At 37.7% G+C, this 63,703-nt stretch overlaps 11 protein-coding genes and 1 long non-coding RNA gene across 17 annotated transcripts; 3 read left to right on the forward strand and 9 right to left on the reverse strand.

The window, feature by feature from the left end:
• Positions 1–453: 453 nt before the first annotated feature.
• LOC103950060 lies at positions 454–4,025 on the forward strand. 5 transcript variants are annotated; one of them, XM_048588002.1, is made up of 10 exons: positions 459–741; positions 1,379–1,404; positions 1,563–1,641; positions 1,732–1,941; positions 2,620–2,742; positions 2,835–2,892; positions 3,044–3,117; positions 3,307–3,395; positions 3,472–3,577; positions 3,664–4,025. In XM_048588002.1, the coding sequence occupies exons 1-9, from the start codon at positions 652–654 to the stop codon at positions 3,539–3,541; spliced, it is 819 nt and encodes a 272-aa protein (XP_048443959.1). In that variant the 5' UTR covers positions 459–651; the 3' UTR covers positions 3,542–3,577; positions 3,664–4,025. The 5 variants fall into 5 exon arrangements, 3 of the variants coding, with proteins under 3 accessions (XP_048443960.1, XP_048443959.1, XP_048443958.1); XM_048588001.1 differs by having other exon boundaries at positions 461–741; positions 3,472–3,547; XR_007259740.1 differs by lacking the exon at positions 3,044–3,117 and having other exon boundaries at positions 454–741.
• LOC103950059 (heme chaperone HemW) lies at positions 3,954–5,984 on the reverse strand. Its single transcript, XM_009361212.3, has 2 exons — positions 5,050–5,984; positions 3,954–4,965 (listed from the first exon to the last, which is right to left on the reverse strand). Exons 1-2 carry the CDS (start codon positions 5,838–5,840, stop codon positions 4,341–4,343), a joined length of 1,416 nt encoding a protein of 471 aa, XP_009359487.2. The 5' UTR covers positions 5,841–5,984; the 3' UTR covers positions 3,954–4,340.
• A 528-nt stretch (positions 5,985–6,512) lies between these two features.
• On the reverse strand, positions 6,513–9,884 carry LOC103950057 (elongator complex protein 3). Its single transcript, XM_009361211.3, has 9 exons — positions 9,340–9,884; positions 9,043–9,112; positions 8,757–8,929; positions 8,438–8,612; positions 7,917–8,083; positions 7,528–7,747; positions 7,309–7,413; positions 6,932–7,084; positions 6,513–6,790 (listed from the first exon to the last, which is right to left on the reverse strand). Exons 1-9 carry the CDS (start codon positions 9,810–9,812, stop codon positions 6,632–6,634), a joined length of 1,695 nt encoding a protein of 564 aa, XP_009359486.2. The 5' UTR covers positions 9,813–9,884; the 3' UTR covers positions 6,513–6,631.
• Positions 9,885–11,779: 1,895 nt separating this feature from the next.
• LOC103950056 lies at positions 11,780–17,818 on the reverse strand. The gene is made up of 13 exons (XM_018648144.2): positions 17,497–17,818; positions 17,286–17,314; positions 17,064–17,166; positions 16,533–16,704; positions 16,193–16,378; positions 15,828–15,982; positions 15,389–15,665; positions 14,823–15,037; positions 14,505–14,603; positions 13,892–14,421; positions 12,994–13,760; positions 12,550–12,748; positions 11,780–12,106 (listed from the first exon to the last, which is right to left on the reverse strand). The coding sequence occupies exons 1-13, from the start codon at positions 17,663–17,665 to the stop codon at positions 11,942–11,944; spliced, it is 3,066 nt and encodes a 1,021-aa protein (XP_018503660.2). The 5' UTR covers positions 17,666–17,818; the 3' UTR covers positions 11,780–11,941.
• A 2,334-nt stretch (positions 17,819–20,152) lies between these two features.
• On the reverse strand, positions 20,153–22,096 carry LOC103950112 (cytochrome P450 CYP82D47-like). The gene is made up of 2 exons (XM_048587507.1): positions 21,122–22,096; positions 20,153–20,972 (listed from the first exon to the last, which is right to left on the reverse strand). The coding sequence occupies exons 1-2, from the start codon at positions 22,094–22,096 to the stop codon at positions 20,355–20,357; spliced, it is 1,593 nt and encodes a 530-aa protein (XP_048443464.1). The 3' UTR covers positions 20,153–20,354.
• A 2,004-nt stretch (positions 22,097–24,100) lies between these two features.
• LOC103950055 (probable ubiquitin-like-specific protease 2A) lies at positions 24,101–26,497 on the reverse strand. Of its 2 annotated transcripts, none has more exons than XM_048587564.1 (7): positions 26,220–26,497; positions 25,417–25,702; positions 25,147–25,338; positions 24,943–25,053; positions 24,741–24,822; positions 24,554–24,664; positions 24,101–24,460 (listed from the first exon to the last, which is right to left on the reverse strand). In XM_048587564.1, the coding sequence occupies exons 1-7, from the start codon at positions 26,359–26,361 to the stop codon at positions 24,389–24,391; spliced, it is 996 nt and encodes a 331-aa protein (XP_048443521.1). In that variant the 5' UTR covers positions 26,362–26,497; the 3' UTR covers positions 24,101–24,388. The 2 variants fall into 2 exon arrangements, with proteins under 2 accessions (XP_048443521.1, XP_009359484.2); XM_009361209.3 differs by having other exon boundaries at positions 24,922–25,053; positions 26,220–26,493.
• A 5,324-nt stretch (positions 26,498–31,821) lies between these two features.
• On the forward strand, positions 31,822–34,883 carry LOC103950054 (26S proteasome non-ATPase regulatory subunit 6 homolog). Its single transcript, XM_009361208.3, has 8 exons — positions 31,822–32,139; positions 32,247–32,361; positions 33,022–33,112; positions 33,223–33,368; positions 33,462–33,681; positions 33,803–33,911; positions 34,127–34,295; positions 34,446–34,883. Exons 1-8 carry the CDS (start codon positions 32,004–32,006, stop codon positions 34,618–34,620), a joined length of 1,161 nt encoding a protein of 386 aa, XP_009359483.2. The 5' UTR covers positions 31,822–32,003; the 3' UTR covers positions 34,621–34,883.
• A 1,246-nt stretch (positions 34,884–36,129) lies between these two features.
• On the reverse strand, positions 36,130–37,388 carry LOC125478934. The gene is made up of 3 exons (XR_007259708.1): positions 37,332–37,388; positions 37,125–37,237; positions 36,130–36,485 (listed from the first exon to the last, which is right to left on the reverse strand). It is a non-coding gene; the product is annotated as an uncharacterized LOC125478934 (long non-coding RNA).
• A 2,739-nt stretch (positions 37,389–40,127) lies between these two features.
• LOC103950111 (cytochrome P450 736A117-like) lies at positions 40,128–42,295 on the reverse strand. The gene is made up of 2 exons (XM_009361261.3): positions 41,269–42,295; positions 40,128–40,742 (listed from the first exon to the last, which is right to left on the reverse strand). The coding sequence occupies exons 1-2, from the start codon at positions 42,244–42,246 to the stop codon at positions 40,128–40,130; spliced, it is 1,593 nt and encodes a 530-aa protein (XP_009359536.3). The 5' UTR covers positions 42,247–42,295.
• Positions 42,296–47,562: 5,267 nt separating this feature from the next.
• On the forward strand, positions 47,563–49,125 carry LOC103950052. The gene is made up of 2 exons (XM_009361206.3): positions 47,563–47,934; positions 48,406–49,125. The coding sequence occupies exons 1-2, from the start codon at positions 47,841–47,843 to the stop codon at positions 48,894–48,896; spliced, it is 585 nt and encodes a 194-aa protein (XP_009359481.2). The 5' UTR covers positions 47,563–47,840; the 3' UTR covers positions 48,897–49,125.
• LOC103950053 (nucleoside diphosphate kinase 2, chloroplastic) lies at positions 49,074–51,136 on the reverse strand. The gene is made up of 7 exons (XM_009361207.3): positions 50,859–51,136; positions 50,682–50,738; positions 50,322–50,408; positions 49,899–49,979; positions 49,663–49,775; positions 49,476–49,525; positions 49,074–49,375 (listed from the first exon to the last, which is right to left on the reverse strand). The coding sequence occupies exons 1-7, from the start codon at positions 51,093–51,095 to the stop codon at positions 49,308–49,310; spliced, it is 693 nt and encodes a 230-aa protein (XP_009359482.3). The 5' UTR covers positions 51,096–51,136; the 3' UTR covers positions 49,074–49,307.
• Positions 51,137–53,701: 2,565 nt separating this feature from the next.
• On the reverse strand, positions 53,702–55,356 carry LOC103950110 (GRAS family protein RAD1-like). The gene has a single exon (XM_009361260.2). The coding sequence runs from the start codon at positions 55,354–55,356 to the stop codon at positions 53,758–53,760; it is 1,599 nt and encodes a 532-aa protein (XP_009359535.2). The 3' UTR covers positions 53,702–53,757.
• Between the last annotated feature and the right edge of the window lie 8,347 nt (positions 55,357–63,703).

The following is a 63,703-nucleotide window of genomic DNA, read 5'->3' on the forward strand; positions in this document are numbered from 1 at the left end:
AAATTGGCGAATAGTCAAACACAAGGTGTCCTTCATTCGGGACTTACCTGCATTTGTGGTTTTGTTTTATGGCCCTTGTATGTTTGTTGGTGCCTGTTTTATGACCCTTGTGTTTTGTCGGTGCTGACTGCATATCGGTTGATCCGGGCGATGAATTGGTGAGGCCCATGATGGTACGGTGAAGACGATTAGTGTCAACCAACATAGTCTAATTGGATCATCATGTGCTTTGCTTGAGCTTTTTTTTCTTCAAGTTTATCTCTTGTAACATTTTCTTTTTATTTGCTTTTTGGGTCAACTGTCCGAATCAAAATTAAGCAGTAAATAATGAAAGAGTCAGTTACAGAATCAACTATCTATTAGTTTACGATAAAGAAAACGAGCCCAAGGAAAAAAACTTATGTGAAGCTTATAAGAAAAAGAAAACCGAAATGAAAAAAGAAAAATCCTTATAATATTCGTCAAAACATGAAAATACGACCCAATATCCTTGGATAGCAGGTTATTCTTGACCGGAATGAGGAAAACCCGGAGCTCCGACCTCCAACAAACAAACAGACCCATATTGTCATTCAGCTGCACTCCCGAAGCTTTTCCCAGTTTATAGCTTTGCCCAGAAAAGCTCATCAAACTGGTCCATTTCTGAAAGAGATGAAGAAAATCAACCTGTTTGTTTCAATCCTTTTCTTTTTATACCTTCAACAAACACTCCAAGTCTCCTCCCTTACGCAGGCAAACCAGGTACTTCAATATATTTATATATATATATATATATGTATATTTATATATGCATATGATCCAGTTGTTTTACCTGTTTAGATGTTGGGTTTTTCTGGGTAGCTTCGATTTTCGATATTGGATTATGGTTTTTATAAAGTAATGATTTTTATCCGATCAAATTTTGGTTTCTGATAGAGAGGACTTTACAGAAAGTAGCAAAATACACCAATTGTGTTTGTGTTTATATAAAAAGGTTCGAAATTTCCATAGTTTGAACCCCATTCAACAGAACAAAGCAAAGGGTTTGATCAAAAGAGGCTGTAGAGCTTCACCCTAACTTCAATTTACCATTTATTCAAGTTTTAGAATGCACTCATGAAGACGTGAGTTAAGTCAGTTCGTTAGGGCAATGTGCTGGGGCCCGCACTAAGTTTGAATCCCCACCACCGTGAATTAGAATAGTTTAAAATAGTGTATTGTAAGAAAAATAAATGTCACAGTCTTGTGGTTATTAAAATCATCACAAGTTTAGTTGTCTCATATCACAAATGGTGCATAAAACCATCTTGCTCAATTTTGCTTCTTCTGTTAATTTAGTAGTGTATTTTGCTCTGTGGACCTTGCTAGCTAATGTTATTTTCTGCATTTTTTAACCCAGGATTTTGAAAAATCTGAATATTCAAGGTAATACAGCTGACGGCTCCTTTAATCGTTTAGATTGTTTTGAGTTTTGACAGCCTTCATTGGTTATATTGTTTGTATGATCAATTATGCAACTTGGAATATAGTATTTCTTTCTTTGGGTTGGTGTTATATGCTTAGTATGTGTTTCTTTATGTTAGAACTCTTGAACAAGAGCATGCTCATGAAGTACATTGTTCCAGAGAAAGAAGTAGGGCAGCATGGCAAATTATTGAGAAGGTATGGACAAAACATTGAGTGTTTTTACAAAATTACCATGCGTATATCGTAGTAGTGTACTAAAAGCCAGTTCTGATTTGTGTTTTGTAGTATTTGATGCCAGTTGTGGAACAAGAGCACTATGAGATTCCAAGTAACTGTCGACTTCATCCTGACAATGATCTATTTAGAGATCAGGAAGTGCACAAGGTTCAGTTGGATATAAATGAATGGCAGTGTGGATACTGTAAGAAAAGCTTCCGTGCTGAAATGTTTCTTGATCAACATTTTGACAACAGACACTACAATCTTCTGAATATAGTATGTGGGCTGTATTTCCGTGCTTTAATATGTTAGGACTTAGGAACACTTGGTCAATAACTGAAAGATGAATTTCATTTTCAGCTGCTCCTCTCTGTTATATTTATATTTAGTTCTTCTGATTTATAAACCCAAATTATCACTAATCAATTTTATCTGCAAATGAAAGAACTTTTCTTTTAAAAGCATTTGCATCTAGTCCATGTTTTTCAGTTTCATGTTGGTCTGGGGTTTCATAACCCCCGCTGTCCAAAAAATAATTACGTGTCTTTAAGGCTTGTAGCGTGATGCAATAAATTAGATCAGGAAATTATTTCTTAAAAATTGATGAAGAGGAATTACATGGCTTAAACCGCTTTACAAGATGGCATCGTTTAACACCGATAAAGAAACGTGTAAGTGATAATCTTTCCTTTCTTAAGGTCTGTATCTTGTTCTTTGGTAATCCTGGCAAGGGTAGTTAGCATCTGTAGTTGTTTCAAGGTCCGAAAAACTATTCTGTCTCTGCTTCAAGCATAACTTGCCACGTGGTCTATATAACTTGCAGGATACATCAAGACATGATTATAAACTTATTCGATCTCTGTCTTTTCTATTATATCTTCAATCGAATGTATGGTTTTTGTTTCCTCTAGATGGTTCGTTTTGCTCACTTTGAAAAAAAATTCATGAATGCAGAGTGGAAGCAAGTGCTTAGCTGATTTATGCGGAGCTTTGCATTGTGATGCTGTTATGAATACCAAGTCAAGCAAAACCAAATGCAATCCTGCTGCTGTTGCAAGGAATCACCACCTATGTGAGGTTGCTTTAATGCACTATAATTGTTCATATTCTTTCAATCTTATACATTACCTTGTTTAAATCCTTTTTTCCTTTTCCCTTTTATATTGCAGGGTCTTGCCAATAGCTGTTTTCCAATCAATCAAAGTCCTTCAGCACGCCGTCTTAATGGTATTTTTCTTTGTTTTCAACCAAAGCTCTACCACTTCTGCTCTAATGTTATTCGACTGCGTTTACCTCTTTTCTTGGGGTCGATCGTGTTAGTACTAATTCAGATAGGTTATAGTTTATTACTTATGCTTACATTTTGATATATTGGTAGAGTTTTTCTTGCACCAATTTTGTCACGCTCATACTTGCTTGGGGAAACGGAAACTTTTTCCTAGAGGAGGAAAGGTAAGGTTTCAGTCTCTTATCGCAGTAGATTTCACTATAAAGGATGAATCGTGCCGTAGTTTCAATCTCCGGGCTTATTCTCTATCGCAGTTTTGCCGCGATTGTCTGATTTTTGATATCGTATTTTTCTTTCTTTGAAGATGTTTGCGTCACGAAGAAATATGTTGTCACATCGTTTTGTTTTTGCAGAAGCATTCAAGTGTATTCTACATGGCTATCTCCATACTGACTTTGATGCTTCTCCCTATTTTCTATCTGATAGTTTATTTGCACCAAAGGTATCAATTTTTCGGACACTTGGAATTCGCGTTTGGATTCATTGCATGATTTTCCTAATTTGTTTGCAATTTGCAGTGAGATGAGGAAAGGAACCCAAGAGCTTAGGCGCATCTCGAGAGTTGGGCAGAAAACAAAACCCTCGTAGTAGCTGGTATTTTATATACAAGTTCATTTATAGACGGTTTGTACTACCATGAAAAATGTGAAGTAAATCACAAAATGCGACTCCAATTTCTAACTTTATATGTTTCATATATTTAAATTCAGGCACTTGAAGCTGTTGCAATGAACAGGTCAAGGATTTCAGGCGCAAACGTGTGAGACGTCACACAGAGGAGTATGTTGCACACAAATGATGCAAGAACGCCAAATTCTAGACCATCATCTTAGAACTTGCTCCAGACGCGACGTATCATTCCATTAATCAAAGGCTCTGGTGGATGATGAAAGTAGAATTAGGTGCAAACAATGTATTTCTTCGATAAACCTGTGTTATTTATCGTCGAAAGTTTGTTGTGATTCATCGTCAAACTTGTCATTCGGCCTCTGTGTGCGATGGTCCGTGTAACATTGATTTTCTAACAAACAAAGATTTTCTTAATTTATAAGAGAACAAGTACTTCGCTTCTCTTTGCGAATGATCTTTTATTACAACTGTTACGACGAGTCACCTTTAAATGATCTAATGATTAGTGCGTGGATGAATATGCTCAGCTGGTCGCTTATCATTTGAACGACGCATGTCCCGGGCACGATTCTCTGCTGTACCATTTTCTCCTCGGCTATGACAACGAAAGGTGCAAGAGTTTAATTGTCTCTACAGACGCTATGCTATATAGAAAATACGAAACATTCAGCTTCGGACGATGCCATGAAACTGCTACTTGAGTGTTTGTGTTTCACTCTACCACCAGATGCTGCAGGTGCATGGAATTGCACTTGACTTATGGAGCTACAACTGCAAATGCAAGCGATATCAATTCATTCGACAAAAGGAAACCGTCTGGATCACTAAGCCGAATGTAGGCAGGACTTCTTTCAGTCTCCTCCTTGTTTACTTGCAAGGCGTCAAATTCATCTGCAGCGATGGCCCTTCTCTGTTCATCCAAGAAAACCACATGCCCACTTTCAACATAAGGTTTATAGGCCTTGCAAAGAGAAAGAACGAGAGAGCTGCCATATGCTTCTCCGAAAGACTTCAAATCCAGACCTCTTGAAGTTCTAAGAGAGAGCATAACAACATCCGTGGCCATATCCTGTGCAGTACGATTATTTTCACAGCGATCCACCAATCCATTTTCCAAATTCTCCACATAACCCGTATACTCTTTCATCCTCTTTGGTCTCGAAAACCTCACACCATCGACATAGCTAGCAGAGCCGAGGCCAAATGCATAGAAAGGTTTGTTCTTCCAATAAGTGAGATTGTGTCTGCAGTGATATCCACTCTTGCAGTAACTGCTAATTTCGTAGTGGTTGTAAGCCGCATCTGAAAGCATCCTAGACGCCATCTTGTAAAACTCAGCTGACCGTGTTTCCGAAGGCAACGGGAACTCCCCCGGTGTGTACCTGCAAGCAAAAAGACTCCAACTTCAAGACCAAATTCATTCCGAAACTCAAACCACAGAATTCATCACTTGCACCATTACTTACAACAACCCGAATTTCGTGCCTTGTTCGACTTGCAAATCATAAACCGAAACATGGGTTGGACGAGCTTCAACCGTCAGCCTCAAGCTCTCCTCCCACATTTCCGGGGTCTGGTGAGGCAGAGAAGAGATAAGATCCACGCTCCAGTTCTCAACCCCACATTCCCCAACAATCTCCATAGCCTCGTAGACTTCCCTAAGACCATGAGCTCTCCCACAAGCTTTCAACAGCTCTTCCTGAAACGCCTGAACTCCCAATGACACCCTATTCACACCCAGCTCCATCATTTCCCTCATCTTCTTCGCATCGAAAGTCCCCGGGTCCATCTCCATCGACACCTCAGCCTCCAAACTCAACCCGAATTTCAACCTCAACGTCTCTAAAACGGAATTAACGAGCTTTGGCGGCACAAGAGACGGCGTGCCGCCGCCAAAAAACACCGTCTCCAGAGGCGGGTTGGTCTTATTTTCGACTTTCGTGGCGTTGATTTCTCGGCAGAGTAACTGGACGTAGTTTGTCATTCGCGGGTCGTCGTCCGTTTGGGTGGAAGCAGAGCCGAGGGCGACGATTGTGAAGTCGCAGTAGTGGCAGCGCTTCCGGCAGAAAGGGAGGTGGATGTAGGCGGAAGTGGGAAGCGGGAGAATGGTGGCGGGGGTTTTGGTTGAGGCATTTTGTCGAACAGTTGGCGCAGTGTGTGCGAAGCAGGTGAAGATAGTGCCCGGCGGTGGCTTCGGCGGCGATAGGCTTTTGGCGGGAAAGGTTGAGAAAATGGGAGCGAAGCTTGATTTAAGCATAATGGAGCCGCCTAGCCGGGATAATAAAACGAGGAGCGCGTGCAAATAGCTTTCTGCCTGTTATTGCGAAATTGGCAATGGCTTTACTGGTTTACTGGTCTATATGAAACACATGAACGACGACGTTTTATCGATGTGAAAAAAATATTATCGCGACATTGTGTAAAATGATTAGAAATCAAATCGCATGAACAGATAAAAATTTAATACATTGATGATCAAAGATTGATACAGGCAGCGATAAGATATCGAATCGGAAAATTTTAATACCAACGATATATCTGTGACATAATAAATTAAAATTGAAACATATAACGATCAAATATCAACTTAGAGAGTTTAGTTACAACTTAAAAAAGAGGTCTCATTATACCCATTTTGTGAATATCTCCGCCCATTTTGACCATCCTACATCTGAGTTGACTATTTTACGTTTCAAATAGAAGAACAACTTACATAGAATCAAATCATCACCAAAATCCCCACCCATATACTATTAAACCAAAACGCTGCATGATGGTAACTCATGTCCTCAAAAGTCGACCAAAACAGAAAATGTACGAAAAGACGTGAGCCACCCAGGTGAGTGAGTGGATGAATTGACAACAATCCAAAAATTGGGAGGACCAAAGTGAAAAGAATGGAATTAAAGAGTCGACCACAATGAGAGAGTAAATAGCAAACAAATTATGTATTGGAAGTTCAAAACACACAAACTGGTTATGCAATGGAAGTTGCAACTCGTTTAGGATCAAGTTACAAAACCGTACAAAACTAGTTTTTTTATCTCGTCACACAAGATGTTTTACCATGTAAGGTCCTTCGAGTTCGTAGCCTAATTTCCTATAGTAATGACGAGTTCCTACTCCAGAGATGACAGCAATCTTTTTCGACTTATGCTCCCTGCTAGCAATCCGCTCGCCCTCCTCCATCAAAAGGGTACCATAACCCTGTATGAATCAATTAGGGCATGGAACATGTTAGACAGAATACTCCTATGATTTATGGAGTTTGATGAGGCAGATTAACCCCAATATATTCATCTCAACACATGCGGTAACATAAAACAGTTGATGTACGAGCTACATTACCTGGTGTTGCAGCTTGTCAGAATCCCGCCCGTGAACTGGAACAGCAGTCCCATAAACATGGAGTTCACGAACTATAGAGCACTTCCCCATGAGTTCGGGACAAGTAGTATTGCGGCCACACTTTCTTAAACGCAGTAACCCAACAAGAATATCCTATTTACAATAAAAATATAACAAAATCATGTTAAGTGTCAGTATAGACAACCTGCCCACCGGGTAAAACTCAAGCCATAAGATTCTGTGCACAAATCACTATGCAAACCCGAGAAACAAGTTTTGGAAAGTGAGATCCATCTATATATGCTGAAGCGAAAATTAAATTAGATATTCTACTCAATATTACAATCATTATCTTCAGGTATTTATAGAAGGAATACCTGGCGAGTATCTTCATATGAAAGAAATGTTTCCCATCCTTCATTTGCCGTATAATCACGACGAACAAGCTCCACTTGGTCCGGCCTTATTTTGTGATGTATGTCCTAGAACCATCAAGAATGTTCAGTATAGTTTCATTCTAGGGGTAGGGGTGGAAGGTCAAATTTGAAGCCCCATTAGTATAAAACATATTCAAACAAGAATGACTACCCGCATACCTGAATTCCAGCCTCTCGTGTTCGAACATCACGGCACTTCAAGCCCAAGTCTTCCATCCGAGCCAAAGCTAACTCCCGCAGATTTCCTTTCTCAACCCCAGAAGTAACTAGAGGCATTGGAATGTCTCGCTGAACTCTATAAACACGTGTCCAAGGGGGCACCATAGCTAGGATCCTTGCCACAATGTCCACAAGTTGCTCAGGTGGGTAATTTCTATACCTGAAAAGAAGAAAGGAAACTGCATTTACTTCCCAAACAAACATAAACGTAATTAGAATTTTCCAATAAGTGTTGCATGGCTTCGTAAGACACACAATAGATTTCATAACACTTTATATTTGAAATCCTTGTAATACAGTTATGTAGAAAATTCATAATAAAACCATACCTGCCAGTTTTCCAAAGCTCATAAAGTCCAGTTCCACGGATTACAAGTGTTGGATAAATTTTAAGCCCATCTGCTCGGAACGAGGGGCTCTCGAAAAACTCCCGAAAACTCTCCATGTCTCTCTCTACTCCTACATTTGGAAGATCAGGCATCATGTGTGCAACCACCTAGAGAAATGCACAAAATTAATAGTGTGAAAACAAAAGTAAATCAACCTGAATGACTAAAATACACGGCATAAATGCATATTGTAAATAGATAGTCCTCAAGACTTTACATATTACAATTCATAAAACTATGGCCATACAAACACATAACTCTTCTTGAACTTAGAGAGAATTAATGGTAGCATAAACACCAACTAGATTTGGATAAAATATTCAGAGCACAACATAATTTGAAAAATATCTCCAAGCTGACGTATAATGACAGCTTAATCTTCTATCGGTACAGAGAAGTACAAAATGCAATTTTTCCCCCAATGAAGGTGAGTGAGTTTTAAGATAGGGAACTAGGCTGACCTTGAAACCAGCATCCTTTGCCAAGGAAAAACAATCAGCCACTGCTGCCACTGTATGACCTCTATTGGTGTCACGAGCCACATCCTCATACGTACTTTGGACGCCAATCTCTAGTCTTGTACAACCATAAGAAAGCATTTGTCTCAAGTGAGGTCCAAGGCAATAGTCTGGCCTCCTGCAACGCAAAAAGTTACAATCACCTCTGTTGACTTTCTGAACTGGCCCGATTAATTGATCAATAGATGGGAAGTTAAAAAATTACAGTCAACCTAGTTAAATGCAAGAATGAGAAATTAACGGCTTCAATAAAAAGACTCACGTTTCAATGGTCATTCCAATACATTTAGTAGCACCATGCTCAGAGTAGGCAACCGCCTCTTCAACATTGGCGGAAGTGTGTCCTGATAACGCGTCGTGCAGATTCCTAATAAAGTAATCACGGTAATCCGCTGGCAAAGACATGAACGTACCACCCATTAGGATGAACTCAACCTGAAAACACAAATCCATTACGAGTGAGAACCCGACACATATGCATATTTCTCTATCACGGCAATCTGCGCAGCCGAAAATAAATTCTTTAAGCTCTAAGAAACAGTCCGAACCTTGTCTACACTGTGACCCAATCTCTTCAGCTGATCTATCCTGCTTCTGGCCTGGACATATGGGTTGTATCTAAACACACAAAACCAAAGGTTTAACAACCAAATTAACTTCACTATTCCGATTTTAAACACCAACTCCTTCAACTAATCTCTTAATTACAAAGCTTTCACTTTCATGGTGAAACATCAATCAAGCTGAAAACTTTAAACTTCGAAACGAATCAATTAATAACATAAAACTTGAATTGCCTATCAACTGTTCGATAAAATGCGTCAATGAACTAAAGAAAGCCATACCTGGCCCGAATTGCGCGCATGCTGGTAGGCTCGTATCCAGTGTAAGACTGAGTGCTATACTCGAAGTCCGAATCGGGACCACCGGGGCAGTACACGCAAATATTCCCGGTGGTGGCGATGTGGGGGCACCGATGAGGCTTCGACATCACGGCCACGACGGCGATGCCCGAGGCCGTTCGGACCGGCTTGGCCCGGAGCTTGGGGAGAAGAGCCTCGCGGTCGGACTCGGGCAGAGCCGCGATCATTTCGACCAGCTTCGGCGCACGTGCGAGGCCGTACTTGCGGCACGCGGTGGTCTTGAGGGCGTTTAGGTCGACGTTTTGGCCTTTCCGGGAGAGGTCGACCATGGAGCTGACGATTTCGGCTATGGCTCGGACCCGGGCCTCTTCTTCGGATAGTCCATGCGCTTCGAATCCGCCCCGACCCGGCCGAGGTTGCTTTCTCTCGGATACTGGTAGCACTGCAGTCGCCATGGGAGAGAAAAGAAGGAAGCGAGGAAAAGAGGTTAAACTGGAACCGCCGTTTCTACGCTTCAGCTCGGGTTTATTAAGGTTTAACTAAAACCTTTTTGGTTTTTGGGTCATTTAAACAGACTCCAAGTAAATATTGAGTATTTATCAAATATATTCAAAAATTAACTTTTAATTTTAAAAATGTTACTTTTTTATAAATTTTTTTAAATATATTCAAAATTTTACTTAAATAAATACAAATACACTCAAATTTAACAATTAAATAAATTAAAGGCTTTTTAGCTACTGTCGCCTCAAGCTCATGTCCAACTTCACTTTCGCTTCTGCACTCCATCACCACAACCCTATCCCCTTCAACCCCTTCATCACCGACATTGAGTGCCGCCACGGTTACCGCAAGTGGGAGCAGCAGAATTTCAATCATGCCTTCTACGCCTTTCTTTTTTTTATTTTTTTTATACTAATATCATTTTTAGTTTTAAATATAAAAATAGTTTTTAAAGTTAATCCATATGTTGTTATATGATTGTATTTGTGAGACTCACGTGGCGCCACATTATCATACTAATAGAGTAATTGACAGATTTTTCATGAAAAAACTCAAATGATCATGATAGACAAATTCAAATAAAGACTAAAATGATTCACGATAGACAAATTCAAAAACACTATTATTGATTATCATTAATTATTAAGGATCATATTAAGGAGTTATGTCAATGTCACGAATCATTTTGGGTAAAAAGCCTTTAATTTATTTGATTGTTAAATTTGAGAGTATTTGTGTATATTTAAGTGGAATTTTTGATATATTTGAAATTTTTTATAAAAAGTAACATTTTTGAAATTAAAGGTTAATTTTTGGCTATATTTGATAAATGCTCATAAATATCTTATTATATATCCAAACACATCTTAATCATTTAATTTCATTTAAACAGAATCCAAGTAAAAATTCGTAAGGTAGTATTTCGCTGGGTATGCATGTTATAACGACGAAACAGTAATTTATATGGATAGATATTAATTTTTTTTATTTTTTAAATGTATTCCTAGAAGAGGATTGTGTTTTTTTTTTTTGTTTTTTTTTTAGTTTTTAAGAGGGACAAATAGTGGCAAACCACGGTTATCCATCCATTTCGGAGGCCGAGAAGACTCACAGAGACATTTCAGTCTCTCCTTGTCCACAAGTTTAGATTGCGTATTTTACTCATCTAAATATTGAAAGATTCATTGCCAAAATGCAAGACAACCAACCAAACTTTCACAGCAGGATAGGAAGAAGATTGTACATTCATCTAACTTCAATATAGGAACGGTGTATATTGTCGTTCTATCTCATGCATTCAAGTTAGTTTTCCTAAATGCTTTAGGGAATGAATGAAACGACGTAGTATCCGTGAGAACGACTCAATGACATATTGCATTTCATCACTTGGAAGCAACTTTTTCTCTTCATTAATTATAGGTGCACGAATTGAAACCTTAAAAATAATTTATGAAAACTTTAGGGTGTAAATTGAAGAACACACCCACTTCCAAGTGTAAAATGGAGTTAGCCCTTCTTTTTATTACAAACGCTCTATAAGCTAGATTAAGTCATAGGGTTTTAACCTCGGGAGACCATATTCATCAGGGCAAAGCTACCACATACATATACATATGTATTAAGATTTTATTTGATAAATGTGTTTCTTTTAACTCGTTATGTCATTTTGTAGAATCTATTGTTCATGCGCATGCGGTCCAATATCTTAATGCATAAGATTTTTGGGTTTCTACACATACGTCCAGGCTCAAAACTTTGTCATCCCCCTAAATTATTGTAATAGTTCCAAACTCTCTCCTCCCCCTAATAATAGTAAAAAATTATAAAAAAATCTGTTGTTTGTGTGAAGCTGCAAAGTTTGATCTTGGTTTTCTTATTTGCCTCTTTCAAAGTAAAAAAATGCTCAAAAGAGAGGGGATTCAAACTTGAGAAGTAAATCTTCATTGTAGTTTCTGAGGAGAAAATACAAATCGACAATTTCGAAAGAGAAGAAAAACAGTGATATTAACTAGCGGCGTGAACCTTACAAACAGAAAGCTGACATAATTTCGATCTTTTTGGTTGATAAAACCAATAAGCTTTAGTATTTCATGACATTGGAGTGGGGGATGATAATTGTCCCCTTGGATAGACTGGAAGGTAGCCCGATATTCTTCTTCGCCATGGATGTACTTTCCGCTGACTCTAGTGCTCGGGAAGCTTGGAGGGCCATCTCAGCGTGGAGTTGTAGGCATGCCATAGCCATCTACAACACGAAAAAAGTAAGTAAGCAACAAGTCATGGGAACACAGGTAAATTCAACAGACGTTGTGGCAATCAGAAACAATCATCGAAGATAAGAGAGCTGGCAATGAATGGAGAAAGGTTTCAGGGGGATGAATACAGTTGCTCCATTTCGAAACTTTTGCAATTTAAGAAATTTGACATCAGCAAATGCACCCTCCTCGATCAAAGTAAGAGTATAAAGTTAAAGAAATGGTTTTTGATAAAAATCACGGTGTCCTTAGACCATCTCCAATTTGAAGTGGAGGGGCTCAAAAACTTATAATCTTGCCCCCAAACCTTCTCCAATGCATGTATGGTCGTGTGCACGTTCAAAATTAGGGAGTATAACATGCCAACAGAGATGAAGATAACAGGACTGCATGATTTGCAAACCCTTGGGGAGCTCAAGGATTAGTTGCTTACCGTGTAGCACTCTCTATCACTCTCAGATTCAGCTACATGAAGGGCCCATGTGCGCACCCATTCAAGCCCGCTAGAAATTTCAACATTTCCTTCAACCAAAGAGGTTGCAACATAAGAGGGATGAAGTGATAGCAGTACGCACGAAGCTGCAAAAAGGGCAGCTTTTCTAACATAAGCTTCCTTGTGATGACATATCTCCCTGCGTGTAGTTAAAACCACAGTTTTAGTGACATAAAATACAGTTGAATGCATAAGTTCAATGAGAAATGTGCTGTTAAAAAACCATAACCTAATCATCATTTTATTCTCAGAATTTTTTTGCAGCCAAGTCAAAAGACCGTTTTAAATATGTTTGGAGACATAAGGTATGCGCCTCAAGGTCAATATAAAGGGTCTGGTAACATTTTGAAATGTTGTTTGCTGGTTTTGTTCTCTGTTCAGTACCTGGATCTTAGCATATCTAGAAAAGGGGCGGCGAGTACAGATGCTTCTGGATGCATGGCTGCACATTTCATACAAACTCCAAGCATATAGATGAGCTTCCCCAGGACGAGAAAGTCTCTATCAAGCAAGTCAACACCCTGCCTTTTCTTATCAAAGCCCTGCATGGCAGGGAGCATAAACGCTGCTGCATACACTGGAAATTTATTATGGGACCATTCTATTTGTGCTTCTTGCCAATCTGCTGATTTTAGGCTCCTCTGGCGCGTGTTTCCTCTCTTAATCTGACCAGGTTTTGAAGGAAGTTCCCTCTCATAACGATTTGTCCAATTCAGTAAAGATTTTGATTCTGAAATCTCTTTCCAGGGACCAGCTCCAGCGGGCCCTATGTCACTAGGCAAGAACCAAGCCTGGGTCTCTGATGTGGTTGATATGAGCGCCTTAGCCTGTTTAGGCTTTATAATTTTGGTATGAGCAAGCTCCTGAGCAGCCTCCGTCATGACATCAAGTATCATTATGCGTTGACTGACATCTATACTAGGAGAATACAGTAGTTTGTTTAATGTCTCCAGAGATTCCAATGGACATGTCACGAGCAAAGCAACCAACGCTCTTTGTCTCTTGTCTTCAGCTGAATCTTCCTCACCTTCTACAGCCAAGTCAGAACAACGAACCTGTACAAGAGTTCTCACAAGATCACTCGCTACGTGCTTAAGCTCATCAGGTGATGCTCGGACAAGTTTTTCAGCAACATTAAGAGCATTCTCCACCTGCAATATGAAAGTAAAATTAATGATCAAGGAGCCAGGGATAATATTCATCCCACTTGGGTAACTTACTACTGATTATTGTAAGAAGATCATCTGACTAAATTTTAAACCAATGAACTTGGTTTACTTACCCCATCAGCATCATCAGATTTCCGAAGTGCTGCAACTACATCAACCAACTGTGAAAATTTTCTTTTCAAATCTGTGTCATCATCCGACAAATCATATGGCTGTAAAGATGACTCACTTGAAACATCAGAACTCTCACTAGCATCGTCATTTTCATTGTCATCAGAGCCCGACTCGTAATTTAGTGTAACTGGATCGATGATCTCGTCTGGGTCAACCAACTTCGGTTCATATGATTTCCTATTTTTACTCTTCCCATTACTTGATATACCATCACTGGCTTTACGGGTTAAGTCCTTTTCCAGCACTGAGGTAGTAGATGCTTCAGGATTGTCTATTCCCTGTTGTATGCAATTTGAGGTTCCCGAAGTCACTTTCTCAGGGGTAGACAACCCAAATTCCCAGTCAATAGTGTCCCCAGTGCAGCTATCATCAAGGTATAGAGGATTTTTGGGGTCAATCACCTTGGAGAACACTAGAGCAACACTGCTGGCCATTTTCCGAACTAAATGGTTTGGGCTTTCCAGCCTACCTGTCAGCAAAGAATACAAGATATATAAAGATCACTAACATTGCAAGACAGTATACTGGCAGAGACAACGGTGAAGAATTTACAGCTCAGTCCTTTGAGAATTGAGTGCATCACATCCTTAGTCTCGTCTAGTTCCTCTTTAGACATCTTCTCCAGGGAAAGGCCTACAGCTGCAGATACATCTAATATTGCAAGATTAAGGGACAACAAATTCCAAAATAAGTACAATAAAACAATGGTAGTTTCTATAGAAAAGTTACAGGTATAAGTTGCAGGGATTTCATATTTATGTTGTAGGCTTGTAGCGTCTACAAGGTTTCCCAATGTAAAGGCTAGACGTAAAAATCATCAGGAGTTATTGCAGACTAATATCAGATGCCGGACAAAAACATGAAGGATACAAGTTTGCTGCTCCATTGAGGCTGATTGCACAAACTCCTTTTTTGACCATACTGTTACCAGATGCTGCAATGTGTCCAAGAAATTTCGGGTACTGTGACCTTTAGTGAGTGAATTACTATCAGGTGGGCGTTCAAGAATAGCAAACTGAAGGATCCATCGCAGGCAGCAAACAGGAAATACTTTCCAGAGTAAAAATTTGTCAGAAAACATTGACCTAATAAACAGGAAATCTGAAATTAAATCCTTGTATAACACAAAACAATACTGCAAAATGAACTAGTAGCAAAACAATGCTTTCTTTCCCATAGATAATAGAGCTTCAACGAAGTGAGTTTCATTTGCTCAGAAACCTTACTGACATGAACTTTTTCTACTATATGCCTATCTGATGATGTAATCAAAGACTAACAGTAATCACATGCTTGGATCCAATATTTCAGAAATTACTACCCAAAAAAAAAAAAAGTCAAGATTGATGGCAAAAAAACCAATTCTGCTAAATCAATTTCGACTTCAGATAAAACCAGGGAGAAGAGGGTGAAGGAAAGGAAATATATTCACTGACCTCACTGATATCTGGTATTGAGAAACCCGATGAAATAATAGCCAAAGAATCCAGTAGGCTTCAACATCACTGACACCTTCAGATGCAAGCTGATGCAAAAGTTGCTCAGACATTCTTTCTACAGCATATGAATCGCTCATTGCTTGTATCACATTCAGCCAAAATTGGGATTCTGGGTTTGATTCAAAAACATCTGAGACAAGTGGCTCTATATTTGATGATAATAAGCTCCGGACGTGACCAAGAATCCGGGGGATTATCTCGCTTAAAAGTACATCTGTGAAAAACTCAAAAAAGAAAAACACTTTGATTACAAATCCATGGACATCTTACCAGAATACTCTTGCATATCAATTGTCATGCTCTACTGACCAGAGAATAAATGCAATTCTTGCACAAACAGTTTCTCCACTGTGATGCTTAAAATTATAATAGTTACCTACAGATCCACGTCGACATATACGAGAAAATGTTTCCCCAACAAATAGTAATGTCCCATTCATGTAACTTTTAAGAAACGCTCCATCTAATAGATTTGTATTCCTCTCTTCTGCTAGAGAAAGAAGCTGAACTGTAACTTGCTTGAAGAACAAACTATAGTACTTATGTCAAGATAAACAAAAAATTGGCAGTAACGGAAAAATTTTGATCTGCAAATAAGTAGAGCTATCATATTTCTAACTGCACTACGTTAAAATAATCAAAATAGAAAATTTAAACTACAACCATTATCACGGAATACACTTTTTCTAAGTATACACAAGTATTTGGTACAATTATCCAGCACAAGAGATAAAAGGATACTGTGAAGAAAGAGAAGTTGGAGCTCTCAATTGTGCTTTGTCAGGTATGGATGCAACAATCTGTGCCACTCTAGATACAGCTGGCTTAAGATTTTCATTTATATAATCTTCAGATTGGCAAGAACCACCGAATTCTCTAGCCACCTGGAGCACCCCATTATTTTCAAGCAAGCAGAGTATGAGTAATCTGTGTAATGGTAGAAAAAAGTCCGAGAGGTTAAGTGTTAGTAAAGAATGATATTTCAGATATCTATCCTAAATCCACACGATAGATAGTGGAAGGACTGAACCCCTTATTGTTTTCAACTAACCACCAGACAGTAACAGGCCCTTATTCCTACCTTTCAGTATTAGAGTGAATGGCCTTAACATCAAGATCATCACCTCCACTCTTCTGCAAACAAGGGACCAAGGTCTGAACTACCTCGGTGGCAAGTCCATGAACAAAGAAAACATCATACACATGTTTACGTGCTGATAAGGGGAAACAAGCTAGCCAGTTGGAAGCAAGATCTGCAAACAACACCAAAACAAATCATCATATGTAAAGGCATGCACAAAAGGCGTCAACAGTAAAAAAAAATGGGTGAGCCAAAACCAATGAAAGAGATGCCAAATTTTCCTCAAGAATCTCCACGAAAATCAGCTATCAATTAATCTTTACGTTTTATAAACCTCCATTTGATTCAACGCCATTCTCTACACGCCAAGAGTGTTGGTGATTTGACTGACTTACATATATTTCTCTTCCCAAAACTCGAATTTTTGAAACTTACGGCCAAATGAATAAAAGCTGAGATATATAAGAGAACTCCACACACAAAAATTCAAGAAAACATGATGGCAATAGAAAATAGAGGTAAGAAGAATACCAATTAACAGAAACCGAGCAAATGTCGAAAATGCAGCTCCTCCATAGAATGCCTGCCACCACTCTCTCCTCTCAGCTGCAGAAGGAGCCTCGGAACTAATTATCTGCACACAACACAACCACAGAAGCTCAAATCTCTAAGAAAACTCGCTGCAACAAATAAATTTCAATAAAAATTCGTGAAATTTCAAATTTTTAAATTTCACATCAGCCAATAGCTCACCTGCTCTCTGTATTGCTCGTCAATAGCACCTGAAATTCCAAAACATTCAGCTCGCAAAACAAATCTTTTGTTTCATTTTCAATCAAACGACTCAAGAAGTGAACAAATTTGCAAACTTTCGGTTTTGGAATTTTCTCGGAAACCAAACAGCCGGTTCAGTAACTCGGAAAATCGAGACTTTTCGGGTGAAACGCAGAATCTGAAAAGTTACCTGAGAGAAGAGAGGCGTCGAGAGGGAAGAGAAGAACGGCGAGGGAGTGAAGCGCGCAGATGACTTGGTCTACGTGCTTCGCCTTCTTCACGGTTGCGATTGCTTCTCCTACTTTCTCAAGAAGTTTCTCTTCTACTTCGCTTCGTGTTTTCGGACCTTTCTTCTCCATGTTTGTTTGTTGCTCTCTGCAACAATCTGAAGCTTTTCGCGGCCGAAATTTTGTTGGCCGATACGCAGCGAGTCTGCTTTTCGGCGGCGGAAATAATCAGTTTCGGAAGAGACGGTTCGAGACTTCACACGGCTGCGTTTGTGAACTTTGTTTTAATCTTTTTAGTTTTTATTTAAACTTTTTTTTCTTTTAATATTAGCAATTTAATGGGGGGAAGTTTAGTAAAAATGATCATCTAATGAATTTTTTATTTTCTTTTTATCTTTTTCACTTGAAAATAATTAGATTTTAGAGAAATGTTAAACCAAACCTCCTAAATTAGATTTTAGTACCTTTTTTTCCCGACTTCATTTTCTAGCATTCTAATCTTTTAAAACGGCTTAATTTTTCTCAATTTAAATAGGAAAAAATAAACAAAAACTGCATTGAATTAATTGGAAAAAGATTTCTCTAGTATCATTTTTTTCTTATGTACTTCTCTTTTTTAATAATGTATTTTAATTCATATTTAATTTAATGATTAAAAATAAATAAAAATAAGAGTATATAAATCATCTTTGTTACAAGTATGCCAAATTGATGCATTAAGATATTGCTTAGCTTTAGAAGAGAACTATTAAATTTTCTCATATTTTTCTCACACAATGGTGGCTAAAGAAGCTAAAATATCTTTATGAATTTTTTCAGCCTCGAGAAAAGTGGACTATTCTAGCAAAGACACCAGTTGATTCCTTTTTTCAAAAAAAAAAAAACAAAATACCAGTTTGAATTTCATACCAAACGATAAAAATAAAACTAGTTTCATTATTTTTAGTATTTTTAAGGATAAAAAATAATTTTAGTTAATTGACCAAAAAACCAAAAAGGTTTTAGTTAAACCTTAATAAACCTGAGCTGAAGTGTAGAAACTGCGGTTCCAATTTATCCTTTTTTCCTCGCTTCCCTCTTTTCTCTCCTATGGCGACTGCAGTGTTACCAGTATCCAAGCCTGCCCGAAAGCAACCCCGCGCCATGTCGGGGCGGATTCGAAGCCCATAGACTATCCGAAGAAAAGGCCCGGATTCGAGCCATAGCTAAAATTGTTAGCTCCATGATCGACCTTTCCCGTAAAGCCCATGGAGCTGACGATTTCAGCTATGGCTAGGACCCGGGCCTCTTCTTCGGATAGTCCATGGGCGTCGAATCCGCCCCGACTCGGCTGGGGTTACTTTCGAGCAGGCTCAGATATTGGTAACACTGCAGTCGCCATGGGAGAGAAAAAAGGTTAAACTGGAACCGTTGTTTCTACGCTTCAAATCGGGTTTATTAAGGTTTAACTAAAACTTTTTTGGTTTTTTTTTTTTATCAAACCTTTTTGGTTTTTTAGTCAATTAACTAAAATTATTATATATCCCATTGCATGTGTGATTGGCTCAAAGGTAGGAGATGGGGTTTGGATCTGGTTTGGGTTTTCTGGGATTCAAGTTCGAATTTTGGGGTTGGATCTGGTTTTGAAAATGGAACGATTTCATATTTTTCTCCTAATTTGTTTCGATTTTGCCGAATTTGGGCTTGAAAATGGTTGTGGTTGCAAATGCTTCGTGAAGGGATTATCAAGCCTTCTCTCATGGCTTTGCAAGTACAATCAAAAGAAGATGATTCGCAGAAAGTGCTATACCATCGATGGAAAACACGTCTCTCGCTCCATCTTCGTCGATCTAGAGCCCATCGTCATCGACGAGGTTCGCTATCGTCGTAGCACCATCATTGTCCATCTTCGATCTTTGTTATCCCTCAAGTCCCTCGAAGCATCCCCGATTTGGAGCCTCGTGTCATCGTCAACACCATCTTCGACTGACGGAGTCGGGAGATAGAGACATCAAGTTGGGATTGGGAAATATGAGCGAGAGAGATGGGGACAAAGGATGAGCTTGACTGGTTGCGCCGTTACAAGTTTGAGTATTTGAGATTGATATGGTTGGGAATCAACATTGTTGATTTGAGTGATATTAAATCAAAGGTGGAAACGGTCCGGGCCGGTTGCCTATTTTCTCAAAATTTTGGACCCGCCCCATCCCGTTTCGTTTTCTATTTAGAATTTTTAGATCCGTCCCGAACCATTTGGACCCGTCCCGACTCGTGGGCCCAAGGCCCATTTGCCCACCTCTAATCTGATGAGCCGAAAATGATGCCTGATTTGTTGACGATGGTGCACTTTTCGAGTGGAAAAGAGAGGACTGAAGGTGAATGAAAGAAATTGATAAGAGGGAAGGAGGCTTTTTCTCGTTATAAAATCACCAACTTCCAATAACAGTGTTAGCCTCCATTTTTTAGGCCTTTCCTGCGTGAGAAAATACTGGGACGAAAGTCTTATGCATCTTTTTCTCAAGCAAAATCACTCGAAACCTGAAGAGTGTAAAATTTAGTTAAACTTTTTTTTGACAAATTATTTGCATGCATCCATTGTATTGTGTTAGTATTCATCTATCTTCTTGGTTTCTCTTTGGGACTGACGATCTGGATGTATCCATGCAAAATGAAGAACTTTCCATCTTTTTTCCAAGACCATTTGAGAGAGATAAGAAAAAGGATACAGCTCCTCTTTGGGGGGTTTAAATATCCATATAGGAGAAACTTCGACAGAAATTGCCCAGTCTTTGTTTATTCATATATGAGAAATTTCTGAAGTTGCTTCCCCAATCTTTATTATTTATTCATAGAGATTTGGAGGCAGGCGAGGTTCGACGAGGACTTTAAGTAGGGTAGATTTCTTGTTGGAATCTCCAAATCCTTGGCACATATCAACAGTTGCATTTGTTGGAGTAGAGATCTCAAACGCATGCAGAAAACTAGCCAGGATCAAAAGCGTCAAGTGAAGGCCCAAATTTATGCCAGGGCATGCTCTTCGACCGCTACCAAAAGGCATTAACTCAAAATGCCGACCCTTGACATCAACATCCTTATGGCCTGTGAGAAATCTTTCCGGCTTGAACTCCATCGGGTCATCCCAAACCCGTGGGTCAGTATGAATCTTCCACGCATTCACTATCAACCACGTGCCTTTCGAGACATGGTACCCTGCCACAATGCAGTCCTCGGTGAATTCTCTGTAGCCCGAGAATGTTGCATATAAACGCATCACTTCTTTAATAACGGCTTGCAGGTACACGAGATTATTGATATCTATTTCATTCACTAGTCTTCCTTTGCCAACATGGTTGTCTAGTTCTTCACAGACTTTCTTCAAAGCATGGCGGTTGTCCAACAACATTGAGATTGCGCAGCCCATGAGCACGGAGGTTGGGTCGCTTCCTCCAGCAATCAGATTCTGCAAAGTCATAATCAAGTTGCTTAATCAATACATATCCAATTATAATACAAAACAAGGATTAATTGAACAAGGATACCGATTACAGAAGGCTTAAAGAGAAGTTTGGTGCTGCATGCGAGTTAATTAAGAACATTCATACTATGTACCAAAACTGTAGCTTTCATGACGGTATCAGCATCAAATGATTCATGTTGTGCAACATTTTGTCTGTCGAGGACTGAAAGCATCAGGTCGATGAAATCTTGATTATTGTCTCCATCTTTTGCTCTTCTCTGCTTGTGCTCCTCCAACCAGGACATAACTATGGTATCGAGCTCTTTGGCAGTTTTTTTCATAGCTTTTTCGTGCCCTCCAATATCCAAAAACCTAAGCCATGGAACAGCATCCCCAAAGGCAAACAATCCAATAAAATGAAAGAGCTCCCTCACGGCCTTATGACACCGAACTTCCTCTTTCTCGTCACCCAAATTATTATATCTATTTCCAGCAACCATCCTAAAAAACACCTTTAGAGTTAAATCGTTGAACCACTGCTTCATCTCCACCAAAAGTTGTCCGGAACCATTTTCTTTTGAATCGTTTCTTTTGGTCCATAGATTGTATACCTCTTTTGTGGCCATCACTACTTCAGATTCTCGAACATGTTTGAATTGCTCAAGCATGTGGCTTGAGAGTAGCTCTTGGACTATAATTTTGCGCAAGTCACGCCAGTACGCACCGTACGGGCTTAACCCTAGCATGGCGTGGTTGTAGCTCAAGATTTCAGCGGCTATAGTTTTGGGACGTTGAGAAACAACCAAGTCGTTGGTGGTGAAGCACTCCTTTGCAGCCTCCCAAGTATTTACCACAAGGGCGGAGTGGATGCCAATTATGATGCTGAAGACTGGTCCATACTTGTCCGCCAATGCTCCCAACGTTATATGGGGTGGAAGCTGGGGCCGTCTGAATAGGTAGAGGTGACCTACTAGAGGCCACCCGCCTGCTACTTTTGGTGGTTCGGGAAGTTTGGCATTTGCTGCAGCAGTTCTAAGCCTCCAAACTGTGATCATAGAGAAGGAAAACACAAGTATGGCAAAAAGTCCAGCTACGGAAGTGTTTAGGAACAAGAAAGAGAGATCCATTGTTGTCCCTGCGTTTGGATAAAGGAATTGCAAATTAAAAGGAATTCTGAAACTACGGGATCCAAATTAATCTCCATCATTTAAAACCGGACAACTGCAAATTTGATTGGTTGAAGATCATGTGTGTCTTCTTAAGCTTGTTACAACATGTTACCAATGTCAACTAGCAAAACAATGGAGTAGAACCAAATACACTAACAAACCAATGGAGTAAAACCAAATCACAATGAGAAAATATTAAGAGCACACAAAGCTTAGCTTTTTTAGTTCTTGTTCGACATGCAAAGATAACTATTAAGAGCAAAAAAGGTCTCCTTTTTCAATCCCTAAGATACAGTGAAAAGAAAATTGTGTTGAAACCAATGTGTATATATAATATAATCAGAGGGATTATTTTCACTGTATATATATACACACGCAGCAGCAGCAGCAATTACCACAAAATGTAGCAAAATCTAGCAGCTGCTTTCGAATCCACATTTACGGAGTATAAAATGAGGTTTGCGAGTTCATGAAATCGTAATCCGCTCATATGGAGATGAAAGGAAGCTTAAGAGAGCGAGCTACTGGAGAAAAAGAAGTGACAAAGTAGGATTGCATATTTAAAAATGTAAAGTGAGAAGACGAAGGTGAGGTATTTAGGAGAAAAGCAAGCTAGAGGGAACGGTTTCATCTTGAATTTAGCGAGTTATCTATTTCAATCAAATCCTAAAAAACTGAACGAGACCTACAAAAACACCAAGACGATTTCACAAAGAAACCTTCAAGAAACCACAATCAATCTCAGTCATAAAATTCATCCGAAGTAATTAAAGATCCTTTAACAAACGTATCACAACCTTCATATCAGAACATAATCATAAACGAAAGATAGGTTGGAAGTCTAACCTGCAACTGAAAGGAGAGTAGCAGAAGATTGACCTTCAATCTAAACAAGACTACAAGAAGAAAGAGAATAAATAACACAGTCGACTCTTTTTTGCCTTTTCTGCATGTTCTGATCAGGAATTAATGTCACGAGGGAAGCATGACGCTAGCGAACAAAATCTGTTCAGAACTGTGAATTTCAACTCTATTCATTTAATTCCCCAAAACTAAATTTTATTCATTAAAACCAACAGATTTGAAATTTATATGTTTGGGAAAAATGTTTTAATGGAAGCGGATTTTTGTTGTTGTTGGATTAATGTAAGGAATTACTAATCCCCAAACTTTATAATTTTTATTCATTTCAATTATTAAGGATCTACACACGCTCTACATTTAAATTATGAGTGAGACCAACTTGCTGTTCAGGTAGAGGAAATAACTTTTAATCATATCCCTAGGCTTTGTAACAGTGTCGCTCACCGCTTAGCTAAGTGTGGTCTTTCAGTAGATACCTTTATAGTTTGGTTTGAGGAGCTACTTGAGGTTATACGAGATGTGTCATGTTCCAAGACTCGTTTGTGATTGAAGTTTTTCATCAATATAAATCGTTTCTACTTCAAAGAATTATGGGTGAGACCGTATCCAAGAATTTTTCCATTTCTGGTGAGAAGAGGATTTTCTTCTTACTCATTCAAGATAATTAAAGCAAAGTCCTAGCTTAGTGGTTAAGCTTTAGGTTGTTACATTCAGTTACTTAATCACAGAAGCTCAACTAAATAGTAATCTTAACATTTTGATTACAGCTCTAAATTTCAGTCGCGTTATGGCTGCATCTGACGCAAGATGAGCCAAGGAGTCTCGGGAACACAAGGGATGGATGATTCACACGACCAAGTCAAATGCTTATTTTAAGGAGGAGAAAACTCTTCTTGGATTGACTTTTAATGGAGAAAACTCTCTTTTTGCCTCAACATCTTGGTAAGAACCATCACAACATACCACATCCCGAAAGAAAAAAGGAAGATGAAACCACATCTTTTTCATATCATCGAGACTACATTGTAATTTGCAATAAGTAGAAGGAAGCGATCCCTGCTTAATCACAAAAGCTGATCATGTCACAACACTTGATGGTAATCACAACACTTTGATTAACAGCTCTATATTGCGTTTAGCGAAATCATCTCTCTAAGAAAATTACAGGCCAGTCGAGAAGGAGCCGACATCTATAACATAAGGGCTTCCCTTTCTCATTAACCAAAAGGTTTCTCAGTACACACTTTTCCGCCGTTACTTTGTCATCCTAAGACTAACTTTTAATCCACCTAAATCACCTGATTATATCTTAATCACTTTACAGAAACAATTGCATTAAGTCAACCAGAACCTATGGACCTCTCCTTCACTGTTAGCATACGAACATCACGTTGCAGAAGAGTACAGTTTCTGGCAGAAATAATCCAAGCCCTTGGGGGAAAACCAATCCTTCTTCATCTGCAATTACCAAATGAAAGGTAGAGTCCATAAGCGGTACTGTTTTTAATTCTGCATCATAAGTAAAAACATATGACAAAAGGTAAAACTTACAAAGTAGGGGTAGCCCTCAGTGCTGAAATTCTCGGGAGCACCTTCCATGAACAAGTTAATGTAGTATAGAACAAAGTTACCACACTCGACATCATCTCTCTGTTGTGGCACCTGAAATTTTTTTCTTTTTTAGGAAGAGGTTTTTTAATGTGAACATTGAAATTAACAAAGAGACTGTTAAGATCACCTCAGGCACCAACAAAGGAATTCGGTAGATAAGATCTTTCTTCTCAGGTCTTCCCTCTTCCATAAAAATGTCCAGTACAAATCTGAAAAAGATGAAAAACCCACATCAAACACCTAATAAGGGAACTGTAGCGTAAAAAAAAACCCAAATGCAATGCACAACTTGCCAAAGAAAACCATACTTTCTTATATATTTTTCATACCGCCCTGGATCAGCACCTTGAAGAGAATCAAGCAACAGCATACATGGTCTTTGGGTTTCCGACTGCAGACTCTCACCAAAATGGCATAGAATCAGGAGGTTCCAGTGGCTCCTGAAAAGGAAACGTTTCAGAAAAGAAAATGTTGGAACTCCACGCATTCAGAGAATGGAACGAATTTAGCTCAGGGTAATGGAAGAAAGCTACCAGCAAACGATAGGAACAATGACATATTTCATTGAGAAGATGCACTTATTCTTAATCCACTTCAGCACCTTGGTCTTAATGTCTCGTTTAAGTTCTTTGTGAATGTTTTGTTGCAAGTACAAGCTAAACCATAAACAGTCAAGGTAAGCGAAAGAGGTCCTCTTGTCTTCTGAAAAGCTGTTCCACAAGTTCCTACACATTCCAAACAAATTTTTAAATCCGATTCGATAAATTAAAGGGTACTTACGAACGATAATTTGAAAGACTTACTCAAAGTAACGCATGAAAGCTCCAGAGTCTAGCTTTTCCCTTTTTCGTGAAACTGCACGCTCAGCAACCTTGTGAGGCCTCATCAGCTCTTTCACCTCTTCTTTTTTCCCAAATCTCTTTGACCTCTCGCGGCGAGTGAAGCGGGGAGGGCATTCCAAAAGGCACATGGAACTCTTCTTTACCTCTTTAATATCCCCTAGAGTTATTCTCTTCTTTTGAACAATCGAAGACGAAAAAACATGCCTCCAGCACGAGCGATGTTTCGACACATTGTGTCTGAAAAGCTCTGTTGGAGTACAAACACTAAAACCCATCAACCATTCACCAGCATTGAACTTACAACCAGAACAATAACAAAACAAATCATAAAAAAATAAAAATAAAAATCCTTCAACCGAAACGGTTCGGATTTTAATCTAAATTCCATCACCAAACCATAAACCCTTGCAGAAACCGGCTTGCAAGGGAAAGTTTCCAGGAGTTCATATTCTAACCCAAAATGCTCTATGCAGGCACACTGGCATCCGAAAAATCTCAAAAAGATTGAATTTTTCATCTAATTTCCATTTTTTACGTTTTATTTAAAAAATTTCATCTGATCCCACCATTTTTCTCTTGAATTAAAAACGAAAACTTCACCTGTTGCCTAAAAATCTGAAGAAAAATTATATAAAGTTGGAAACTTTGAACAATAACTATCTGTACGTTCAGTAGGTAAACGCAGGAAAGCAAGAAAAATGGCAGCGACAGAAGAAGAGTAAAAGAGAGAGATGGGTTGGTCTGGAAGGCGAAGGAGAACATACCTGAGATTGGAGAGTGTAGGTCGGAGGAGTCGGAGTCGGAGTCGGAGTCGGAGTCGGTGACGGTGTCCGTGTCGGAGGAGTCGAGGACGATTTCGACGGTGGTGGGTTTTTTATTTCTGTTGGACTTTCTCGTCCGTGACATTTTGAAACAGAAGTACTACAGAGCTGGCTTGCAACAGAGTTAAAGAGCTTTTCCCAGAGGCTTTCTCTTGGATCATTGCATTTGCGGGGGAAAATATGGACCGTCGATTTTGTTGTCCAACGACGCTCGCGATTCTCTGGATCATTGGGGCTTTTGGTTCTTCACCTCGCGAATTGTGATCAATCCATAAACTTTATCCAAACGTGTTTTAAATCAACTAATGAAAGTTGAATAAAATATTAGTTGTTCAATGTGCTTAATATATTGATCATGGGCAATTTACATAGCCATTGATAATCTTAGGTATGTAGGAAAATCGACATTTTAGAAGGGTTTGGTTTAGGTAACTAAACCGAGTAATTGATAAGTGTTTATCTTTTGAAACTCTTGTGAATTAGAGTATTACAATCATGGTTGGTCCTAAGAATTAGTGTTTATCTTTTGAAACTCTTGCGAATTAGAATATTACTATCATGGTTGGTCCTAAGAATTAGTGTTTATAAAGATACTCCTGCGAATTAGAATATTACTATCATGGTTGGTCCTAAGAATTAGTGTTTATCTTTTGAAACTCTTGCAAATTAGAGTATTACTATCATGGTTGGTCCTAAGAATAAGTGTTTATCTTTTGAAACTCTTGCGGTTAAAAGTATTACTATCAGGCCGGTTCTGAGAATTTATAGGCCCGGAGTGAGAAATTAAATGCGGCCCTTGCATATAAATACTAGGAATTTTTTTTATCATACACTAAAACTAAAAGGTAAATTTCAATAGAAATTCATCATCAATTAGAATCAACATCTTCGAGTAACAAAACTATCATTTTACAACTTTTTAATCAACTAAAAAATAAAATAGAATCAAGCAATGCACCCAAAAGATATAATCAATCGTAACATGAACGATATTCCGCTACGCATACGAGATACCTAATATCTTAATGGCTTTTTAGCCAAAATGGTCACTGAGATTTACATAACTTATCATTTTGATCCTTGAGATTTGAAATCAATAAAAGTGGTCATTGAATTTGTCTATCATCAATAATTTTGGTCATTCCTTGAAAAATTAAGGATCAAATGACAAAAATACCCTCAATTTAATAAATAATGGGCCAAAATGATTTGACAAAAATTGAGGATGTTTTTGTCATTTTATCTTTATTTAATGGAGATTTTTCAAGAAATAACCAAAATGATTGATGGTGGACAAACTCAAGGACCATTTCTATTGATTTCAAATCTCAGAGACCAAAGTAAATAGTTATGTAAATTTCAAAGACCATTTTGGCTAAACAGCCTATCTTAATTAGTCAATCAGATGGGGTGGATTTTGCATCTTTACTCAAACCAAATTAGATTTAGGGTTGAGCTATAAATTTTCAAGAGGAATTGAAAAGAATTTTTGGGAGAAAATGACACAGCGAATAATGTTACGGATATAGGGATCACAAACGATCATCCTTGGATAGAACTTTGAAATACCAGAAGTTGTGATAGAAACTCTTGTTTTTGAATTTTATTGAATGAAAAGGTTGCTCAAGCCTAGGAATAGACTATAAAGCTTGCTCAAGAAAATTAAAAAGATAAGCAATAAAGCCCTTGAAATCCCAAAAGGCAAACAATAAAGAACATAAAACCCTTGAAACCCCAAAAGACAACCAATTAAAAACCTCACTTATTAGTAACTTGCAGTTTTGACGGATTTCTACGGAAGATGGCTCAAACCACTTTTGTGAGAGAATTGCTTTAACAGATTTCTGGCTAGCCACTTTTGTGGGAGAAAGGACACCTCTTCTACAAATGCGTTATGGCTTAGCGAGAGAAAGTTACGCCAAATGAAAGTAGCATTCATCTGGACAACCTAAAAAGTCTTAAACATCCACTTTTAGATATGACGGCAACAAATAATATTTTAACCCTTGAATTACAAGTTCTCCAATCACTTTTCTTAATTAAATCGCGTTTCCTTCTTTCACTCTTCATCGTCTAAAATAACACCAACTATGTCATTTGTGAAAAAATTGAGATAGATTAGAGACAGAAGAGTGAAATCCTAGCGTGAAAAACAAAAGGGTTAACATTGAAGACACCCCCATTAATTCTCTCGTTTCCTACTCTTCACTTTCTCCTTTCCCATTCTTGCCTTGTTATAGGGCCCGAGGATGATTGAGGGCCCGAGGATGATTGATGTCAATTCCAACCCTCAGATCTGTCGTCGCTGATCTTTGATTAAAGTGCAGAAGTGGTCGACGACAATCTATAGTATCATTCTTCAGTGACAATCTCATATATGATGTGAAATCATATTTGACTTTGAATCTGACTTTAGGTAAAAGTGCATTGCACAATTATATTTAACTCTAAATTGGACTTAATCTCTCTCTAATACATAAGATTAAAAAGTAATATTCAAAATTGACTCGGTATTGGAGTTTTAATCACTTGCATCGCCACATTTGAAGTCAAATATGATTTTTAACGTTTGTATTCTAAATCGAAGACAACCTCATATACCAAAATGCAAGTCCAAGTGAAAATCAAAATTTTAACATTTATTGGTTTGGTCTAGTCCGGTTCACCTTTGACATCCAACAATTAGCTAACAATTGGAGTTGATTGAGTTTTCTTTTGCTTCTCGAAAATGCAATGGAGCGGCTCACTTAGCGGCTTCATTTGTAATGAGGAATAGAGGCACCATAGATTGGGTATGATGTTCTTGGGGAGAGATTTTTTAGTGTGATCGGTACACGGTATGGTATACCACGTGTCATTATACAAATGGTGGGATATGTGTGCTAAAAAGTTAATAACTTAAAAAAATAAAATTTCCCACCACTCCTATTAAAACAGGTGGTGTACCGCTTGTGTTCCGGTCACAACTAAAAATTTCTCGTTCTTGGGATGATTGTCTAAAATTTTGGCCAAAAATGTAAACGTTGCAATCCGTATTTAATAATATCTACTAACGTTTGACCACCAAAAAAAAAAAAAAAGAAAACACACACACACACACATAATAAAGACTATGTTGTGACACAAATTCTAGTGCAAGTATGATTCTGTAAATCAGTAGTAGATTATATTTTGTAATACTATAAATAAAGGCACGATAATGAGAAATGCACATCACATAAATTTCTCAACTCTCTTATTTTTCTTTAACGCACCATCTCTAACTCTCCCCCTTCAATAAAATAGGCCGCAACACACTACAATTACCCTTTTTTACTTTTTCCTTCCCTTGATTTAGAGGGGTATAGTCAACTTGAATTTCAGAAGATTTTAATAAACTTTTTTAAGTGACAGATTGTAGAGCATTTTAATAGATTCTACAATCTTATATGGATTTTGACAGATTTATATGGATTTCACTTATAGATTTCTATGGATTTATATAGATTTTTTTCATGGATTTCTTAGGACTTTTATCATGCCAATCAACACAAAGCCTGCATATGAATTCATCTCCAATTTCTCCTCAACTAAAAAACACTCCAGCCACGTACCCAAACTCAAATCTCCATGTCCCCACACGCTCAAGAACCGTCGCCAAAGTTGTTTCATTAGGCTCAAAAACCTTGGACTGGGGTGGAGAAGATAACATGCTCACCATTGATGGAGTGACGACAACAAGGAAAATGGGTCTTTGAGGAGGGAGGGAGGCGCCGCGGGGGGGTGGGAGAGAAAGAAAGGACAATTCGAAAGTCGAGCCAGGAGGTGGCCACCATTGATGGAGTGACGACAACAAGGAAAATGGGTCTTTGAGGAGGGAGGGAGGCGCGCCGGGTGGGTGGGGGGGGGGGGGGGGGGGAGATTGAGAGAGAGGACAATTCGAAAGTCGAGCCAGGAGGTGGCCAAGGTATTTGTTGGAAATTTAGCTTTTGATGTTGATAATTAGAAATTGGTTGAGTTTTTTGAGAGGGCTGGAATTGTTAGGTTGCTAAGGTGAAACTTTGAATTTGTTTTGTAAAAAAATTTAATCATTAAGAATATATTAGTACTTTTATATCAACTTTTGATTATACCTATCATAAATTTAATAAGGTGACTATAATTCTATATATTATTCAAAAAATGAGGAAGACTATTCCTCTTCTATGGATAGAATCCTTTGTTCTTGAAATGAAATCCTAGGGGATGAAGGTTGGATTGTCTATGACATTTGTTATTTATACTTCTACTCTCAAATCCATCAAAATCCTTCACCCATTAAAATCTTAGCAAATTCTTGATTTTTGCACTACACCTAAACTTTTGTGGACTTTTTAAAATCTTAATTGACTACCCATAGATTTGGATGTATTTTTTAAAATCCTTTAAAATTCTAATTTGACTACACTATGATTTCAAAATCTTTTAAAATCTAATTAATGACTCCTGAATTTTAAAGTCTATAAAATACTATCAAGTCCTATCAAATCTTAATTTAACTATACCCCTCAAAAACTTGAAAAAATAACCAAAATTTGAACTCCATATACAAATATAGCCAACTTTTAAAATTTATAATAATGATAACCAAAAGTTGATATGAAAGTACCAATATACCCTTAATAACTATAACTTTTAACAAAACAAATCCAATGACTCTCAAAACCCAAGTGATTTTGCAGCTCTACACTTCCCAATCTTCAAAGTTTTCCTTCACACTTGATTGTTCTTGTTTTTCAGCACAAAATTTAGTCCAAAAAATAGAAGGAAAGAGTTGGATAAATGTGGGTTCTTGGATGAAGCGAATGTGATTCAATTGACTAAAGGTTTCCTTATTTGACTTATTTGAATCTTGGTTGCCAAGTTTGGAAGAATCTTATGATTTGAGTGATTTTCTGGTTTACAAAAAGAAAAGAAGGATATAAATTATATTAACACATTCCAAATTACTTCTCTCATACTTTTTAACTTTTTAATATTTTTTTATCAAGAGTTAGTGGTGTGTAGAATATTTAAAAAATAAAAGAGTGTGGGGCAAGTAATTTAGATTGTGTGAATATAATCTCTCAAGAAGAAAAAGGAGTGAACTTTAGAGGGTGGAAAACAAATGAGTGAAATTTAGCTGTCCCTCAGGAGCAAAACCCGATTGTCCTCCATCGCCTTCGTAGCCCAAAACCTTGGACTGGGGTGGAGAGGACAACATGCTCACCATTGACGGAGCGACGACAACAAGGAAAATGGGTCTTTGAGGAAGGAGGGTGGGGGTGGGGAAGAGAGAGAGAGAAAGAAAGGACGATTCAAAAGTCGAGCCACATGAGGTGGCCAAGGTATTTGTTGGAAATTTAGCTTTTGACGTTGATAATTAGAAATTGGTTGAGTTTTTTGAGAGGGCTGTAATTGTTAGGTTGCTGAGGTGAGGCTTTAAATTTGTTTTGTAAAAAAATTTAATCATTAAAAATATATTAGTATTTTTATATTATACATATCATAAATTTAATAACCTGACTATAATTCTATATATTGTTCAAATTTTAGTTATTTTCCTAAATTTCCCAAAAGAGTTAACCCTTAATTACCAAGCGAGAGAATAAAGATACTCACTGGGCCAAAACACACAGTCGTTTCACTTCCTCCTCCTTCAAGCAAAGCACAAAGAATTCCCAACTCGGAGACCTAACTCACCCGAGTCACCACCACCACCGATTCCAAATGGAGGCCCAAGAGGGGACGCAGCAGCCGCACCTTGTGCTCGCAAACAAGCTCTTCCTCCTTTCCCATTCCGATGTCCCGGACATCGAAAAGGTCCAACTCAGGGACGAGGTTTTCGCCTCCGTCAAAGCCGACGGTAAGATCGCCGATGTTTAACTAAATTGAACCCATTTTTGCATTGCCTGTGTTTTCAATTTCGGTTTTTGCGTATCGCGGATTGAGTTTCGGTTTGAAGTTTTGTAGATATGGCGCCGTTGTACGAAACCCTAGTCTCCGAATCGGTGCTTGAGCTGGACCAGGGCGTTATGGACTCGATGAGGGCAAAGAACCAGGAGGAGCTCAAGAAGCTTGACGAAAAGTGAGTTCTTTATTGTTTTTTCTCGTTTTAAATTTTGATTTTGGTCCAGATTGTGCTTGGTTACTGAGAATTATGCGAAAAGAGAACTAGGGATTGAAATTTATGCTTTGGACGCTTCACTGTGAGATACGAAGCTACGAAAATTTGCTGTTACTTAGGTAACTTGTTGAACTAGGCTTGCACAAGTGATATAGTTTTGTGAGATCGGATGCTGATGGGGCATGAATTCTTCGTTGACATATTCGTAATCCATTGGAGTTTTATTGTAAACTAAGTCAGATGACAAGATTTGTGTGAATTGTATAGGGTGAAAAATTATTGTTGTTTGTACTATTGTTATAGCCATTGCAATGAAATAATTTCTGTTACCAAGTAAGTTGTATGGTCGGCTTTGTTTAGGATTGCTAGGCGGAAAAGAACTTAGATAACTTGTTGAATTAGGCTTTACGCAGGTGATATAGTTTTGTGGGATTGGATGCTAATGGAGTATGAGTTCTTTGTTGGCCAACCGTTGGTTTTTTTTCACAGTGGGTTAAGTGGAATGACAAGATGTGTTTGAATTTTCTAGTTTGAAGAACTTTGTTAATTGTGCTATTATTACAGCAATTGTGATAAAGTGGTTACCTTTACCAAGTAGCTTATCTGGTTGCCTTTGTTTAGGATTGCTGATGCGGAAGAGAACTTAGGGGAAAGTGAGGTTCGAGAAGCTCACTTGGCCAAGTCCCTGTTTTTCATTCGTATTGGCGACAAGGTAGATAAGTGGTAACTTATTTGTTATACGAGTCATATCTGCTTTTTATTTTTCCCCATTTAGTGGTATGCCTCAGTTTGACTTTAAAAATTCTTCCCTTATGAATCTAGGAAAAAGCATTGGAACAACTCAAGGTAACGGAAAGCAAGACAGTTGCAGTTGGGCAAAAGATGGACTTGGTCTTCCATACACTGCAACTCGGTTTCTTTTACATGGATTTTGACCTCATTTCTAAGAGTATTGACAAAGCGAAGAAGTAAGTAGTAGTGACGTGGATTTATGAGCTGCAGCTTTTGGTTCTAAATTTGGTAGCTGAGCTTTGTTTGTAACCATTGTATCATGATGGCAGCTTATTTGAAGAGGGAGGTGATTGGGAAAGGAAGAATCGTTTGAAGGTGTATGAAGGCTTGTACTGCATGTCCACTCGGAATTTTAAGAAGGCTGCTGATTTGTTCTTGGATTCGATTTCTACCTTCACCACTTACGAAATATTTCCGTATGACATCTTCATATTTTATACCGTCCTTACGAGCATTATATCGTTGGACAGAGTTTCTTTAAAACAAAAGGTAAACTGATTTCTTACTGCATGCTTTGTGATTTCACTTTCCTGTTTTATATGTTTCTCCCATTGTGTTAAATAATGCGTGTTCTTACAAGAAATTAATAATTTTGAACAATATGTTGCAGGTCGTGGATGCTCCAGAGATATTGACAGTGATTGGGAAGATTCCGTACCTTACAGAGTTTTTGAACTCTCTTTATGATTGCCATTACAAATCATTTTTCAAAGCATTTGGTAAGTAGACAACTAACTTAAATCATAAGAGATCTATGCAGTGATTATTGTCTGACATTATATGGCTGCATGATATTAGACCTTTGGTTCTACCATATAATGTGCTTCAGTTTTGCATTTTCCTGAGCTACCGGAACTTTAATCGGTCCAGTTGTATTTCAACCAAACCAACATTTCGTAGTTGTAATTTCTTTCTTTTCTTTTTTGTTTTTCAGCTGGCCTGACAGAGCAGATAAAGTTGGACCGTTATTTACACCCACACTTCCGGTATTACATGAGGGAGATCCGAACTGTTGTTTATTCCCAGTTCTTGGAATCCTACAAGAGTGTCACCATTGAAGCAATGGCTAAAGCATTTGGTGTCACCGTGGATTTCATTGATCTGTAAGTGATTGAGTCTTATAGTTACCTCGTGTCCGGTTTATTATATATTGTTTTATGAGTTCTGGTCCTTGATTTTGTGATGAAGCTGTTGTCCGGTATTTTACGTATAATTGCTTTCTGCATAAACATAACCGAATCTACTATATACAGGGAGTTGTCTCGTTTCATTGCGGCAGGGAAGCTTCATTGCAAGATTGACAAAGTTGCTGGTGTACTAGAAACTAACCGTCCGGATGCTAAGAATTCACTGTACCAAGCAACCATCAAACAAGGGGACTTCTTATTGAACCGCATCCAGAAGCTATCTCGTGTCATTGACCTGTAGATAGGCTTTCTGCTTTTGGAACGTGGTCACAAAGAAGTTCAGAGCATAGCAACTTGTTTCTCTTTACTTCTCATTCGATGAAACTAAGTTGTATTTCTCCTCTTCTCCAAATTTATGCAGAACTCAAGTACTCTGTATCGAGTTTCCCCTTTTCTCTTCTAATTGTTATTCATCATAGTTTTTTGTGTGTGGATGCAAAATCGTAGCGTTCTTGACTCTTGCTGCGGAATTATTGAACTGGCTCGGTGCCAGAACTTGGAACACCTGCTGCCTGCTTTGTTTAATTGCTTTTTTTCCCCCGAATTTCTCAATGTTTGAAGCGCCGTTGGATTCGATTTTACTAGAATACAACAAGTGATGCGTAAAAAGTACGAGTAAATTAAAATCAAAGTCTAGAACTAAATTAAATTAAGAGTGAGAGTGTGCATTGCTGGATGAATCCTTATTACGAACAATGCACGCAGTGTCTGAGCCTAGATAAAAGTACAGTACATAAAAGAATATTTCCATCCTTATTAGGATAGACAAGCACAGGTGCCCGCGCGATGCTGCGGGTTTACAATTCTATTTACACACATAATTATGTTTACAACTCTATTTACACAAATGTCCAACAATATTTACAATCATTTTTATGGGTTTAAAACTCTTTACACATTTACAACTATGTTTACAACTCTATTTATGCATAAATGTACTACATATATGTCCTCCATTGGAGACAGGATGGATGTCTATCTCATTCACATCAACTTCATGCAACACCAGGAACCCATCCTCGTTTGTTCTTCTGCTGTCTAATAATCCTAATGCCGAACAGAGCATACAAATTCTATAAGTCCAAAAGTTACTGAAAGAAAATCTATTATTACTCCAATATAATACAGAAATACTAAATTCAATAATTTCAATAGTTATTCAAATTCAATAACTTTAGAATATAAGAATACTAAATTGAACGTTTGTAGCCTAAAAAACCAGAGGAACAGTATTCGTGACAATTGATGAGTACCTATTTGAAAAATGTACCTGAAGATTGACTTTCATCAAATAAATCTGTAGAGTAGAGTAGAGTGAATGAGTAAAACAATAGATTACCACAATCAAAAGACAATTCGAAGTAAGATATACATGAATAATTAGGAGTAAGATATATATATATATATATATATGTATATATATGCAATGGATGAATAGTGAATATGTGATATTTACCAACAAACTAAGATAAGGAGTTCATTTTACGATAATTATTCATAAGCAATATCCTTACTGCATTATTGGTTATAAGAAAAAAAAAAAAAAAAAAAAAAAAAAAAAACGATTAATATCATTTGCAATTCTTACTGTTTTTACCTAATCATTTGCAGGATGCATAAGGGGAAAAAAAAACTTTTTTACTTCTTCTTGTCGCATAAATTTGGATTTCACCTCATCCAAACGAACGAACAGTCATTGTTATATTTTTTTTCAGTATGTAACACCAATTTGAAAAAGAAAAAGATAATCTAGTTGACAAATTTAAATTCAATTTTTATATTTCAATATATTTGTTTGTCAAACTCAGTGATCAAACTTTACACTCATGCTCTCCAAAAAGACAAAAAAAAAGGAAGAAGAATTGAAAGTAAAAATGTGAAATTGTAACCTGTGACAATAAGATCAGCTAGCAAAACAATAAATTTGATTTCAGCTTTTTATGGCATAATATTAACATACGATAATGACAATAAATATAAAAGTTTAGAGAATGCACATAACAGTTGGTCGAATATAGGTGAATCATCAAAGTTTCCTAAATGCATGTGTAGAAGGATACAGATATCGCCTTCACCTTTGTTTTGAATTTCAGTGAAACATAGTGCCTAATAATTGTGGCATAAATTAATTTTAAATTTTCCATCGCTCGTAAATTTTAATTAAATAAAGCGAATACATAGTAATCATATCCCAACCATAGAATTAAGGATTTTCATATGTCATAATATTTAACAACTACTATGCATGGTTCTTAAAAAAATATATAAAACTAACCTGTAAGTACAACAGATATGAGTATAAACTAATGAACATTTCCTTTAAAGACATAGTGCGGTATAAATTCTATCACATAACATCACTTGGGAATGGGATTTAGTTTAGAGGCAAACCTTCCCATATCAAATCCATTCATACTGATCACATGACATTAAGAAAGTTCGACATTCAGAGTATATAATTCAGTCAATTATATAGATGATATGTCAGTTCTATTCATGAAATACATGATACAGAAACCCACTTTGGTTAGATCAATGATTCCAACCACCATTAAATCTTCATAGTTTCCCAGTATCAACCAAATTTGAAATCTCTTTATTTTTTACACAATTCAACTTGAACCTATGTCTTTCAGTTGCAATCTCACTCAATCTTTCCCTCAAACAATTCATCGTCTTTGCAATTCGAACCCAATATACCAATTCAGTGCAACAAAAGCAAGAAGTGAGTTCGAAAAGGCATACCTTCACAAAGCTAAAAGCTTTCGATATTCCACGACCTTCTTCTTCTTCTTCTTCCTTCTTCCGACTATCTTCTGATTTAGGGATGGCAGTGCTGCAGCACTCATCGAGCATGCCTATTTCAATAACCCCAAATCAGTTTTAAAATATTTTAGGTATAAACACAAAATTGGGCATAATGAAAACTAAACCAATTTCTGAATTACTTACCTAAGTGAAGAGGATTTTGGAAAACGGAGCGAGGCTGCTGCGGCGTTTGACCTGGCCTGAAATTAGTTAATTACCCAGATGAAAAAAAGAAATATAGAGTGAATTAAAAGATTTATCACAGAGCTTACCTCTGCAGTTGTTGCAGTCTACAGATCCTAAAGCTTAGAGATGAGGCCTGCGTGAACTGGTGGCAGCGATGATCGAACTTGTCGACGACCTGGCACCGGAATCTCTAATTTCAGCACCAGCTACAACTCCCTTTCGCCACTGGGCAAGTGAGTCTGTCGGCCAAAGCACCTGCAGCTGCGGCAAAACCCCAAATTTCAACAAAAATTCGAAAACCCAGAAATTAAATAGTAAAAAAAAAAAGCTTCTTTGGGTCAATTGAAGAGGAAAGATCAGTACCTTTTTGGATTCGATGGTGATACCAAATGATGGATCGAGAGAGGCAGCGATGGCGGCTTGAGCGGAGTCGACGGCACGGTAGGTTGCTTGTAAGTGGGCTTGTTGAGCTCGGGTTTGGGTTCCGGATGTGGAGGCAGGGGACGACGGTGTTTCGACCCGGAGTACGGGGCGTGGCGGGAGAAGTAGGGTTTGTCTCTCTTCCAGCTCATGGTGTTAGATGAGGTGAAGAGGGACGAAGGTTTGCCAGATGAGGTGAGGAGGGAGGGGGATAAGGATCCCACGCGTCACAAAATCGTTATTCATTTGACAGCAAAGCAAAAGGGGCAAAGTTGAAATAAAAGAAGAATGGGCGAGGACAAAATCGGAAATCCACTGGTCATCCACAGTACTCCACCCCTACGGGTTTTAGTATATATGATATCCATACAACTAACAGGAAATAATTTTCTAACATTAACTGAAGCGGATGTTAGACCAGTCAATTACTAAGTTCTGGACGAGTGCAAAGTAGAAGGTGTGCGTGGGTAAAATAAAGATGTACTAAAATCTTTGCTTTTTGTAACATAATAACCCAAACCGTATAGTTTCTGAAATCATACTACAAATAAGTACGAAAAGTTAAGGATAATAATATAAAAGCAGTTATGTTGAAGGTACAGGGAAATCACAAATATCTCAACAAATGTAACACAATGTGCTCATAAAAAACAGACACAAGTCCATGTAAAAAGTAGCTACATGAACATGATGGGTGTAATAATCTACACTCAAGTACTACATACACATGAAGCTGGCGCTAAGCACGGCATATACGAGCCATAGATGCAAAGAGCAACTAGTACAAGCTGGAACCTACAATGAATCTAATGTGAGCATAATGGTGCAATCTAAACATCACATGAAGGTGGTGCTAACTCGGATGAGTACCCTAAACATTGGTTTAAGCATGCATGATGAACAGATAAAATATGTACGACCATAACATTCGAATTTCATAAATCTCTACTCAACTTCAACTGGTAGAGAACATTCATTAAAATCATTCATTAAAACATTCATCAAAATCATTACGGAAACTATAAATATAATATGTTTATGAAAAGAAAGCCCACTCACTTATACGTCATCGCGTTGTAGCCGCTTTGCCTGGCTTGGCTGCTAAACTCCTCGGGATAAGTTTCTCCTATATATATAAAACACTATACTAATCATTATGCTACTCAAAGCTCATAAATACTAATGAAATGACTCGAAATTCCCTTTGTTTTCTCAAAACAGTGAAGGTACTTAAAACTGGGCTCACGAGGCTTCACGCATCTTCACGCGCCGGCCAGTAGCCGTCACTCATCACCATGCATTGATACCTGTAATGGTCGCCGACCTGTGGAATATTACATTGCCATTGGCCTGGATCTTCCAAATTCCGGTCACCTAACGAAATATAGCCAGGGAAGGAATATACCTGCCATTAACAAAATATACTGACGCCGTTAGAGAATATTCCGTCGTTATACAATATTCACTCATCTCCTACCTCACGTCGATCGCCGTTCGTCGGCCAGACTTCACCAGAATCTGGTTGTTCGTTGGAAAATTTTCAAAAACTGGCCAGTGTCCAAAACCCAACCATTTTTCACCAAATTCACAATCTAGACTAATTCGAGGGTGTAGAATTCAAATCTCACCTCTAGAAAATCATAGTCCCACAATCACAATGGTGGTAGTTATGAGGTTTGATCTCACCGGAGAATGGCGGTGGTGTTGCCTTTTTTCCTCCATGCGTACTGAGAGAGAGAGTGTGGGTTGCGGGGAGGGAGAGTGAGAGGAGAGTAACGGTAGGAGCGAGACAAAGAGGGAGTGTGTTGTAGGAAATAGAGAGGAGATGGGTCGTAGTGACACGTAAATCAACAAACAAAATATTATAAAATTCTCGTTTTAACACCAAATTCCTTTTCATTACCTCGCGCATTCGTATCGACGAGTAATGCTTAAATATGGAAAGAAAAGAGAAAAAATATGAAATGACCTAAAATGTCTACATAAAACTTTAACTTAGCCCTTGTGAAAAATAAAATACAATAAAATTAAAGAGTAACATATATAATATATAATAGCAGGCCATATTGACACTATGTCCACTGCTAGGAACTCAAATCCAAAGCATTATTGTATATTAAGCCCATCAAGTCATGTACTTAAATTAAGCTCATAAATAGTTAAAATCAATGCCACAATATTGAAACCCAGAAGCAATTAATTACCACAAAATCTAGCAATAATCGACCTTGAAACAAAATCCGAGGATTTTTTGAGAGATCTGCTGCACCAAAAACACACCCACAAGAGTAGCCAAGGCCTCCATATGATCTGCACACTCAAAATATGCAAACCCTAGCAAGCTGATGACCGATGTGGAACAGCGATGGCGGTAAGAGGAGATTTTTTACGCATGGTTAAACCCTTGGATTCAGTCATATCTAAACCTCCAGCTGATGTTGGCAATTTCCAATCGAACTTCTGCACTACATTTGCCAAAGCAAACTCAATAATAACAGTGGTAAACTGAATTGCTGGGCAGCTCCTCCTGCCGGATCCATACGGAAGGTAGTGGAAGTCATTCCCTTTATAATTTATTCCGCTATTCACGAACCTCTCCGGCTCAAACTCATCCGGCTTGCTGTAATAGTTTGGGTCTCTTGCAATGCCCCACAGATTGACTATAACTTGTGCGTTGGCTTTGATGTCGTAGCCATTTATTTTCACATCTTGGGTTAATATTCTGGGGATTAGTATTGGAAGAATAGGATATAAGCGAAGAGTCTCCTTGATCACTGCCTTGAGATAATGCATTTCAACCAAATCGTCTTCTGTTATTATCTCCTTTCTGTTTCCAACAATCCCCCTGACCTCACTTTGCAATCTCTTCATCATCATTGGATGCCTTAAAAGCTCAGACATTGCCCAGACTATGACTGAGTATGTATCAGTTCCTGCAGCAAACACATCCTGCAAAAATCAAAGTAAATTAATGATCACCTAGTAATACAGAACCTCTTAAATTAGCCTATAGCTAATCTTAAGCCACTGTGGATAGCTATGAGGGCATGTAAGGTGACGGATAGTAGACTACGTCCCGGGTTCAAAATCCTAATAGAAGAAATAACCTATAGCTAATCTTAATACGCAAACTATAGATATATAGCTATCTAATTAATGTGATGCCCTGATCGCCTTTCAGCTTCTCTGGTGGTCGTAACAATTCAATAATTAACAAAAACACTAACAACTTTAAGTTTTCTACAAAAAATTTAAGGAACCCGATTAGAGGAAAAAAATTCAAGGGTGTTTATAACGTATTGGAGTTGAAGTGTTTACCTCTAAAGTGTAAAGTTGTCAATTACTTACACGTGAGAAGCCCTAAAATTTTCAAGTTCAACAGCTTAAGATGAGAGAGAGAGAGAGAGAGAGAGAGAGAGAGAGAGAGAGAGAGAGAGAGAGAGAGAGAGAGAGAGAGAGAGAGAGAGAGGCTTACCATGATGAGAGCCTTTATGGTAACTGTTTCAATAGGAAAACTAATCAAGTTTTCCTTCTGAATCCACAACAGAACGTCCACAAAATCCCTTTGATCCTTGTTGCCACCCACATTAGAGCTATGATCCACCACATGGTCTTGAACAATTTTCTCTAAAAAATCATCAAACTTCTTAGCCACCTTGTCCAATCTAGCATCCATACCGTTGACACGGCTCAACCAAGCGAGTGATGGGATATAGTCCCCGATATAGACACTTCCAAGTAACTCCATGAACTCCCCCACAAGTTCCTTAAACATCCTCCCATCTTCTCCATCACTGTACTTCCTCCCCAAAGCCACTCTAGAGATCACATCATTCGTAAGCGTCATAAACATTTTGCTTAAATTGACTTCCTTTGATGATGATGACAATGACTGCTTATTTATGTTGTTGATCATGAGTTGTATTTCCTCTTCTCTCACCGAACGAAAAGAGCGAACCCTTTCGTTGTTCAGCAGATGCGAAACAGTCAAACTCTTCACTTGCCTCCAGTGCTCTCCGTAAGGTGCCGCTGACATGTCTTTGTAATTGTATAAAAGCTTCCCGAAGACAGTGATCTTGGGCCGGTTGCAGAATATGAGATCATGGGTTTTCAAGACCTCCCGGGCAGTCTCAGCGGATGAGACAATGAGGACGGGGACACTTCCGAAGTGGAGAAGCATAAGAGGGCCATGGCAACGGGATAAGGCATGAAGTGAGCGAAGTGGGCGCAAGCCTAGTTGGTGAAGGTTTCCAATGATGGGGAGTTTTGTTGGAGAAGGAGGTGAATTAATACTAGTAGTGGAGAAATATTTGTATAGGATGATGATCAAACTAACAACAAGTACAAGTCTGAGTGTGAAGAAAAAATTAGGACATTGGTGCAACAAGCTTGAGAAGGATTCAATATTGATCAGCTTCTGCATTATTGGCAGGAGGTTATCAAGCTTCAGCATCTCTTTGTTCTTCTTAATTTGATCGACCTGTTTGTGTTTTGTGTGAATTTTTTTTTCAGCTAGCTACGAGATCTGTAACTGTACTCTTTTACATGGAGTGTCCATTAATTTATTAAGTTTTGATCGCTAAATCTTAATTATTGAATTTTAATTAAAAAAATAATCAACGACTTAAAAAACACTGAATCATATTAGAAAACTTGGGGTGGACATAGATACAGAGGATCTGCATGCAAAGAAATACTAAACAATCTTATTATACATTTAACATGCATTAATTGATCACGAAAAATAACCACTTCATTTTCCAGCTCGATGTCGTTTGGTTAGAAGTTTTCTCAGCAATTCTTAATACTATTTCATGGTTTTGTGATTTACTGAGGATTGTCAAAACGCAGCAAATTTCCATGAATATTTGGTACTAGGTTTAAGCAAAAATTTGAATTTTCTGGTCATGTTGTAATATCTTAATGTGAAAGTACAGAGTCCAAAATTTAATGACGATAAATTCATGTCGTCCACTAATTATCTAATAGTTCATTGGAAAAAAAAAAAAAGTATTGGTACTCTTCTTTCCGTAAAATAGTTTTCCCTTTTTGTAAGTCTTACAAAACAAAATTTCGGTCAAGTCGATGAACCCTAACCAACGGAGAACACTTAATTACAGATCCAGTTTTCAAAAACAGTCTCGAACAAATCTTAGCCAATGTACAAAATACTCTTAAATAATACTATGATCGTATAAATTTTTTCATAAACAATGTTATTCATTGGAGAATAAAAAAAATAGATTAAGAGAGCATCTCAAGTTAGAGGCAAAACAAAATGTGCAGAGATTCTCGTGCATAACTAGTACTTTTCAAATGTTGTCAACATGTAACCACCACGCGGTGGTCAGTGGTTGGAGACGATTTATAGGTTCATATTTCACATTACACGTCTTAATTCGATTCATGACGCTGGTGAATTGCACGATGGTGGTCAGGGAGAGGCTGAAATACCTTTGTGAGTTTTTCCGACTCCCGAAATGGTGGATTGCCATGACAAAACCACCAGTTGGTCTTTTTTTTTTTAAAAAAAAAAAAGAAAAAGAAGAAGAAAAAAATGTTATCAATATTTGCATAACTAGTATGAGTAAATTGAAAATTCTATCATATTTCAGTGTATGATATGCAAAGAGTGAATGATCTAAATTCTTTTTATGTGATAAAAAAGTCAAAAGAATCTACTAATTTAAAATTTTGGTGCATACTTTTGTTATAAATTTTTTTTTTTATGCATACTAAGCTTTGGTGCTTAATTACAAATAAATAAATAAATAAATAACATAGTATAATCGAGGAAATAAACGAAGAAAAAAGATAAACAAAATAGTAAAATAAATTATTGCTTACAAGTAAGGTCGCATCACTTTTAGTGAGATATGATCACACGCACGATACAAACTAAAGACTTACACTAAACTGAGAACGGAAATCACCGATTAGACTCATCTACACGATGAGAATCAAGAATCAAGAATCAAGACTCAAGACAGACACCCTAGCCAAGACCAACTCACAATTTACCGTTTCCATTTTACTTTATTTAAAATGGTTCTATGCACGAAAGAAGATCTATGTACAGACTAATATTCGAATAGGGATAACCTTTATCTGAATTAATTTATGTTCATATTAATTTATCAAATTTAACCATATGTGACCAAACTACAAGTGCTAATATTCGATTCGAATAAGGGATAACCTTTGTCTGAATTAAATTATGTTCATATTAATTTATCAAATTTAACTTATCGAATGTGGCCAAACTTTTAAAATTTTGTCCTTTCAAATTTTGCCCATGCCCTGATGATTCTTGACTTCGCTAGTAGTTCCAGTTAAACAATTATTTACATGACTTGGAGAATGGAGGTCTCCATCAGTGTCATTCATTACATGCATACGCAAGATCGGATGCATGCATGGGCTTCAAATCTCCTGAAGATTTTCCCAACTACGTACTCAATTTAAAATTATGGACGGCAGTCCAGTTGGGATATGGATCTCATTTGAATCCAAATTGAAGGACTAAAAATCCTCATATCTTAATTATTCATCGTGCATTATGTGATTATAAATTATTTAATTTATTATATTAAAAATTAAATATAAATAATATCTGATAAAAATTAATCTCATAAAGTATGATAAATGATTAAAATATAAAAATTTCTAAAATTCTCACGTAACGGATCGGGAGAGAATTCTCTTCCGTCCAGTTGTGCTGGAGATTACATTGGACGAATTATATTTTATATTTGGAGATCATAATGTGATCTTAAACTTAAAAAGTGTCCAGTTGAAGTTAAGTGCGTGTTAAGGTTGCCGTACAGGTGTCGAAAATTGGAGGTGGCACGTGAGGTACACGGAGTTTGACAAAAGATTTGATGCCGGACACACTTCAAGTGGGTGTTAAAGTTACCGTACATGTGTCGAAAATTTGGAGATGGCACGTGAGGTGAAGGGAGTTTGACAGAAGCTTTGCTGCCGGAGACATAGGTTCAGAACTTCAGAAGGAACACATCCACTGTTCAATGTTTATTAAAAATAAATTAATTAATCAATTGTTCAGTATTTTAATATATCTCTAGGTTTAATTGCTTATTTTCTTTTGCTGGAGTTTATCATGTTGTGTTGCTAAGGCTTGGGTTTACTTCTTGAAAGGCTTCTGTGTCTTGCTCTCTGATTCTTGACAGGGTTTTACCATTTTCACTCTGTAAACAAGAAATTATTATGACAAATAAAAAAAGAACACGCGTGCAAAATAATTGTATTGTATTAATGAAAGATTAGGGTTTACAATCTCTATTTAGAATGTTTGAATCCTCTTATTCGATCTCCGGAGTTGAAAAGTGTGTGTAGGATTGTTGATCCAATGGTCACGATGACTTAATCTTGGATGAACAAATGTCGCAAGGTTTTGGCTTGTGGCGATGGAAGAATCGACACATGTGGTGGTGCTTGATGATTCTTCAAAGGTTTGGCGAACGCAGAGAGTTTTCAAGGCCTTTTGAGTGTTTGGGAATTTGGGAGCTTGGGAATTTTAGAGCTTCAACGTCTGGGTGTTGGAATAATTTTTTGGACCCTTTTCTTTGTCTTAGAGCCTTATAGTTAGACTTTCCAAGCCTTGATTACGGATGGATTCGGCCTTGATTGTAGACTTGATTAATTGATGAAAGAACCAGGACTCGATTTGAGACTTGTTTCATGATTTGACTTCATCAATTAATTTGTTTGATTTAAATCAAAATTATTAAAGAACAAATAAAGATCATTCTTTAACTATTTTGCCAAATGTCGTTGCATGACGCACTTAGTGACTCGTTTGGTTTTGATGAGTCACATGTCATATGTATAATTTGTGAGACAAATGTTGCATACCATGTAAGCCTTGACATGTCGAAATTTAATGTGTTGGAGAACATTTAGTTCACCGAAATTTCGACATCTACACATTCTACTGTGTCATGATTTATCGACTTCTTGTTGACGTGCGTTTTTAGACGACAAACTAGGACTTCGAGTGGATCTAAGTCATATGAACTTGGTACACACAGAACTATAGTAGTTCACCCATAATTGGACTACATCTATTGTTGTATATTGTGGTGTATTTGAGTATGCATAGACATATTACAATGGGGAGGCATAAGAGCCTTGTTACAGATAATTTGGGAGAGAAGAACCCTTGCTGCCTCTACGGCAGTCCCTTTTGTAGGCTTCTAAACTTTCTAAGGCCATCTCCAACCGATAGCTGGCCAGATGACTCGTTTTAGCCCTCTGGCTCTCCAAGATATTAATATTTTAATGAACAGTACAGGGTCATATTTGCCTCCGTCTTCAACCGAGGGCCAAAGGGCCAAAAAACCAAAAAAATTAGAACTTAAATTTAATGAATGGTTTAGGTATTTATAGGAAAAAAAAATTAGAATTTTTAAGAATTAAAAAAAAAAAAAAAAATTGAATACAATGGCTAGTTGACTAGCCGTTGTATTCAAAATTTTTTTTAAGCAATCATGTCGGTTATAACCGATATGAATGCTATATTTTTTGGCCAGCCCTCTAGCCCTCTCCGATTCCGTGGGACCCTCTCAGATTCCGTGGGACCCTCTCAGATTCCATAGCCCTCTAGCCTAGCCCTCAGTTAGAGACGGTTTTCGGGCTATTTTCGGCCCTCTGGACCCTTCGGTTGGAGATGGCCTAAGCTTCGTTGCAACGTGTGTGAAAAGGCTTGTACATTGTGTGACACCCTCCAGCAGCCCCATTTGATGCTGTTCAACTTATGTTGGAGATGGAGTTGGGTCGAAATGTTGGTGAAGTGTTTGGAAGACTCGATGTGGATCCTCTCGGCTCTGCCTCAATTGCACAGGTATTTCTACTCTTGAGGAATTTCTGGTTTGCCACAAGTCCCACCGTAGAAACTTACATTACTTTGCCTGATGTGCTTTACCGAGCAAGATTGAGAGGTGATAAAAGTGAAGTGTAAAACTAAACTTACAAAAAAACATAAGTCAACAAATTAAGCTCATGAACCACAAATCATACTAGCAAGTATCAAAACTACAACTCGATGAATATAAGAGCCAAACTGACCTGGAAAAGCAGTTAAGAAGAAGTTATAGAAGACCTCAAAATAATGCAATCTTCTTCCCGTAGAAATCGAAGATGATGAAGTTACCCATCTTCTAAAGCAAACCTTCTCCTCCCTGACAAAACCGTAATGCTCAAATCAATAATAGGTCTTTGATTTCAATATAGAGTGTGTATTTTGTGAGAGTAGAGGCTTACTATATATACACGTTCAATCTACTTGTCTCTCCTATTAGAATCTAGGTGGAACAATGACAAGAAATCCTTGTCCAACAATGAGTGCAAAAACTATAATGGAAACCGTGTTTCAATCCTAAAACGTCTGGAACAATTCAAAACCTCTTTCTATTAGACTTCTTTGCACCAATTTGAATCCAAATAGTCGGCTACAACATAGATTCTCATACTCATATTGAATCAAAGGAAACTGCGTAAAGTCTTTGGACCTCCAATTGCGTCACGTGTCTCAGTTGAGTCATTATGTTCCACTTTTGTCTGTTTTGATCATATTAGCTCTCAAATATTGGAAAGGCTATGTACTTTACAAACTAAATTGAAACACCAAAATGTAACACAAGTATAAGTTTAAGGACCACTACTGTAGTTAACCTAAATCATAAAACTATAAAAAAAAAAAAAAAAACAGTTCTACTTTGATTTATCTTCTTCTAAAACAAAACAAAAAAAAAAAAAAAAAATTCATCCTCTCTACCTAATACAAGCAAATTATTTACTTGTAAATAAAAGATCAGTCATGTCGGATTCCACCTTCCAATATTCTTGTTTTAAAATAATAAAAAAATGCAAAGGTCTGGCCCAGTCAATGCAGGCCACTAATAGGCCCGCCACAAAATGAAAGAGTTCAAAGCACGCTTCCCTCCATCACCCTCAGTTTTTGCCGCGCCCTTCCCTTTTCTGTGTCTCTCCTCAAAGTGAAAGACCCCGATCCAGAGAGAGAGAGAGATGTTTGGGAAGATAAGAGCGTCTTCTTGTCCGGCGGAAAGCTTGGAGAGACCGCCTTCCAAGATCCTCAAAGACGATTCTCTCTCCATCTACGGTAACACATCACTGTTTATCCTTCTATTACTCTTTCTTTTTATGATTTTTTTTTTAATTTTAATTTTTTGGGTTTTGGCTTGGGGCTTTGATTTTCACTAAAAAAACTCCGGATTTCGAATGTTTTGGCGACGGATTTTCCGTTGTGCTTGCTTGTGGGCACCGTTTATTTTGGCCTGCCAACTGTTTGATAATTTGCTTCACTTACATCTTTGGGGTGACTGGTCTGAGATCCGCTGATGGGTATGCGGAACCCAGTGAATCGCACCCCCATCAGCGATTCAGTTCGATTTATTTTCTTTTTCGGGGGAGCAAGTTCATCAATGGTTCGGAGTTTGTCCAGTAAAGTTCACTCATTTTCGGGCAAGCAAGAATGCTTAGTGTATTGTTTGGAACAAAATTTCACTTGGGGAACTATCTGCTAGGCCACGAACACGATTGTTGTCATTAATTTCCCTTTTCTTTGATGCAGAGGCTACACTCATGAAGCTCAAATTAGGTTCTAAACGCAATTTAAGTCCATGCTCTGATGAGGTAGGGGAGACAGATACTACCGGTTCTACTTCACGCTCTCCCGATTCTGAGCCAATGAAGATAGAGGCAAATTGTGCTTCTTCCGCTGGCACTTCACCGGGTTGTATTGAAGCCGCCAGCTATCCACAGGAGGAGTTTATGACACTAGACGCGGATTGTTCCTCACCAAGAAGTTCGACGAGTTTCAGTGACTGTCATTCTGCAGGAACCTTGAAACAGCAACAAGGCACCAACATTTCAGTTCTCTACCTCTTTTCGAAATTTAAGAGAGCTCAAGAGGCTAGCTGCTTGTTCTCTGGGGATGCGATGATGACAGAGAATGCAAGTATTTCTCCGAGTTCTAGCGGATGCCAATCTTCTAACAGCACAGAACAATCGGAACAGGAATGTGTGAACTCTTTACCTGCTAATCAAATATGTATGCTCTGAGTTGGATTTTACGATATGGACACGTATAGATGGATTTCATGTCTTGCTTCATTTTGCACTGGCGATCCGTTGTGGTCTTTATCTATATTGTTTGTTGAAGAACGGAGAGTATGATCCTGGAAGCCGATTTATTGTTGTAACTTGATATACCCAATTGAGGGATGAATAATGTTTATGTATGTGGAATCATATTGTAATTCATCATTTAGTTTGAAAGAATGTTAAGGTACAACACCGGCCAAAGGAATACAAAAAAATTCTTCAAGATTCAAAGTCACAGATTAACATGATAATTTATGACGGGTTATTGAATCGTCTAAGATCACATACATAACCGACACAGAGATATAGCGGTTCAGCAGACTCTTTCAAAATTGCGTCCGTTGCCAGAACTGATCATTTCGGTGAAAATCACTCCCTCAACCATGGTGCTTGAGCTGGTGTCCATTGACATAATTCACCTTCTTTGAACCAGAGAGCTGCATAGTTCAAATAGCAAACGAGGAAGAAAAGCGGGAGGGGTTCAAGACGAGAAATATCCATCACAAAGAGTAAATGATGCAAGAAGAGCAAGCCTACCTATTTCACGCTTGCCGTTTTCAGGGCTGTCGCTCCCATGAACCACGTTCCTGCCAAGATTTTCATACAAGATCTCGCCCAGTTAGAATCCACATGCCATCAGGTGAAAATAAAAGAATTACTTGTAACCTGATGCAGCTTAATGCACACATCAGTACTCAACTACCAAAACGTTAAAGAGCCCAACCTTCCTGTTTGAACAGCAAGATCCCCTCTTATAGTTCCAGGTTCAGCTTGTAGAGGATTTGTAGCCCCAATCAACTTACGTGCTGCTGCCACAACGCCAACACCCTCCCATGCCTTGCTAGCACAACGTCATGGTCAGTATTGTTGTACGAGAATACAGCTAAAATACAGCTCGTATTCATTGATTTCCATGTGACATAGACAGAATAGAGGAGAATTAGGATTACTTGTTCATACCATGCACACAACAGGGCCAGATACAATGTACTCGATCAATTTAGGGAAGAACGACTTTCCCTTGAGATCCTTATAATGTTCCTGAAACAACAAAACTCACGCACATAAGGGCACACAATCTAATTATACCAACTTTTCCATGAGTACATAATGCTCTTGAACATTGTAAACGAGATACAATTGTGTGTATCTGAAGAATGATTGCAAAGAATGCATAAATCATACTACATAACCCTCTATGCCTTGAGCTAAACAACTCAAAGCTTTTTCGGTTCCAAGCTGCTTATTATGAAATTCCCCTCTTGCTTAATTCATCAAGTAGGTGCATTAAAAAGTCATCACACAGAACTATTAGAATATCACAATGTACGTCTGAAAGCTTATTTCGGGTTTTTTATAAGGCAAAAATGAAAAGAGACGAACCTCTGCCAAGTCTTGGGGGCACTGGAAGAGCTTCAAGCCAGTCAGCTTAAATCCCTTCTTTTCAAACCTTGAGATTATCTCTCCAACCTAAAACAATTCAACCCCATATCACACATATTAACACTAAGAACACCAAGCTAAAATCGAAAACCCGAGATCTTCCTCTTCCCCAGTCAATTAATGGAAATAAATTAAAGTTCAAGCTTTTGTTTTTTCAAAATCCCAGACGCGAAGATTTCAGAACACAATCAAAACTTCGAAAATTTCATAATTTCATAACTGCCCCAAGTTTTCCAGCTACCAATCACCCTTAAAATTGAACAAACTAAAATACAAGATTAGAGAATTAAATTAGCTTACAAGGCCACGTTGAACTCCATCAGGCTTCACCATTATGTACGTCTCATCAACTTGTTCCTGAAAAACACAAAGCCGCCATTAAAATCCCAAAAATTCCAATTGGGTTTTTACTAAATGGAAAATTAAACAATGGGTTTTCAACAATTTTGAAAAATACGAAGAGGGTAGGAGGCAAACCAGTGAAGCAACCAAGTGGGGAAGAAAGATGCGAGGTTTGGCGAGGGTTTTGGCATGGGGACGAGCTGCGAAATATGAGAAAAGATGGAGGTTCGAAGGGAATGCGGATAGTTGGTGGTGGCGGGTGCGTAGGTTAGAGTTGCGGTCGGCAGAGGATAAGCTGCTGCAGGTACTTCTGCGTTGTAGGGATGAGGAAAAGCTTGGACTTGCTCCGCCAAACACTGCCACGGTTTCCATTCTGTCCCTCTGCTTCTCTCTTTCCCTGTCCCTCCCTCTCTCTCTCCACGTGTTTATACAGTGCATTTTTTTTGCACGAGGAATTTACTTTTTAAATTTCTTTCTCTATTTATTTTTGTTAATGGTTAGATTCCAAATCTATCTCAACTTATTTCAGGGTAAATATTAGTTTTAAGCTGAACTCATTTCTGCGATAAATTTAGACTATAATTCCCCTTAGGTTAGTGGGTTAGCCCATCCTGTATGTGTATATTTTTAGTTTTATATTTATAAATTCATTGAATTCAACGATTAAAATTTAATATGATCAAATTCAATGGTAAAAGAAAAAAAGATCTAATGATCCAAATTTAAATCCAACGGCTAAAGTAATTAAAAAAAAATTGTTGTATGTGTTTCATATTCTTTCATAGTGTTTCATAAGTTTCATGGTATCAGTTTAGTGATTTTTCAATATTTATCGAAATCTAAATATTTTTATGTTAAAATATTCATAAAATTAAATTACGATAATCTACATAATTCTTTTTTAAAAAAATTACTTTAAAAATCCAAAATTTATTTTTTAATGATCTCAAACTAAAAATTTAACTCAGAAGGGTTGGAGTAGAAAACATGCTTCTAAGTTAAAACCTAAATTTTTTGGATTTAAAATTTTAGGTTTTAACCCAATGGTTGAAGATGGTCTTAACAAAGGAAAAACTATATTTACTCCAAAGAATTTCTCTTGTGGATATGCCTTTCAAATAGGGATGGGTTTAAAAAACCGAAATTTAAAAATCCAAACTGGACACTGAATCAAAGCTTAAAAATCGAAAAAAGCCAAACTGAATTAGAATACCCCAATCGAATTGAAATCTGTTGTTTCGGTTTCAATAGTTCGGAAACTGAACCAAACAATCCTTAAAACGAAATTGTTTTACCTACACACATCTAAACGTTATCATTTTACTTTATCCTATGAATAAACAATGTGGTTCAAAGTTTTCCCCCCACTTTCAATCATTTGCACTGCTGCGGGAGCAAGCATACAACTTGGAAATTGCTCATATGCATTGGAATTGGAATAATAATGGCTGTGTGCATTGAATTACATGGAAATTTGTTAAGTCCATTTAGGTTATGATGAGAGTCTTTTTGGAAGTTGTAACATCTATTTTTTCCTTATCTTTACTCTCTTTAAATTATAATGTAATACAAACATTTTGGGAGACTTGAATGAATTAAAATATATTTGCTTAGTGCAATCGAAGTTATTTGTTTCTCCTTTCTAAATTAAGTGTTAGACTTGATCATATCAAGCGAATCCACAATTACTAACGTCGAGAAAACTTCGTTGCCCTTGTTTGAGCGATCCCCAAGTTCTATCCTTGTCTCTTGCCTCTTAGAGACCCTCGGTTTTTTCATGCATCATGCACTCTCTCACTTTGTGCTCCTCCTCAATCCTCACCTTCCCTCATGGCCTCTCCTCTGTACGCACCTTAGTGTTTTAAAAGGAAGAAAAAACAAAGTCGAAACCAAATTGAACCGAAAAAATTGAATAAAAATCAAACCGAATAGAAAAATGAACCGAACCAAACCAAATAGTAGTTTTGATTTAGTTTCCGGTTTAAACAAAAAACTAAAGTAGATAAAACTGAACCCACCCCTACTTTCAAATAATGCCAAGCCTTTGTGAAACTCATACACCTTTGAATTTTCATTTTTAATTAAATAATACGTTGTATCAATAATGTTACAGTCACCAAATTTGTTCACCAAATAATCTATGAATTTGTGTTAATAGTTTATTTGTTAGTAATACATAAGGTTTTTAACCTGGAACCATATTGGAATTAATCAAACATTGCTACGTCATTTTGAGTACAATTTGGTATTCCGAACAGTACTCTAACTTGTATATTCAACTGAAGTTTTAACGTACTTTGCTGTATGTATGATGTCTCTATTTGTAATTGATTCTATTTGTACAGATTTCTGTTTCTCTTCACTTGAAAGTGGAAGGTCTTATTCGATATCAAATTAGGTTACACATTGTATGGCTAAGCCAAACTCCCTCTTTTTTTAGTGTAAAAATATCGATGTACTAAAAAAACAGTTCTGCAAAATGAGGAAGACAGTTATGTGGAGCACCAGCAAATTGTATGTTCTTCAACATAATGACAATGCATAATTAATAATCAAGCGAATTGTTCTACAAAATCTTAACTCTTTACAGTGGAAAGTTGAGATTGGCTTTAGACTCTTTTTTGTGAGAGACAGTGTGGAACTTTCATAATTTCCATCACTAAGATTGTCACCTTTGATCATTAATTAAAAAGAATGAAAGAAATTGTTATTAGGTACAATTGAAATAATGTTAATTTCAGCCTAAAATATGCACACCAAGGAGGCCATTTCCTCTTTATTCCATCATTTAATCACCCAAAATAGCTCAAAATTCAAGGCCAAACCCACTTATTTTCTAACTGTTCCAACACAGTTTTGCAGCCAATGACACAGAAGACAAAGTAGTCACCCAAATCTGCTTTCCAAGATCCCTGGAATTGTTTTATTGGAATCGGTGTGAAATGTGAGTTGGGATTTTTTTATTTTTTTATTTTTTTTTTCTGGTTTTTTAACTGAATTTTGAGCTGGGATTTCGGACCCGAAAAATGTTTGATTAGCATTTCCAGCAGGAGGCAGCAACAATGGGCTTAGATTTCCAACCAAGAACCAAGCAACCCTTCTCTTCCAGAATAGTGTAGCCCTCACAGACCTTGATCTTCCCAAGCCACTGCTTTGCCTGTGCCAGCATCTTAAACGGCGTAGCCTGAAACCCTGCACGGCTCATCCTCCGGCGCCACTGATCAACCCTCTCGTGCCTCTCCACCCTTGCCGGCCCCTCGCAGCTGATTATGTTCTTAATCTCCTCAGCAAAGTAGAACTGCTCCATCTTCGCGCGCCTCGTGTCATATTTTGGCAGCATGGCATCTAGGGAGTCAAAGATTGCAGAGTAATAATGCAGTGCCTCCATAAACCTCCCCAAAAAAAAAGGTCCATTGTGGCTTGAGTCTTGCTCCACAAGAACCAAGATTTTCGGCGAAAGTTCATGGACCATCTGCAGGACAGAATTGAGAGCTCCTCTGCTTTCTTTCACCACACAATGCAACTGAAGAATGCTATTGACAACAAGGACTTCACCATCATACATTTTAATGTCCTCCGGACGCAGGTTTTCCAAGTTGCTTTCCACCACAGAAAACTCCAGATTTATTCCCAAGCTGTCGGCATAGGCCTCGAGCTCTTCTCCAATGATTTGCAATCTGTCACCGTAAAGGCCAACACCGGTTATTCTAAGGCGTGTAGGCGGCTGGTCTGTGCGTGTGGCAAGGCTCTCGATCAAGCCTCGCCACTGGTCTCCATGTGGTAGACCAAGGGTCATCCCAAGGTCTACTACATGAACAAAACTCTCTCCCTCAAAGGCTTCCAATATTGATGAATTGGCCACAAAGTGACCAAACTGAATGTGGGGGCATATCTCATAAACAAGGCGCAATGCCTCTTCCTTCTTGTCCAAGGCAAAGTCTTTTGTGCTCATCGCGGACCCAATGAACCTTACTGCCCCGAGTGGTTGAACCAGAGCGAGGCGGTTGGCAAGGCCTTGGACAAAACATGATGCCACACGCTGGAATGAAGAGCCAAAGACCAAGGCATTGGCCCGAAGCTCATATAGTAATGCAGAGGCATGTGACTTGTCACGACAAGCAACAGCTTCAGCACAAGCAATTAGGAGCTGAACAAGCCTCATCCCATCAGCAGTTCCGTCCTCCTCCTCTCCATTTCCCTCAGCATTGGACATCACTGTCGCTGCCTCCTCAACAGCTTCAGCTGCAAGGTACCTTTGTGTGTAAGTCCAAATATGGTCCCGGAAATGAAGCCTTGGCAAGGTATTCAAGCTATTCGTGCTGCTTCGGCGACTGAGGCTGATGTCAGTAATGCAACTATCTCCGCTTCCTACACCACTATAAAGACTGTTATGACTTGACATAGAGTCGGAGATACTTGTAGTCCATTTCAGCCTCTTATGGTTTCCGCTTTCATCCGAGTAAGGGGGGGTAGAAGCTGTACCGCCCTCCTCCAGCAAGGGCGTGTGTGGATAAGGATAGCAAGTCATGGCTGAGGCAGCTGAGTGAGTACTGAGATCAAGGACACTCATTTTATTAGTCCTTTCATGATTGATCATGTACTCCTCAGGCAGTAAGTTTCGGCTCGGTGCCATTTCTCGAACGTACCCTTCTTTTCTCCCTCCTTTTTTTCTCAAAATATATTCAACAAAGCTCTGAAAGACCCTAATCCCAAGCAGCAAGGACTTAAATAGCCAGCTTTCCTTGTTATTTGGAGATAACAAGGGAGATTATTACAAAACTCGAAAGAAGGGAAGAGTTTGGACAGATGGTGTGTACCTGCACAAAACATCATGAGAAACATCATCAATAAACTTTCATAGACCTCTCCAAGGACAAGGCTTGCCTATGTCACATTAGAATAATCTTGAATTTTACATTTGTCATCTCCTAGGAGGTACTTTATCCATAATCGAATCACCTATTAGGGTTTATGTCATGTTTTGCATTGTCTTATTCTATAGGGCATCCTGCCCATTGAACCTCTTTTAATCTTTCTTACTCCTCAAAAGATAAGCTGTCTTAAAGTTAAAGAGACATCCAACAGTCCAATACTAAGCACATCAATAATGACCCTAACTTGACCACCTGTGTAATTCAATAAGTGCGGGCTGGGTTTTATATAAAAAGCCTTGATGCAATTAGTGTAACCATTCAATATAAGAGGGATGTTCCTCACGTTTCCGATGCGAGACATCCTTTAACAAGTTGTTTTGTGAGTCATTTCAAATACATCAATCTAGATTCCATGTCGGTGAGGAAGTGCTCCAATCGGCTTTACACCTCTCCAATGTTTTTGGGTAAATTAAGGTTTCTTTATTGCGGAAAACAAGGTTGTTTCTTACTGCCCTTTTCAGTACTTAGGTTTTGATGATTCCTAGAGTGCTGATTTTTTCTAAGTTTTATTGTCATCGATTGTACATTCCAACTCTCATCGTCTTCGATTCACCGATTCGAATTTCCGTTTCCCCACGTATTTACGTACTCAATTACGAACAATTTAAGCATGTGTGAGGGCAAATTGTAGGCCGATTTATGAACAATTCAATGAGGATTGTGGAACTTTGTAGCATGCAGACCAGACCAGCTGCCTTCCCCCCATGCATTTTTCTTTAAATTATTCTTTTGCCGGCTTTCATGAACACAAAGAGAAAGAAACAAGCAGATGCATGTAAAAATGGAGGTGCATTGCGACGCAATAGAGCCCTCTACGTTTCTATATGTTGCATCCTTGTATTATGTTCCGATTATAAAACAAATAATTTGTGGATTTTTCTTCATTTTTATAATAACAACTTGCGTCATCGATCGATAGGATCAGTGTAGCATATTCTAAGGGCTTCATATTTTGCAACAAGAAACTGAAAACAGCTAGCACGTATGTATGTTGCCTGGTCAAGTTATTTAGAATAAGGGGAAGCTGCTGTATAGATCAAGCTTTTGTGCAAATGTAGCAGGAAGGTTATATAAGAACAAGAGGATATTCGAGATAAAGTACGAGTGGCCGCAATTGAAGATAAAATGAGAAGAAAATCGATTAAGGTGGTTTGGACACGTGAACCGAAGACTTACAAATGCTCTGGTTAGAAGATGCGACCATAAGACAGAGGCTTAGGGCAAAATGGTAGGTGAAGACCTATGAAGACTTGGAAAGAGAATTTATGAAAAGATTTAGAGTACTTGGAGCTGACAGAAGACTTGAGCAAAACCCAGCGTAGTAGCGTTCTAGAATTTATACAACCGATCACATTAGGGGAATAAGGCTTGATGGTTGTTGTTGTTGAAGATTAAGCAACAACACAATAAAATTATTACTTATGAGATATTTTTTTATATAATTAAATATGCTAGAAAATAATCATACCAAAAGAAATTTGCTTTGGATCGATTCACTACAAATAAATACGAACAATGAACTTATTCAATATGTATATGTTTATATACTTATATATATATATATATATATATTAACAATGAAAAAGACCCACTAAGTACCTTTATAAAAATATAAATTGTATAGAAATAGAAATGATATCGATTTGGACAATGGTAATTTTCTTTGTTTGTATCTATAAATAAATACACTACAAACATAAATTGACCCAAAAGAAGTAATAGAGCAGAAACATCAATTTCCCTCTTCATTTGAATTTGTTGGTTCTGGGTGTTCAGTTTCTTACTAAGAGCGATGTATTAAGTTAAAATTGTGTGTGTGTATTTCTTGGCTAGCTGGGAATGACGCGGTTCCAGGGAGGCAGTGTTTTGATCATCAGGCCTGGATATATTTCTATTGGTTCATTTGATTTTGACCCATCTAATTGAAAATTGACTTGGGAGTTTCATTTTTCATTGTTCCCTGTCCTAGCTTAATGTCACATTGAAAGGGTTAAAATGTTAAGAGAGCGTTTATTGCACCGGACTATCTCGGACTGGACTAAGTTCAGGGACTAACCTGGATTGGCTTAGATTAGATTAAGCTAGACTAACTCAGTGAAACGTTTGTTGCAGTGTCAGACTAAAAAGCTGGACTAACAATAAATTATTATTATATTCTATTTTTTTTTTCCTATTAAGAATAACAAAATTAATAGATTAAAGAAAGAGGATATCTCCTTCGTCAAATTGCTGGTGTTCCTCAACAACTTGGAAGTTACAAAATTTCCAATAACAAAAGGCTTAACCCTGATCATGAAGATAAGCAATTTGGAAGTTACAAAATTTCCAATAACAAAAGGCTTAACCCTGATCCTGAAGATAGACCTCCGCTGCTAAAGACCAATTCCCAAATTTTCAAATATTTTGATTATTACAAATAAAAAGTACCCAGAACCCTAAACATACCCAATCCCCATCCTTCTTGCCCTCAGATTCCTATACCCATGGCCATATATGCAGCTGAAGATAGACATCGACGGCTAAAGGCCGTTATCGAAGAGCCGAGCTTGATCAAGCAAAGAAATCGCAAGACTATAGAATCGATCCGGTTTGAGATTCGCACCCAAGGCAACCGCCAAGAGGAACTCATCAATTAATTTCCCAACGAGCTTGATCTAGCAGAGAGAGAGGTAGAGACAGAGATAGATGAGGAAAGACGAAGAAGGAGGCATCGAGTGAGGAAAGTGAAGAAGGCATATCGTAGTCCTTGGGAATCCCATGGTTCAGCACGGGATCCCATGGTTCAGCACGAGACTATTTTGGACAATCTAAAGAGGTCTGGAGTCCACACAAGTCCGGTCTAGTCTCATTTAAGTTAGTCCCCAAGCATACCAAATATGGGACAATAATCCTAGCTAATCCAGTTCCACTTAAGAAGGTGAAACAACCACACCCTAATTATATTAGAGATGATTAGCATGGGTAGAGTAATTAATAAATGCATGGCAATTTTAAAGAGAGCACGCAAAATTATCATTGAAAAATGAGACCACGTCTAGCCATTGTAGAAACGTGACCACGACACTCGCTAGACGAGACGACAAAACAACACTATCTGAGAAGGGAACCACTGGTCGGCTCATTCCAATGGATGACACTCTGGCCAAATCAATCTGCAATGTTGCCACTCTAGTTGGATCCACAATATCTACCATTAAGGGAGGCGGTAGGGTCTCTCCATATTTGAAAGGCACGTGTGGTGGAGCAAACGTCAAATATGATTGCCTCATGAGCATTGGCGGAGCCACATCAAGGGTTACGGTGGGCTGTAGCTTAGGAAGGGTTTGTAACAGTATGTATAGTGTAGAATCTAATATAATAGACAAAAAAAATGTAAGAAATTATTTTTTTTTAATGAAACTAGCCCATTAAGTTTTTAGCACAACTAAAAATATTAAAGTTATAATGAAAATTGTGATGTCACTTTGTTTAACATTATTCTGGTTTTATCCAGTAGGTTTTATATTATTTTCAATCAATTTTTTAAAGATTGCCTTTATTTCTACTTTCATTGTTTTGTTTCGTGCTAGTTGTGTGATTGTAGTTGAGATAGTCCATATATCAAGTTTTCTATCTTTGTTTTATGTTTGCATCTAAATATGTGTGAAACTTGATGATTTATTGTAAGTTTTGCAGTTTGTATAGTTGTTCAGCCGCCAGATTTGCTCAGCCAAGGCAATGCCGTCGTCAGACCTCACAAGGTGGCAGGATCATACGAGTAGTGGGATAGTATCTCCACCACGGAATAGAGCAGGTGGGTCCAACCCACCAACAGCCCCGAATCCAAACCCAAACTCCGAATCCAGCCTCAAATCAAGGAAGAGACCTTGAAGGGCATATGACCTTGATCTGGGTAGCAGGACTGGTTTAGAGATTTTTGAGGCCCGGGACGACGTTAAAGAATGTGCCCTCATTTCATATAAAAAAAATATTTTTTTTCACACGTAAAATATCGATAAAATTATATTTAAAAAAAAAAAACACTTCAAACTCAATAATTTAGAAATACATAATAATTAATTTATTTTGTATCAAGAGAAGGAAACTAAAAAACTTCAGGCCTTCAGTAGATAGAATATGAGTTTGTTTTCCATCTGAACTTTTAAAGTGTTTTTGTATAAATTGTGAGTTATTTTTTCTTATTTACTAACCTCGTCAATATAAGACTAAAAAAATATTAATGTTTTTGAGTCTTTAAGGATATGTATAAGTAATGAATGAACACTAAATTAAACCTTTTGATGACACGTAATATTATTTGCAAATTTGGTCTAAAAATTTAGTCTACGCATTATTTTTTTTCTTCTGAAGATTAGACTTGAATTGGAACATATATTTAAAAATAGCAACCCACATAGCTACTAGCTAGTAAATAAATTAACAACCAAACAAAAATTTGTAAAAATTGAAAACAATAAACATGCACATAGCATTTCGAACTTATGACCTCTTGCTAATTTTAAACAACAAAAACCATTGCTTCTAATTAAACTTCTTGATCATTTAGCCAAATTTTATAAATTTATATTGTTATGAAAAGAAATTTGTAAAATTGGAATGTAAATAAGCACACACTGTGTTTTGAACCTAAGACCTCTTTATTCATTTAAACAACAAAACCACCAGTTCTAATTAAATTTCTTTATCACTAAACCAAATTTTATAAATTTATACTCTTATAAAAATATATATAACCTTAATAATTTTGGTGCCTCTAATTTTTTGTGAGCCCCGAACGATCGTCCTGCCCACGCTGAGCATGGGCCGGGCCTGCTGGGTAGGAGGCGCAATGCCATCGAAGTTGCATGCAAAATGGTGGGAGAGAGATTTGGGAAAGAGAAGAGAAATGAGGAAATGACCTTTTGTCTAAGTTGAAGGTAAAGCATGTAGTAATTCCGAAGGAAAGTTGGCCTTTATGATCCAACTATTTTTGTGAGAATTAAATGAATAACATTTTCCTCCTGTGATTTATCTACCTTTTACTTTGACAAAATTAGAGGTTGTTATCTATTTCTTTTTTTAATATTTTTTTTAATATGGCACGTTATTCTCTTTGAATCAATTCTATCTAATAAACGCAACTTAAATTTATAAATTTTTTAGTACAAGCGATATTACTACACTAATTAAAAATAAAAAACATTTTATTTTTTTTATGTGTAAACACTAGATGCGTTATTTGTTATTTGATATTATATCAATAAAGAATTTGGGATAGAGCTGCCCCATGTGTTCTGCACTACATGGAGAACATGTGCTGATCAATCATCTAAAAGACTAAAACTGCTTTGTTGCTACACCCCTTGTGGTCCTGGGTCATGAAAACGAAATTGAACATAGAACATCGTAAGAGCAAATGTTCTTAACAACTTTGAGTTTACAAGCCTCTTGCGTCAGTTGAATAAGTTTGCTCCCGTTGTATAATGTAATTTTTTTATTTTCCATTTATGGTACGTACATGATGACTAATGACTACTCCCCAGTCGCTTCACGTAACAGAAACCCATTCTGGATTCAGATTTGAAGCACATACTCATAAGCTAAAGTGATAACCAGTTAGACGCAATTTTTTTTTCTTTGATCACCACGAATTGGCAATCTTGAGTCCAAGTAGTAAAACTAGGGGAAATTATCTTTAAAATGCTTGTCTACCTGTCTTGTTTGAAATTTAAATTTCGTTTACTCCAACTCTACGCTAAGTAATCTCTTTTTTATTTGTTTTTCATAACAGACTATCCCATCCTCATGTAGCCTCGGTACCGCATGAGGTGGCATAATATTTTTGGCGCTCAGGTGACACAGTACACCAAAATAGAGTCACGGAGCTCAAAGCCTCTTAGACGGCGAAATTAAACAAGAAATTTCACGAAATCCTCCACTCTTGGGGGATGTCCTCAGCGACAAGGAACATGTACTAGCTAGGCCAAGCAATGATGCTTGTGTATCTCTTTCAGTTTCCCAGCATAAGTAGGTTTACCAGTACTTATGAGCCATGATCTGCTTTTTCATATCGGTGGTTTAAATGTTTTAATAATATAATTCATTACAGTACTTTTAGTATGCACAGAAGCATAGTATCTATCGAAATCCTTGGTTGTTGGACCATAGGTCATTAATCATTTTGCGCTTGCGCGCATTCAACAGTTCATTACTACAATGCATATTATACATCAGAACATAATAAAATTTTTGTCCAAATTTGATTAATTATAGACAAAAGGAAGAATTACAAATGCATGCACATAGAATTTATATGCTAATTGAATGAAAATATTCATACTTAATATACTAGAGCAGGAGAAGAAAAAACAGTAAGGGGAACTATATGAGGAATTGAAAGATTAACTAGCTTAATAAGCTGAAAATTAATTTTATGTATAAAATAATGCAATCTATTCTATTAGTTTAGCTAGCTATGGATATGAAGGTGCACAGACAATGCAAGCAAGCAAGAGAATGGCAGTGGAAGCTCCATCCTCATCAATATTAGAGGTGCTCCTCTTGAACTTGCAAACCTTTGATAGTTGCTGCTGCTTCTGTGGCTGTTGCTGCTTGGGCTGCCTTCTCTTCAGTGCTTCTTCCACTTTAGACACCATCTTAACTGGTTACGGTAGAATCGGTGGGGGGTTGAGAGGCGGTAGTTTACCCTAAATTCAAATTTCAAATTAAACAATTACGAATTTAAAGGAGCGATCGAGAGACAAAGAAGAATGAGGAGATAGGGTATTTTTGCTTGGGGAAACAGACAGACATGCACTTCTCAATTTATAGGAAGCATTCTAACTTTTGTGATAATGCCTAATTTGCCCTTGGTATACATTATTCTTGGGGTTCCTGGGGAAGATTTTAAGATAATATTGCAAGTGGGAGGAGGACATTTCTGTGTTAAATGGATGGGACCATTATTGCCAACATGTTTCAGTGACTGGACTTTTTATGCGTTTAAAATCACCAGTACAACAGCCTCGCATACATGCATGCACTACAATTAAACTACATGGATGATAACATAAAGTTTTCTCAGTAATTAGATACCTAAATGATCATCAATTTGGAATTTTTTTTCCGAAATGATTATGTTTGAATGGATACTTTAAAGATAGACGGTTTACCGAGCAACAATGAGAAGTGCACTGCAAAGTTGGCTGATCATGAAATTCAAAAACATGATGAGTAAACATAACACTGTACAAAGGAATTGACTACCAAACCCTAAATTTCTGAAATGGGGGATTAAGTCCAAGGTTAGGTCAGGTTGCAGGCTGGAAGTACGTAAATTGTAAACCAATTTAACCTCATGCGGAAACCCTTGTTAGTATTATATTATATCTCTTCATCTTCATCATCATTATTATTTCGGTTGCAGCTACCATTTCTATTTGGCATTCCGGCCGGTACATAGGATTCTCTCTTAATGTAGTTAGAACAATGCTCAATCATTATCAACCAATGTAATCTCTTAGCTGTACAAAATAAACTGACTTAAGAACTATAACTAGTCCCTTGACAAGTATAAGAACATTTAAAGATGATTGTGCTTGACCTACGAGAAAGCGGGCAACTCTCGACTGCAATATAGCATACATTTACAAAAGAAGTGACTGCTTTTAGCCTACATCATATTTATAATAAATATGTGTAGATCTACAGGATACAATTTGCGCATGCCTAGTACTTGGCAGAAGAACAAAAAAACAACAAAATGAAAGCTCTATAGAAATTAAAATAAAAAATAATTAGAAGACAATGCAATAATTGATAAGAAAGTCTAGGTCGTTATTATACTTGTTAGGGCTTCCCAGGTAAGTATTTTTGTCGCGTTCTATAAAGTGACAGAGGTCTTCATGTGCAAAGGCCACGAGACCATGTGTTCATGTTCTTGTTCTACCATGCTGATCGGCCTCCATCCATAGGGCCCGAAGGTTTCCCTCCATTGCCTATATAACCTTTAATTTTATGACCCACATATCATACATTTTCCCACCCTATATCATGCCCTAAACTTCA

This window comes from the organism of the source record quoted next, unplaced genomic scaffold (assembly GCF_019419815.1).
Source record: "Pyrus x bretschneideri cultivar Hongxiangsu unplaced genomic scaffold, Pyrus_bretschneideri_v1 Contig27, whole genome shotgun sequence".
Taxonomy (NCBI): domain Eukaryota; kingdom Viridiplantae; phylum Streptophyta; class Magnoliopsida; order Rosales; family Rosaceae; genus Pyrus; species Pyrus x bretschneideri.

Coding starts and splice junctions, on each gene's coding strand:
- LOC103950060 (XM_048588002.1), top strand. CDS start 652: ATGAAGAAAATCAACCTGTTTGTTTCAATCCTTTTCTTTTTATACCTT. Junction 742..1,378: donor CCCTTACGCAGGCAAACCAG/GTACTTCAATAT, acceptor TTTTTAACCCAG/GATTTTGAAAAATCTGAATA. Junction 2,893..3,043: donor TTCAGCACGCCGTCTTAATG/GTATTTTTCTTT, acceptor ATATATTGGTAG/AGTTTTTCTTGCACCAATTT.
- LOC103950059 (XM_009361212.3), bottom strand. CDS start 5,840: ATGCTTAAATCAAGCTTCGCTCCCATTTTCTCAACCTTTCCCGCCAAA. Junction 4,966..5,049: donor GGCACGAAATTCGGGTTGTT/GTAAGTAATGGT, acceptor TTTTGCTTGCAG/GTACACACCGGGGGAGTTCC.
- LOC103950057 (XM_009361211.3), bottom strand. CDS start 9,812: ATGGCGACTGCAGTGCTACCAGTATCCGAGAGAAAGCAACCTCGGCCG. Junction 7,414..7,527: donor CACGAGAGGCTGGAATTCAG/GTATGCGGGTAG, acceptor TGATGGTTCTAG/GACATACATCACAAAATAAG. Junction 6,791..6,931: donor CTGACAAGCTGCAACACCAG/GTAATGTAGCTC, acceptor TGATTCATACAG/GGTTATGGTACCCTTTTGAT.
- LOC103950056 (XM_018648144.2), bottom strand. CDS start 17,665: ATGGAGAAGAAAGGTCCGAAAACACGAAGCGAAGTAGAAGAGAAACTT. Junction 16,379..16,532: donor ATTCACTCTAATACTGAAAG/GTAGGAATAAGG, acceptor ACCATTACACAG/ATTACTCATACTCTGCTTGC. Junction 15,038..15,388: donor CAATACCAGATATCAGTGAG/GTCAGTGAATAT, acceptor CCTGTTTATTAG/GTCAATGTTTTCTGACAAAT.
- LOC103950112 (XM_048587507.1), bottom strand. CDS start 22,096: ATGGATCTCTCTTTCTTGTTCCTAAACACTTCCGTAGCTGGACTTTTT. Junction 20,973..21,121: donor TCATGAAAGCTACAGTTTTG/GTACATAGTATG, acceptor ATGACTTTGCAG/AATCTGATTGCTGGAGGAAG.
- LOC103950055 (XM_009361209.3), bottom strand. CDS start 26,361: ATGTCACGGACGAGAAAGTCCAACAGAAATAAAAAACCCACCACCGTC. Junction 25,054..25,146: donor ATTGTTCCTATCGTTTGCTG/GTAGCTTTCTTC, acceptor TTTCCTTTTCAG/GAGCCACTGGAACCTCCTGA. Junction 24,823..24,921: donor TATGAAAAATATATAAGAAA/GTATGGTTTTCT, acceptor CATCTTTTTCAG/ATTTGTACTGGACATTTTTA.
- LOC103950054 (XM_009361208.3), top strand. CDS start 32,004: ATGGAGGCCCAAGAGGGGACGCAGCAGCCGCACCTTGTGCTCGCAAAC. Junction 33,113..33,222: donor TCATTCGTATTGGCGACAAG/GTAGATAAGTGG, acceptor TTATGAATCTAG/GAAAAAGCATTGGAACAACT. Junction 33,682..33,802: donor GAGTTTCTTTAAAACAAAAG/GTAAACTGATTT, acceptor AATATGTTGCAG/GTCGTGGATGCTCCAGAGAT.
- LOC103950111 (XM_009361261.3), bottom strand. CDS start 42,246: ATGCTGAAGCTTGATAACCTCCTGCCAATAATGCAGAAGCTGATCAAT. Junction 40,743..41,268: donor CCATAAAGGCTCTCATCATG/GTAAGCCTCTCT, acceptor TGATTTTTGCAG/GATGTGTTTGCTGCAGGAAC.
- LOC103950052 (XM_009361206.3), top strand. CDS start 47,841: ATGTTTGGGAAGATAAGAGCGTCTTCTTGTCCGGCGGAAAGCTTGGAG. Junction 47,935..48,405: donor CGATTCTCTCTCCATCTACG/GTAACACATCAC, acceptor TCTTTGATGCAG/AGGCTACACTCATGAAGCTC.
- LOC103950053 (XM_009361207.3), bottom strand. CDS start 51,095: ATGGAAACCGTGGCAGTGTTTGGCGGAGCAAGTCCAAGCTTTTCCTCA. Junction 50,739..50,858: donor CCCACTTGGTTGCTTCACTG/GTTTGCCTCCTA, acceptor TGTGTTTTTCAG/GAACAAGTTGATGAGACGTA. Junction 49,776..49,898: donor CTGGCCCTGTTGTGTGCATG/GTATGAACAAGT, acceptor TGTGCTAGCAAG/GCATGGGAGGGTGTTGGCGT.
- LOC103950110 (XM_009361260.2), bottom strand. CDS start 55,356: ATGGCACCGAGCCGAAACTTACTGCCTGAGGAGTACATGATCAATCAT.